Genomic DNA, 57282 nt, shown 5'->3' with positions numbered 1-57282 from the left:
ATGGCGCTGATGACAACTCTGTGAGAGAGTTCATGTGACGTTATAGAAAGGGTTATTACTGCGAGATTTTTTTGGTCATTTTGGCTTTCTCTTGCATGAGCAACCTGATCTGGCATAAATGAAGATTGCATGTAAGGTGTATCCTATTCTTTTTGATATTTTGAACCTAATAAACTCTCAGTCAAAATGGATTTATGGCACAAATGAAGCAGCTGGTTTGGCCAAAATAGCTTCCAAAGCCAACATGAACATGAGCTGGTCGAACTCTCAATGGCTCTAAGGTCCTCCTGTAAACTGTAATGGATGAGTCTATTTCTTTTTAAAATTTTGGGTAAATTACAAAGTTAGTCTCTATCTTTTACGCCATATCTCAATTTGGTCCATAACATTTTAATTGTATCAGTTTAGTCTCTAACATTTTGGTATTGTGTCAAAATAATCCCGACTATTAAGTGATTGATGAAAAATACTGACATGACTAATAGTTAAAATAAAATATTATTTTTTATACTACATGACTTCCACATAAGCTGCCACACGACATAAATTATAAATATCAACATTTTCTAATTTACTTAAAACCAAGCCGACCCACCATTACCCAAGGCACTGGGCAGTAGCCATGATCATAAAATGAAAATCAAAGAAAATTATCAAACTTGTTACATCACCAGAGGTACTGGTAGCATTGTTTTCATCGCACAGAACATTGTTCATTGTGCTATGAATCATTGCATGCGCTTTGATTTTCATTTGGCAAAGGAATATCGTTGATGTGTTTTTAGTGTTTGGTCATGGTGTTATTCAAGGAAAACCTATGCCAGGTTGAGACTTATGGTGTTTGATCTCATGGATTTCAGAGGTGTGGGTGACGGGGTCACTATGAACATAGTAGCCATTGAGGGTTTTTATTTTTATTTATTTATTTTTATTTATTTCTTTTTAATGTTGACGTGGCAGTACACATGAAATGAAAATAATATTTTATTTTGACTGTTAGCCATGTAAGTATTTTTCATCTATCACTTAACGGGACTATTTTGACACAATACCAAAAGGTTAGGGATCAACTTGACACAATTAAAAGGTTAGGGACCAAATTGAGATGTGCCGTAAAGGATAAGGACTAACTTTGTAATTTACCCTAAAATTTTCTCTTGTTATGCTTGTGCAGTTTTCTTCTATTTTTAAAACTAAAATAAAATTAAAAAAAGAAGAAGAAAAAAAAAAAAAACTATAAGTTTTCACTAATGTTCTATACTGGTAATTTTAATCATATGGTCTCTCTTGGCCATTTGAAGCCATGCTTTACATACTTCTTACCGATATGGTCTTGCTCTGATTTTCCACTTTAGTTTCAAGGGTGCAAATCTTTCATTTGAATGAGAAATTGAAAACAGGACCAGGTTAGCGCTGCCAGCCCACTGACAATTCCCTCTTGTTGCTCCTTCATTAATCATTACTTTAGACTTTTCGTGCTTACCATGAGGAAGCAAAATGCAAAGGATAGACAATAAGAGGTAGATTTATGGTTGATTATGAAGATTATATATGGATTTTTTGTTGGTAATGTAAATTCTCCAACAAACTGCTTGTTATATAAGGAGCAATTCTCTCTACTAGGAAACTTGTTTCAATCAGAAACTGCTAACGTAATCTATAAAACCTCATGTAAAAGAATTAGTGTTTATTTAGTTCATAAGATGCTTATAACATATTTGCACCATGCACTGCAAAGATTGCATAGATTGTGTTGGGAGACTAATCTTGCTTTTTTCAAAATACAGTTATGGACGAGATATTGTAGAACCTGCAATCAAACCTGGGGAGGCAGCTTTGGTATGTAAATTAGCCATCACACACACATTTTTTGCCCTTTAGATGTCAGGTAATAATACACATGTCCAGAGATAGACTGGAAAACAAGGAAATAAAAATTAGAAGAGAGAAATAAAAATAAGATGTCAGAATACTACTGTGTGTGTGGGTGCACACACATGTGTGCTTGCTTTCCTTCATATCCTCGTATTACCCTAAAATCTGAAAAATTATTTTGGTTGAACTTGAGTATGCATTGGTCTGTTTCAGCCCTTGCTTACAAACCTTACTAAACTCCACTAAGTTGGTGTTGAGANTTTTGAGATATTGTAGAACCTGCAATCAAACCTGGGGAGGCAGCTTTGGTATGTAAATTAGCCATCACACACACATTTTTTGCCCTTTAGATGTCAGGTAATAATACACATGTCCAGAGATAGACTGGAAAACAAGGAAATAAAAAATGAGAGAGAGAAATAAAAATAAGATGTCAGAATACTACTGTGTGTGTGGGTGCACACACATGTGTGCTTGCTTTCCTTCATATCCTCGTATTACCCTAAAATCTGAAAAATTATTTTGGTTGAACTTGAGTATGCATTGGTCTGTTTCAGCCCTTGCTTACAAACCTTGCTAAACTCCACTAAGTTGGTGTTGAGATTGCATGAATTTGGAGAGAAACTTATTGTATCTCACCTCTGATACACTAATTTTTTTCCCTGATAACCCATATATTCAATTTTCTGATGGTCTTCCTAGTAACCAATTGATATAAAAAATAAATTTTACATTGATGGATAAAAATTTAAAATTGTATTAATTCAGTTTATTATGCTTATGCATACATTTTATCCTTCTAATCAAATTACCGTATGTGTGCAGGTGGTTATCAGAGGTGTAACTTGGCTTCTGCAGCAATTTCCTCAGCTGGCAGACCGGATATGATAGCAGCTATCAAGCAATTATTTTTTCATCTTTAATAGAAATGATTATAGGCTTATTTAAATTTGATAAAGATTTAAATTTTAGGTTCAAATGTATAGTTAAATCTGCTCCCAACCACACTGTATTCTTTACTACACTGTTAATTTAATATGCAACAAAATATTTGGTGATCAGTTTCTTCAATTATATCATTACAGTAAAATATTTCTGGTGCGCAATGCTCTTTGTGGTCACATGCTGTATTTTAAAGCCTCAATGTCTTTCTTACATAGAACACATTAAACACCAAGAATAAGATCATCGCTAAATAACTTCGCTGATGCCATTGGGCTTCTTCGGTGGGTTCAAAAACTTGGGGTCAAATCCCCTACTTACATTCAGCAAAAATAAATAATCATGGATGCCATGGTAGAAGATGCCTGTAGATGTACAATATGATTAAAAAACATATCTTAAGGCATACACTGTTTAACTTTAAGTGGTTGTGGTTAATCAGTGATTTTTCCCAATAGAAAGTCCTATTTATTTGTTACTGAATGGACCATTACTAACTTCCTTTTATTTGGGAGTATTGAATTCCCCCATAAATATGTAAAGTTATCATCTTAATTTACTATTTAAGTATTGAAGAGAAGGGCCTCATTGTATGATTGGCATCCTGGATGACAAGGTATTGCATTTCAAGGGTTTCTTATCTTTAAAATCTTTGGTCTTTCAGGAAGGAACAGGAGCAGCAAGGCTTAACATAATGGAGATTCTTATCATTGATTTGGCGGCACCATGGAGTCCAACATACTCAAGTTATACCAAAAAGGACATGAGCAATGGGCCCTATGTTGGCTAAGGGTGAGAAGGCGCTCCTTTTGCTAGGTTGGAGCTGGGGAGGTTAAAGCAGAACCTCTAGTCTGAGGTTGTCCAATCATTATGTCTCAGGTAGGTTAACTCAATGTCATATTCTGCAAATTTGTCCAAAACTAATAGTACAATCATCATGAATATAAAAAATCTATCATGATGAAATGGTAGTTATAAAAATAAGTTCAATTGGGTTTTCAAAAAGAATTAGCCAAGTAATCTAATGATTACCACACCCAAATAAAGAAATCAGGGTGGAATGGAATTTTTATCTAATTTAGACAAAAATAAATAAATTATAGGACAAGTATTACCTTTTGGACTAAGATTAAACATGCCAACTTGTAAGGTCATGCACTAGGCCGCTAGCACATGATGCAAGTTCTTTTATTCTTAAATTGAAAATTTATTTGTATTTACATCAGGATTAAGCAAGTTTTGATGTTTTGATAGCTCCCATTTGCATTATCTCAAAGATATATACAAAGTGAAAAACATTGGACTCTCACAATCAATTATGTTTCAACCCAGAATTCAAATTATTTTCTTTTTGTGGAACCAAAATTGTGATTGCAAACAATACCCTTATTTAAGGGTTAATGAAATTCTCTTAAGGCAGATTCTTTCAACTAGGGTTAGATAATCCATTGCAGATAGTATATAGTATACTACATATTCAACATTAAAATATCACTTACATTATTTGTCTCTTTTTATTCACGACCTCCAATCGATAAAAGCTGCATCCTTTGCTAAAAGGAAAAGGCCTCTTCCTCCAATCTGAAGTTATTTCCCACATTAATCAGGTTGAAAAAAAAAAAAAAAATCTAACGAGGTAACTTATACTTACTGGGATGAAAGAAGGTAAAAAGCATAGGATATTTTTCAACGTACCTAAATGCCATGTCACTCCAACTGCTGAGGAATCCTCAGTAGACAGATCATCAATAACAAATTGGAGGTCTATGGAGGTGGAATCAGTGAATTTTTTGAAGAACTGCAGGATTTCCTACATATTGAATCAAAATATGTTTAGAGAAGGGAAGAGATATATAAATGAAACAGAGGGATGTTTTTACCACTTTTTTTTTTTTCTTCATTTAGTCATATTCATGCTGTATCAAGTTGCTGAGGTTTTCGATGATTCAAATTGTCTAAAGATTGTATGTTTAGGTTGATAAATCAGATTAGAAATTTTTATGAGTGAATCCTTTGAAAAATATCCGATTGAAAAATCCTGCAATAAGAAACCTAGGAAAGAGGAGGTGTTTCTCTTTTGCCCTATCTCATTAACTGTTACCACCAAACAAAATCTATTGAAGAGAACATCTTCCCTGCTGTTACTTTATTCCCCTCCACTATGTGAACAAACACTAGTAATTCTCAGAGACATCATTGACTTTTAATATGCTTCCTTATCAACAAACTCAAATCCGCTACATGAAATTCAAAGGGTGCTAAAGTCACATGAATCTATATTATGAAAAAAATAAAGGGACTGATGAAACAATATGAGAATGTCAGTTTAAATTATACTTCATTGAAAGTTATGAATTCTAAAATATTTAAATTATACATTAGGATATTATCATAGATCGTGGTTTTCTAGAATACCATGGACTACCATAATTTTGTATACCAAGGGCTACCATGTCTTTAGGGTTACCATACTAAAGTTAATGTACATTAGATCCATTGTAACACATATTCAGTATAGCTGCTTAGATTCAGCTGTGGAGATGAACCATTAGGCCAAACCATGTTAATTGTCTTACTTCTTTCTCTCTATACATCATTCACACAGTTGCCTGAAATGAGTTCTTCCACGGAGACCAAATTGTGGACATTGATTCCCTCATAGAAGTTCCTCACAACATATGCAGCAGATTGTATGACATCCTCATCATCATCACCATTGGTTGTAGTTATTGTTCGTGGTGATGAGACCGTATTAAAAGTCAGTGACACCCTCCCTCTTCTACTTCTTGTGTTAGGAGAAGTACTACAAGGAGTAATGAAACTGGGAGTGGCTTTGTTATAGAAGTTATACGAGATGAAGCAGGTTCATCTGCATGGTTGATAGATATGGCTAATTTAAGTACCTCAAATAGACACAGAAACTGCCTATTTAGGAAATTGGAGAACAAAATGTAGGATTGGTATTTTGGATATATAGAAGCAAAAGTCAAAGAAAGCATTATCAGTATGATAGGAACTAAGAAGAATTCTTGAATTATATTATTCATTCTTTCTTTGAAAAAATAGGCACATTTTACCATAAAGGACTAGAAAAGGATATGTGACTCAATTATCATGGACCAGTTAGTGTTCAGTTTGCTTATCGTAATAGCTCCTAATCATACTAGAATTGGGATAGATCCATCTTTCACAATAGGACAATCAACACGACTCAAAAAAAAAACAGAGATTGGAGAATCAAAACTCAAAACTAAAGTGATGACCTTAGACCTGGAAACATTCCGTCTAAATTATTATATTTTGGACACCAAGTTGAAGTCCAAGTTGGGGTGGACTAAGGTTTGGCCTGATTTTCCGCTGATCGAAAAACACCATACCAATATACATTTTGTTCTAACATGATTTAATACTTAAACGTTTTCTCTGATTTCTCTTCATATATGTATGCTCGTTTGGTTCCACTTGTCCTCAGTTTGTTTGACTAGATACAACTTTTTTACAAGAATTACATACAGCCTTTTCAATTGTTTAAAGACAAGGTTTTGTTAACTGAGTATCCTAAAAATATGGATTAAGAAAAGATTAAATGTTCAAAATCATGAATTACAATTTCGGCAAATTTAGGTACAATTTCCTAGTAGCTTAGCTTGAGTTTTTCAATTAAATTTAACCATTTGATTGTTTTGATCAATAAATCACATATTTACTATTTGTACTACATTAAGCAATACAGCACCGAAAGAATTTTATTGTATCATTTTTGCTGAGAGTATAATAGTCATTGTATTGTATCTAAGTTTTGCCTATACGTGTACATATACTAACGTAAAATATCCATATACAATTATACATACGCATGTGTGGCAGTGTGTGTGACATTTGAAGAAAAACAGGTTGAGAAATGTGGTGTACCTTGCGACCAACAAAAGGAGTTGCAAAGATAAGGTCCTCGTACACGCAGTTACTGGCAATGAGGTCCTCCACGGAGGCCAAGTCGCGGCCATTGATTCCATCATAGAATTTTCTCACAACTTCCTCAGCAGATTCTACAACAACATCCTCGTCATCATCAACAACATTTACCTTCGTTGTTGTTGTTGTTGGGATTGATGCAATAGCAACCTTTGTTTCATCTGAGGATGAGACTCTTGTAACAGTTCGCGGTACCCATCTTCCTCTACTGCCTCTTGTGTTAGAAGAAGTACTTGGAATGATGAAATTTTGAAGAGTGGCTTTGTTAGTGGTGAAGTGAAGGAGAGGAGGTGAAGGAGAAATGAGAGAAAGCATTGTTTTGGTGGGGTTTGTTGTTTTAGGCTTTAAGTTTAAGCACTTCTGACACTACTCAGCCAGACACATATACTACCTGCCTAGATTATTGGGGAACATAGTCTTGGATTTGAGTCGGTATATTCGTGTGGAAGAGTAAGTGAGTGAAACATTGTCCGCTTACTTTTCAAAGCTTTTATTTTTCGAGGTTATAAACAACAAATCTCATAAATTTTTCATAATTTGTTGAGGGTAGCATATTATAGATTTATAATTAGTGTAACATCAATTTTTTGGTATCATTTTTATTGTAAATCAATCACGACTTATAAATTTTAAGTATTTGTTTAGTGGTTGGCCTTCATTCTCGTCACAAAAACTTGAGTTTGAGTCACTAATAGCACTTGAGGACATAAGTCCATATGTGTGACGAGTTTATCTTACTAAGTAAGAAGTGACTAGTCTCACAATCTTAACTTATATACCTAAGAATTTGTCGTTATCAAATTGTGAAATTTTTTATATAATTAAAATTATGATAAGATTTAAAATTATGATTTCATTTTTATGGTAACAAGCAGAGCTAAATAAACCTTGAAAGTGATTAAAAAAAAAACCTGCCCAAATTCCATTCTCTCCCATAGTCAAGTCCCATTATCATCTTTAAGCTTCTATAAAATTCATTCTTCTTCTAAATGATTGCATAGATGTTTTAGAATTCTTATCACCTTCTGTAAGCCACAAATTCGCACAATTTCAGTTTTTCAAATCAATTCTTCACCTTAGAGCTCTTGAATTTTATTCACGAGGTCTTTTACTTTGGAATCGACAAAACCCAAAGCTTTATTAATTTAGTTTTAAAACTAGGATTTTATTCGTTGAAAAGTAAAAACTCCCAAAACTTAAAAATATGTCTAGTGCTATATCCAAATAAAATATATGGCTTGAAGCACCTAGCCACACGTAGGCGAGTGCTGAAGTAGATAAAGAAACAAGCAACCAAACCCAATTCCTTCTGTCAAGTCCAAACCAAACGAACTCTCTGTTTTTGTGAACCCCAAAAGACAAACCCATGGAAGTTACACTTCCATGGACTCTACATCTCCACCCAAATCCCTTCACTAACTACACCTACAACAGAAACTCCCACTTCTTCAAAACCAAAGCCTCAACAAAATCCCCAGTACCAATCCAAACCCATAACCCAAAACCACCACCATCAAACACCCACCAACAACAACGCAAAAAAACATCCAAATTTCCATCCAAAAAGCCACCACCATTTTCACAAAAAGATGCATTCCCAGAATCTTTACCACTCCACACCAAAAACCCATATGCCATTTACAAAGACATCCAAAGATTTGCTAAGCAAAACAAGCTCAAACAAGCATTTGCCATATTGGACTACTTGGACCAACAAGGTATACCTGTTAACCCCACCACTTTTTCTTCTCTTATTACTGCATGTGTTCGAACCAAATCCTTAACCGAAGGGAAACAAGTTCACACTCATATAAGGATTAATGGGCTTGAAAAGAACGAGTTTTTACGTACAAAACTTGTGAATATGTACACAGCTTGTGGGTCGATTGAAGATGCACACCAACTGTTTGATGAATGTTCTAGTAAGAATGTGTATTCGTGGAATGCCTTGCTTAGAGGCAGTGTGATATCGGGTAGGCGGCGATATCGTGATGTGCTTTCGACTTATACTGAAATGAGGGAATTAGGGGTCGGATTGAATGTTTATTCTTTTTCTAATGTCATCAAGAGTTTCGCCGGTGCATCTGCACTTTGGCAAGGTTTAAAGACTCATGCCCTTTTGATAAAGAATGGTTTTTTTAATAGTTCAATTCTTGGGACGAGTTTGGTTGATATGTACTTTAAATGTGGAAAGATAATGCTTGCGTGTCGTGTTTTTGAAGAGATTGGTGAGAGGGATGTTGTGGTGTGGGGAGCGATGATTGCGGGTTTTGCACACAATAGGTTGCAAAAGGAAGCTTTGGAGTATGTGAGGAGAATGGTAGAAGAAGGGCTAAGGCCAAACTCGGTTATATTGACTACAATACTTCCTGTTATTGGAGAAGTTTGGGCACATAGATTAGGCCGAGAAGTTCATGCTTATGTGTTGAAGACAAAGAGTTACTCGAGGCAGATTTTCATTCAGTCTGCCTTGATTGACATGTATTGTAAGTGTGGGGACATGGGATCAGGGAGGCAGGTGTTTTATGCATCAATGGAGAGGAATACTATTTGTTGGACTGCTTTGATGTCAGGTTATGCTTCAAATGGGAGGCTTGAGCAGGCTTTGAGATCAATAATTTGGATGCAGCAGGAAGGGTTTAAGCCTGATATTGTCACAGTTGCCACTGTTCTTCCAGTTTGTGCAGAGTTGAGGGCTCTGACTCAAGGGAAGGAGATTCATGCTTATGCTTTGAAGAACTGGTTCCTACCTAATGTATCTATTGTTTCCTCTTTGATGATAATGTACTCAAAGTGTGGCCTGTTGAAGTATTCTTTAAAATTGTTTGATGGTATGGAACAGAGGAATGTGATCTTGTGGACAGCCATGATTGATTCATACGTAGAACATGGGCATCTAAATGAAGCACTTGGTGTGTTTAGGTCAATGCAGTTGTCAAAACACAGGCCAGATTCAGTTACGATAGCAAGGATATTGAGCGTTTGTGGTGAACTAAAAAGTTTGAAGCTTGGGAAGGAGGTACATGGACAAGTCTTGAAGAAGAATTTTGAGTGTACCCATTTTGTCTCTGCTGCAGTTGTGAAGTTGTATGGGAGTTGTGGAGCAATTGGTCATGCAAAGTCAGTTTTTGATGCAATCCCCGTTAAGGGAGTAATGACATGGACTGCAATTATAGAGGCATATGGATATAATAACCAGTGTCAAGATGCAATTGCTCAGTTTGATCAGATGAGATTGGGTGGTTTTACTCCAAACCATTTCACTTTCAAAGTGGTTCTATCTATTTGTGATCATGCTGGATTTGTGGATGATGCTTGCAGGATATTTAATTTAATGCATCATAGATATAAAATAAAGGCATCTGAAGAACATTACTCTATAATCATTGGACTTCTCAACCGTTTTGGTCGCATTGAGGAAGCTCAAAGATTTGTACAGATGAGTTCTTCCTCATCATAACAAAGAGGCAATGAAATCTTTACTCTTCTTCTTTAGGTTCATTAAGTTCGTTGATGAAACATGCTCATGAATAGCCAATAACTCAGTAATGTGCAAATGTATAGACCTGTTGTAACTTTATGCATCTCATTAAAACTATCTGTAAGGATTTGTATATTTTGATGGCGAATGAGAAAAGGCTGACAGTGAAATTCCTGAATTTATATTTGGATGTAAGAACTTTATTTGTTTCCTAGTCATGGTGACAGTGGCATGTAGTAATAGTTTTATATGTTTGTATAGATCATAGGCTGTGGAGTGTGGATGCTTATTTAGGAGCCCAGTTTACAGATATGGGAACTCTTCTTGAACCAAATACTCTTGTACTCACAGTAGTTGGAGTTTGGATTTGTTGATTAGCTTTTACTAATAAGCTACCAGAAACCTTATTATTATTATTATTTTGATGAAAGAACTACCAGAAACCTTATTATGAACTGAAGCAAGATATCATTTATATTTTTTGGAAAAAGAATTAAACAAACAAACCCAATATAGGATCAACACACGATATATTGTTGAAAATATATCACGGTTTTTTCTTTTCTTGTCCTACACACTGTGATTGTGCCAGGACTTGTTTTTAACTTCTTTACGTCTAAGGCTGAATGCAATTTTAAATTTTTTAATGTGTCGGTTAATTCAGCTAGAAAAATCTGTGTTGTGACAGAGAGCTAAATGTCTCCCTAAAAACTAATTCTAAAAGACCTGAGAACTTTGTTTTTTTTTTGGGTTGCTTTAGTCATTGAAACAAACACATATTACAAAGGGAGATCCCAAGAAACCAGCGAAACCTCCCTGCTGCAGTTACCAAAATACAAAACTAACTATAAAACCAAAGCAAGCCAAAACAAATGGGCAAAGCAAAACACACTAATAACTAAACAAAACATCTATAAGGTATCCAAACTAGCACCTTCAGCACAGTAACACATAGACAATACAATAGCACTTTTGCAAAAGCACAGCATCACAGGATTTCTAGAATCAAATTAAAATACTACTTGTATCAACCCCCCAATTACAACAAATGGTAGCATTTAAAACTGACTTCTTGAACTTGGTTTTAAACTCCACCCTAGCTTTGACATCTTTTTTATTTTTATTTTTTAATACAATATAGAAATTTTATTCTAGTCTAATCTAAGTGTATATGTGTGTGAAATTCCATCATGGAGACTTGAATCTCAGTCCTTGCTCCCTACACTTCACAAACACTTATACTTATAGAGTGACCATCATGCCAAAGATGTGCGGTGGTGCTTTGTGACATCCTTAATGATACTTCTCTTTAGTCCAAGTTCTTTCTTCATGAACTATGACATTTCTTTGAAGCCAAATGTGGTAGACAACCACAAATCATGAAAGATTTTAAATGTAATATCTGTTTTTTTTTTTTTTTTTTTTTTTTTTTTTTTTTTTTTTTTTTTTTTTTTTTTTATTTTTTTTTTTTGGGTTGCTTTAGTCATTGAAATAAACACATATTACAAAGGGAGATCCCAAGAAACCAGCGAAACCTCCCTGCTGCAGTTACCAAAATACAAAACTAACTATAAAACCAAAGCAAGCCAAAACAAATGGGCAAAGCAAAACACACTAACAACTAAACAAAACATCTATAAGGTATCCAAACTAGCACCTTCAGCACAGTAACACATAGACAATACAATAGCACTTTGGCAAAAGCACAGCATCACAGGATTTCTAGAATCAAATTAAAATACTACTTGTATCAACCCTCCAATTACAACAAATGGTAGCATTTAAAACTGACTTCTTAAACTTGGCTTCAAACTGCACCCTAGCTTTGACATCCTTTTTATTTATTTTTTATTTTTTTATTTTTTTTATTTTTATTTTAAATACAATATAGAAATTATATTCTAGTCTAATCTAAGTTTATATGTATGTGAAACTCTATTATGGAGACCTGAACCCTAATCCTTGCCCCTCACACCCCACACCCCACAAATACTTAAATTTGTGGAGTGACCATCATGCCAAAGATGTGCGGTGGACGGTGGTGTTTTGTGACATCCTTAATGATGCTTCTCTTTAGTCTAAATTCTTTCTTCATGAACTATGACATTTCTTGGAAGCCAAATGTGGTAGACAGCCACAAATCATGAAAGATTTTAAATGTGATATCTGTTATTTATTTATTTATTTATTTTTTTTAATTTGCCTCAGAACCAATCATTTTCCACATGTAGCTTGCCTTGACTCAAACCCAACAGAGTCATGCTGTCCTAGAAACAGTGATAAGAATGCGGCCCAAACCTGCCCCACGGTTCTGTTTTATGTACGGATTTTTCTATTGTTTGCCCAATAGGGAGGGTTTGGGTTGATCTCAGTGGGCCAGTTACTTGTCTATCTTGATCCACGAAGTACATGCACTAAATATGTGAGTGATTGAGCAAATATGAACTTTGTTATCAGCCCAAACCAAAAAAACACTTCAAACCATCATTATTTGGTGACTGAGTGAGCAAATATGAACTTTGTTATCAAAAAAAAAAAAAAACACTTCAAACCATCAGTATTTGGTAGAAATATATTAAGGAAAATTCCATTTTAGACTCTATAATGTAAGGGCTAATAAAAAATTAAACCCAAATATAATTTGGAAAGTGATAGTCACATCTACACTTATACTCCAAAAGGACTAGTTAAATTGCAATTGGAGCTCATCGTAATCACTTATAAATCCAAGTTCCATTTAGTAGATATTTAATGTGAGACTCAACAAATGCCTGCACAACATACATTCAAATAATCCAATCCATTTGGTTTTTGGGATATCATAGTTGGTTTAGTGGTTCTTAAGGCCTAATGAAATTCATGGAGTCTTGAGTTCAAAATTCCTAGTTATCATCTTGGGGTCACTCTTAAGGAATTTCCCCTCTCAATAATCCAGTGTGTGATAGATAGGGAGACAATATATACTTGGAATAATAGTCAAGCTCTTTAAAAGCTCTGGACATCTTATAAGGATGGCAATAAGGGAGGAAAGGTTGGATTGGGTGTCTTTCCATTGTGGTGAATGTATTTTGCCATTAGTAATGAAGTTTTTTTTGACATTGATGAGTATGGTTGTCAAAATCTCAATATGGATTCTACGATTTTACAATTCTACTTGCCCAAAATAATTCGGATCTTTCAAGGATCTTAGCGATTGTTCAAGATCGTACGATTCTGACGATTTCAAACAAACCTGGTTTCTTATAATTTTCTTTAACTTGACAGAAGACTCAGTTGGATCCAAATAAAAATAACATCCCAATAGACCAAGTTTTGCTATTATGATGTAGAGAGATAGACTGTTAGTTGAACTAAATGAAAAATAACATCCCAATAGAGTGTCATATTTTGAGATTTTTGGCCTCTTTAAATGATGCTTATAAATGGATGTCATGTAATGATGTATAGTAATTACATCAAATGAATGCAAATTTTTGATTTTTATGAATGTATAATTTATTTGATTATTTAACATACAAATTTGTTTTTTCTCAAGTAATATAGGATTTTATGATTCACGATCCGATCCACGATCTCACTTACCTCCCACGATCTTATGTAGGATCCTAATTTTGACAACCTTACTGATGAGAGTAAGAGAGGGATAAAGAAATTGAACGGTTGGTAGGCTAGTGGAGAGGGAGGTGAATGTTTTGGATGTGAGTAATATATGTGTATACATATTCGTGTCAAAACAAGATAGAATGAGACGAAGCAAGATGGTGTAAACAGAATTTATTCATGTCATATCAAAAAATTATGTGGGGGCAAAATAGTGCTGATTGGACCGGAAATTTTGCAACCCCTCAAAACACTTAACAAGGAAAATTTCACTTCTTTGTCCTAACAAGGGTAGGTGAGAAAAAAGAACCTTATTATTAACCGACCTAGCTATATTGTCTTCCCCAAAGTTTGCGTATTAGGTCAATCTTTGTCGGACCGCGGTCAAAGAGTGAAACCTTAATGGCACCGGCATTCTAGCATCATTACCCCACAAAACCCAGGGAATTGCACTCATATATGGACACTTTTCTATTGGATTGTTTGCCACTTAATTTTGGTCAAAAGCAAAATAATGTCTTTATTTGCAATATTAAAACTAAGCTAATTTACTCCATTGTTAGTCAATGAGAAAATCTATGTGGAACCTCTTTTTGTATGTGTTGCAGCTGTTTCCCTCTCTCTTAATCTAATGTTTGTCGCTTTATTATTACAATATTCTAATCAAATCAAGGTTTTAATACAATAATTTTTGCGACACAACATTAGACCCCTTATCCCCTTTCCCATGAAGCTGGATGGATGGTTCTTTAATCCTAAGCCCCTAGATTCTAAAACCCAGTTTCTAGTTTTATCCAAAACATAGGACCACATGTGTTTGCATCGTATGCTCTATATCATATATCATTAGTATCTTTGATACTTATTAAAGAAAAGATTGTCGGTGAACACACAGGTTTTCTCTGTGTTCAGTGAATGATGACTGGATAAATTGACTTGTAAACCATGTGATTAGGAAAAACTTAAGTCTTGTAATAGTATTACTTAATAGGAATGTTAGGTAGTTGTATGTCGGCCCACATTAAGTGCACTTGAACAGAGTCGATGCTCTATTTCTTTGATAAGCATAAGCTTCAAGGCAACAATTAATGCTCAACCATGTCCTACTTTTATTTATATATTATATATGTATTCTATTCAATTGATTCAGTGGATTAGTACTTTGTTAATAATGATATTTGAGGCAAGAAATGCCTGATCAGGTAAGTGGAGTAGGTCAGATTATATGTCCCTCAAATATTTGGATAAATTTACTATATTGGGCTAAGGAAATATGTAAAATAATTTGTCATTTTTTATAAGCACAAGATGGGTAAGCAAATATTTGGTATTTTGAATCTTAGAACGTGGAATAAAAGGTTTGGAAATTTGTATTCTGTTGTGTAAAATTTTTTATTTTTCCTCATTTTCTCCTACCTTTATTTTGGGAACACTGTATGATAAGAATTAACCAAAAATTGACCTCTCTCTTTTTCTAATGGTTGTGATTGTGATTATTTTGTTTATTTTTCCAAGTAGGTATAATTTCTTAAAGCTTTACATATTGTATTTTTCAACGATTTATTTTGGAAAAGTTACAATTTAAACTTTGTATAGTTTAGAAGTGTAACAAATTAAGTTCTATAGTTTCAAAAGTAATAAATTAATCCCTAATGTTTCAAAATAACAACTTGAATGATATAATTTTAAAAGTAACTGGCTGAACCATATAATTAAACCCTGAAGTACTAAATATTGGATTCAAAATGTAATCTACTCATTTGGTTTTTAAGCAAAACAAATTAATGAAATAAGTTTATTCAATTAAACTAGTGACAAATTTGGTCCATTTATTTCACAAATTCACTTTATTTAGTAATTAGTTTTTTATATTTTTATGGATTCAAAATGTAATCTACTCATTTGGTTTTTAAGCAAAACAAATTAATGAAATAAGTTTATTCAATTAAACTAGTGACAAATTTGGTCCATTTATTTCACAAATTCACTTTATTTAGTAATTAGTTTTTTATATTTTTAATAATTTGATATTTATAATGGGGGAGAGGAGTTTTAAACTTTGAATGTCTCTCTCGGAAATATAAAAAAGTGCTAATCAGTCAAATTATAAGATTTTTGGCCACTTAATAATTATTTAATTGAAAGAAGTGGATAAAAAGTCTTATAACCGTGACTCTCAAACTCACATAAAATGGAGTACTTCAATTGTATAGAAATGGTATGGACACAAAAAGAAGTATACGTTAACAAGTTTTATTTCATCTGATACGCAATTTAATTATTGCACCAATTTTCTATCTGTATGAAATCTTGAAAAGACTACAGAAATTGTGTTAAACATCGCCCCCTCCAAAAAATAAAATAAAATAATAAAAAATAACAAATGAAAAACACATGTCTCATAATGAAAATTTTTCTCGACAGAACTTTTTTTTTCTTGACCAAAGAAAACGATTTGAACTTTGAAGACACCATGGGTGATGAATAGGTCAAACATTGTGCAACGCGGAGATAATCTGTGTCTATGTATAAGGTTTCGCATTTCAAATCAATACAAGTTTTGACAAAAAAACATTGATGGTGATATTGATTGTAAGCACTAGTTGTTATATTACTTGTTTCTTGAATATGGTTGAACCTTAGCTTATAGGCTAGTTTCATTTTAAAAAAAAAAAAAAATTATAGCGACATATAGTTGAAGCTTAGCATGATCCAGCTGTTTCCAAACTCACTTAGCAGCCAAAAAGTTCTTCTAGCTTGAAAGGGCCAGTCCAACCAAAAATATCATGCGTGTGCTTGTTAGAAATAAAAGTCTCAATAAAATTTGAGACACAATAATTGACAATTTATAACAATTTTACAATATTTTCACATTAGTTTACTATCTTATTTGTGAGCCTACTTTGATAAGAAAAAGTCTATGGACACCTTATGTGCCAAACTTTTTTCATAATCCAGACATTTGCGGCCGTAAATGATAGAGAAAAAAAAATTATAAATATATATAAAAGTGATATTTCACCGATTATAGTCACACATATTATCAAATAATGGCAAAAGTTTTGGCAAAATATAGGGGTCCTAAAATAACTTAATCAATATCAAGGTGACAAGTTATTAGTAGGTAAAAAGTGATATTAGTAGTGAGTTTAACTAAGAATCAGTAAAACCTAACCAACTCAAACGTTAAAAAGATTATTGTGTTTGTAACATTACACATAATTTTTTTTAGAGGTGATTGACTAATTTAAAATATTCTCAAATTATTGAAAATTTGTGTTATGTCCCTAGTTGGATTATCTCGTTTTGAGCATTTCACTTTATATTTCATCCATCACAATTTGTAGTATTTAATTTTTTTTAATAAAATAATCGAAGTTTATAATTTCTAAGGAAAAAAAATTCTTACGCGTGGTGCAGTGTAATTTGTGAAGCAACAAACAAGTGGAATATTACGAATAAGACAGGATTTTTATTCGGTTGTTGGGTGATATATGCTCCTGAGTTGGTGCCCTCAAAAGTGTAGATATTGACGCGAATGAAGGGTTTTATCGTGTCCAAGCCAATAACAACAAAGAGTTGCTTAAACCTATTAGCCAATAACATCTTCAACCATGGTGTATGCTTAATTGTTACCCACTCAAAAATAGAAGCTAGCTACATAATGGGTTTTTGTGACTTCAGGTGTTTTATGAACCAATACAATGAAGATCGAATTTTCTAGTATAGTTTATTCAAAAAAGGTATAATTGTAGTGTCAATTCAGGATCATTCCTACAATTATTTGATATATATATATATATATTTATATAATATTAATCTTGAACTTTAGTGATGTTTTTATTTTCAAATAAAGGAGGGTTATAGTTCTATTTTTCTCATAATTGTGGGATTTGTGAGGTTGAGAATGATTCGGTGATGATTTTGCAAAAGAAAAAAATAATGAGTATTCTATAATCTATATATGTGAAGTAGATGGCTACTATTCTAATACAATAAAGATTGAATAATAACGTCCTTCTTTTGGTGTATCTACAAAAATTTTGAAAGGTACTAAAAACAAATCAAATCCCATAATTTTAAAAGCAACAAATTAAATGAGTAAAAATTATTTCGGGCAAAAATTATGTATAATTTCTTAGTTATTGTACTTGGGTTTTCCAATTAAATTTAATTGCTTAATTTTGAACAACAATTAAATTCAACTATATGATTCATTGGTCAATGCAGTCACTTGATTGAATTTGATCAAGGACCTAATATACAAACTCCCAAGGAAATGCACATAAATTTTACCCTTATCTATTTATAAATTAAATTATTATCATGCATACATTAATAAGCTTCATATGGGGTTTATTCAAGTGACAACTTTATATTAATGATATCTTTTATGATATCTCATATCCGTGGTTCAAGTTCAAATCCCAACTTGCCCTCCCCAATATCTATTAGTCTACCTACAAAAACAAATAAGCTTTAGAAACTATCATATGCATCATTTCTAATTTGTCAAGGGAACATTTTGATATTTCAAGAGGAGAATTGCATCTCCAATCTTTCGTTATTTAGCAAGGAAACAAAATGTTTGTTCTGCAAATCATGTATCTATAAGGAAATTTCTACTTTTATTTATTTATTTATTTATTTTTATTTTTATAAGTAGTCCTAATTTGTTTCATTCCTCGGTGGTACTAGTACTAACATCTTTAAGTACTAGTTACTTGTCATGATTGAGTTTTGTTTATCAACCTTCACTTCAAAAATTTTCTTTCTATGGTAAGTTTTATCAATCATCACCTAATGCAAGGGATTGTTTTTTTGTCGTAAACAACAAACAAACATGATTTTTATTGGGAAGGTATGGCAAATGATGTACCACGAAACTGTTATCAAAGTCATATCAGTTGTAGAAATAATAATAGGATAATAAGGTTTAGAATTCAGTTCTCAAACATTAGGAAATCATGTTTCTTTATTACTTAACATGTGAGAAAAAAAAATGAGCATAATAAAAAATTGGCTAAACTATGAAATACACCTCTAATTTCACTTGTCTCCAATTCAGTCTCTTAATTAATTTATTGTTTTTGTTTTTTCCATTTTAATCTTTTTATTTATATAATTTCCAACGTAATTCTTCCAACAATTCCTCATCGTTATGTCCACAAAAATAACGTCATCTTGAAAAATGAAAAATACAAAAATTAATGAAGGAGAGCAATGATTAGAAATATGAGTGGTTTATTTACAATTATACATTGTCTTTTATTAAAGAGAAAAGTTAAATAAACAAAATTAAAACTTTTACAAAAATGTATTTTGATAATTGTTTTCAAAGCCGAAAACTAAAATCATTGAATCAAGCACTATAAGGAGAATGGTTTTTTTTTTTTTTCTTTTTTCTTTTTTTTTAAGCTAAAAATTAGTTTTCGAAATGTGCTACCAAGCAGCCTAATGTAATTTCTAGAAGGTTAATTATTTATATATAAAAAATGATATTTGTAAAAAAAAAAAAAAAAAAAAAAATCATGTGTAAATCACTAAATCTACTATTTCTCTTTTACTAAATAGGAACAAAAAGAAAGCTTTCGGTGAATGAGTTATCTTAGTTGCTATCAATTGTTTTTTCTTAGTGGGACTTTAAAACTTTTGACTTGAGAGATACTTTGCTAGAAAGGAATGGTTATGTTTTTTAGTTTTGCTTTTGTTTTATGCATTTTTAGGTTATGAAAAGAAATATATTTCTTCAATCACCACGGGCCAGGGTAGGGCCTTGTCCTTTTGGATTGTTTTGAATGGTTTGGTTAAATGGTCCATGTCTAAGCATTGGAAACCAATCAAAAAGGATAAGAAGTGGTACATACTGTTTAAGATTTTGGAGGTGTTGGATGGCATAGAATGAATCTCAAATCAAGTATATTATGAAATGATTTGGGTTATATAAATAATTATTCAAAGTTTTAATTATGATTAGAATTTTTGAGATATAATGCAAATGTGATTACTACTTTTTTTTGATGGTGATAAATGTAGAAAAATTTTCAAGAATGAAAATGAAGATATATTAGAAGTCTAATTTTGCCATTGGTTATAATACTACAACAACAACAATAATAAAAATTTGATATATTTTTATTATTCTTTGGATATTGTGTCATATATTTTTGTTATTGTAATGGTAATTAATTGCATCACTTGTGTGTACGATTTGTAAGTTTGTTGATTCTATACTTTTGTCTGAAGATTAAATTTTTAGTTTTGTTATTTTTATTCAAAATTTTGTTAAAGTTATCACAATATATTATCAAATTTATCATATGACCTTCAACTATTGTTGTTTAGTAAGGCATTGTGTGAATGAGCAAATCATATTTATATATTAATTAATTAGTTATATCTTTCAAACTACAAAAACAGTATTTGAAGAGGAAGGGAATACACTGACCTTCGATACAAAAAAATAGAGACCATACCGGTGGAGGGTACGGAAGTCTGATGGTGGCAAAGCCTGACTTTCTTTTCAGATTTTTCTCTCTCCACCACCTACGACAGATCGAAGTTCTTTCTCTATCGTTCTCTTTATCGGTTCTTCTTTTCATTCTGCAATGTATCTGTTTCGGGAAATATGGTGGGTTTGGGTTTTTATATAAACATTTAATGAGTAGGCGTCTCCCAAATGCACCGTATGGTATTTTAAAGGAAAAATTGTAAACGTGGCAGCATTTTAAGAGGCATTTTTTCCTAACGTGGGAGCACCTCCTAAAAGCTTCTACTATTATATATGGTATTAGATACTACATAATTGAAATATTGATTTTTTTTTTTTATTTTGAAGAAATTATAATAATAAAAAAATCCGATATTAGGCACAGCGTTAAAGGGAATTCCTAATGAAAATTAACAGTCTTTAACAAATTAAATAATATACTTATTTAATTAGTTTTTTTTTTTTTTTAGAAGGAACTTATTTAATTAGTTAATATTTAATTTGGTCCCCTAAAGTGAAATTCTAAATCTGCCAATGAAACTAAGGATCAAATTAAATAAATCTACCCATCAAATTGAACAAATTCTAGAGCTTGTGAATTCCCTTAATATGATGTTGAATGTGAATTTAATAATTTTCAAGATTCTTTTGGGTAAGTGGTATATTATAATGAGTAAGATTTAGGTACAGTAATTATGTGTTGTTCCTTAAGTTTCCTTTTAAGATTCTGCCATGTGGATTTTTTTATGAGAAGAAAATGTATTTTTTAGTTAAATAGTAATATGGCTGAATGTTAAGAGAGGAACCTAAACGTGGCAACATTTTAAAGGAAAAATTGTAAACATGGCAGCATTTTAAGAGGCATTTTTTCCTAACGTGGCAGCACCTCCTAAAAGCTTCTGCTATTATATATAGTATTAGATACTATATAATTGAAATATTGATTTTTTATTTTGAAGAAATTATAATAATAAAAAATCCGATATTAGGCATAGCGTTAAAGGGAATTCCTAATGAAAATTAACAGTCTTTAATAAATTAAATAATATACTTATTTAATTAGTTTTTTTTTTTTTTTTGAGAAGGAACTTATTTAATTAGTTAATATTTAATTTGGTCCCCTAAAAAAAAAAAAAAAAAAAGAGAGATTATTGTTTCTTTTTTTCCTTTACAGCAAACAGGGAGAGATTACAAAAGAACAAAACTTAAGTACAATACCTTAGGTGCTGTTCTTTAAGTTCCTCTCTTAAGATTCAGCATATGCTATTACTACAAAATACATTTTCTTCTCATAAAAAAATCCACATGCAGAATTTTAAAAGGAACTTAAGGAACAACACATAAGTACTGTACCTAAATCTTGCTCTTACAATAANAAGGAATTCACAAGCTCTAGAATTTGTTCAATTTGATGGGTAGATTTATTTAATTTGATCCTTAGTTTCATTGGCAGATTTAGAATTTCACTTTAGGGGACCAAATTAAATATTAACTAATTAAATAAGTTCATTCTCAAAAAAAAAAAAACTAATTAAATAAGTATATTATTTAATTTATTAAAGACTGTTAATTTTCATTAGGAATTCCCTTTAACGCTATGCCTAATATCGGATTTTTATTATTATAATTTCTTCAAAATAAAAAACCAATATTTCAATTTATATAGTATCTAATACTATATATAATAGCAGAAGCTTTTAGGAGGTGCTGCCACGTTAGGAAAAAATGCCTCTTAAAATGCTGCCATGTTTACAATTTTTTCTTTAAAATGCTGCCACGTTTAGGTTCCTCTCTTAAGATTCAGCCATATGGCTATTTAACTACAAAATACATTTTCTTCTCATAAAAAAATCCACATGGCAGAATCTTAAAAGGAAACTTAAGGAACAACACATAAGTACTGTACCTAAATCTTGCTCCTTACAATATACCACTTACCCAAAAGAATCTTGAAAATTATTAAATTCACATTCAACATCATATTAAAGGAATTCACAAGCTCTAGAATTTGTTCAATTTGATGGGTAGATTTATTTAATTTGATCCTTAGTTTCATTGGCAGATTTAGAATATCACTTTAGGGGATTTTTTGGGTAGAAAAAAAATTTCTCTAGTACTAGCTTAAATTATTCTTATTTTAAGCATATGCTGTAGAGAATCAAGAGGTATTACTTGCTAGATTAATGCATTTCAGTACACTACTTGCATGTGAAATACAAGGGAATTTGTGTAATATCTTTATGCACACCTTTGAAGTGAAAGTTGTTGTGGGATTATATGTGATGATTGAATATTGAGAGGAAGTATGAATCTAATTATGTAAGGTTTATATATTAGAAAATACTTAATCCTAAGCTAACTATAAATTATCATAAAACTAATATACTCGTTCTATAAGTACATAAGTTTACAATTGGTTTCGATGTACTACCTTAGTTATAATATATACAACAAAGGAAATTTTAGGAATTGATATTTGAAAATTAAGATCAATATTAAAGTAGATCGCTTTATATGTGATTTTTCAAAGGGAATATCACTAATTGCCCTTCTCCCAACACTTAAGAGCATTGGTCTTCACTTTGTGGTTGTAGCCTTGTCGTCATGTGAATTAGTCCGTTTGATTTTGCAATGTTTTGGAAAGAAAAAGTTTTGTTGAACACTTTTTCTTTCTTAGAAAACAGCTTTTTGAGTTCTTTTTTTCAATTTTTTTTTTAATTTTAAATCACTTTCTGAATTTTGACAAACCCAAAAAATCACTTCTCAAATAAAAAAAATATTTTACTACCTCAATAATCTCTACCATACCATACGAGTACAATGTCCTTGATCTATTTTAAAGAACTGTTATTGTAAAAGCCAGAATTGTTGTTGACAAAAAAAAATTCAAACACATAAATCATTACCCTTTTTCACAGTTTAGGAACTTTCAAGCACAATTGACTTTGTGAGTTCCGAGGCAAAAATATGAGACCTCTTGTGGGGACAATTTTTTTGGCTTTGGCGATATCAGCTGGATCCCATGATTCGCATCCCATGCACAATCGTGTGTGAGGATAATATTTCATATAAATTTATATACCCGATATATAAAATACATTTTTCTTTACTCGCACTTGTACCTTATTGGATTGGTTGTATGGTCCATTAATGTTACTCCACACAAAATAATCATATTAGCAAAGCCAATTTCTTTTTTCAAGGGGTACCAAAATTATATATAGTGATATAAAAATTTGAGTTAAGATTTAAGAGCTTATTTAAATAATAATCTATCTTGAGAATTCATGCTCTAGTGCTCCGCTAACAACACATTAAAAATTACAAGTTCATTAATTCTACGTATTCATACAAATGTGAATTAATATACTAATTTAATATATGTAGCTCACCAAGTAGTGATCTACCATTAACTTACACTAAATATCAATACCAATACACTCATATAAAATATAAATACCAATGTTATAATATTTCAATTACAAGTTTTTAAGAAACCCAATTTCACATTTGGTGATATCTATAATAAAACACTAAATTGTAAAAAGGGAGTTGTGAAAGATATATGAATATGATATTATTAGCCATAGCGCATTAGTTAAGTAGTTCTATATCTATAATGACATAAATACATAACTATTATTTTTGAAAGAGATTAAAGTAGATGATTTAAAAAGAAAATTAGCTATACAATATCAATATAAAATATAGGATATTATTAAATATTCAAGGGGAAAAAATATTGTGATATTTTAATTTAAAAATGATATGAAGGAAGAATTACGCCATAAGTGCTATAAATTGTATTAAATACTACTTCAACAACATAATTATTAAATTTTGAATTACTCTTTTACGATTAGATATGTTCTCATCATGTATAAAATTTTTAATATTTCTAACATATAAGCTTCATTTTGTCCCTTAGACAAATATATTATAACCAACTCTTTAACAATCTTGATTATGTATATTATAAGTCTATTTAAAAAACTTTATATACTACTTCTGTGTTTGTGTATTTTAATAAGTATTATTGTTTCTTAAAAAAAAATAGAGATATTTATCTCACACTGGTTGTACGTGTTAGAATTTTAGTCCTTATAACAATGTGTTTGTGTGTTTTAATAAATATTACTATTTCCTAAAAAAAAAAAATGTAAAAGAAAAAAAGAAACAAATAATCTCTCTCTTTTTTTTTTTTTTTTTTTGGGTAGAAAAAAAAAATTCTCTAGTACTGGCTTAAATTATTCTTATTTTAAGCATATGCTGTAGAGAATCAAGAGGTATTACTTGCTAGATTAATACATTTCAGTACACTAACTTGCATGTGAAATACAATGGAATTTGTATAATATCTTTATGCACACCTTTGAAGTGAAAGTTGTTGTGGGATTAGGTGTGATGATTGAATAATGAGCGGAAGTATGAATCTAATTATGTAAGGTTTATATATTAGAAAATACTTAATCCTAAGCTAACTATAAACTATCATAAAATTAATATACTCGTTCTATAAGTACATAAGTCTACAATTGGTTTCGACGGACCACCTTAGTTATAATATATCCAACAAAGGAAATTTCAGGAATTGATGTTTGAAAATCAAGATCAATATTAAAGTAGATCACTTTATATGTGATTTTCTCAAAGGGAATATCTCTAATTACCCTTCTCCCAACACTTAAGAGCATTGGTCTTCACTTTGTGGTTGTAGCCTTGTGGTCATGTGAATTAGGTCCGTTTGATTTTGCAATGTTTTGGAAGGAAAAAGTTTTGTTGAAAACTTTTTCTTTTTTAGAAAACAGCTTTTTGAGTTCTCTCTTCTTCTTCTTTTTTTTTTTTTTTTTTTTAAATTTTAAATCACTTTCTGAATTTTGACAAACCCAAAAAATCACTTTTCAAATAAAAAATATATTTTACTACCTCAATAATCTCTACCATACCATACGAGTACAATGTCCTTGATCTATTTTAAAGGACTGTTATTGTAAAAGCCAGAATTGTTGTTGACAAAAAAAAAATTCAAACACATAAATCATTGCCCTTTTTCACAGTTTAGGAACTTTCAAGCACAATTGACTTTGTGAGTTCCGAGGCAACAATATGAGACCTCTTGTGGGGACAATTTTTTTGGCTTTGGCGATATCAGCTGGATCCCATGATTCGCATCCCGGCATGCACAATCGTGTGTGAGGATAATATTTCATATAAATTTATATATCCGATATATAAAATACATTTTTCTTTACTCGCACTTGTACCTTATTGGATTGGGTGTATGGTCCATTAATGTTACTCCACACAAAATAATCATATTAGCAAAGCCAATTTCTTTTTTCAAGGGGTTCCAAAATTATATATAGTGATATAAAAATTTGAGTTAAGATTTAAGAACTTATTTAAATAATAATCTATCTTGAGAATTCATGCTCTAGTGCTCCACTAACAACACATTAAAAATTACAAGTTCATTAATTCTACGTATTCATACAAATGTCAATTAATATACTAATTTAATATATGTAGCTCACCAAGTAGTGATCTACCATTAACTTACACAAAATATCAATACCAATACACTCACATAAAATATAAATACCAATGTTATAATATTTCAATTACAAGTTTTTAAGAAACCCAATTTCACATTTGGTGATATCTATAATAAAACACTAAATTGTAAAAAGGGAGTTGTGAAAGATATATGAATATGATATTATTAGCTATAGCGCATTAGTTAAGTAGTTCTATATCTATAATGACATAAATAAATAACTATTATTTTTGAAAGAGATTAAAGTAGATGATTTAAAAAGAAAATTAGCTATACAATATCAATATAAAATATAGGATATTGTGATATTGTGATATTTTAATTTAAAAATGATATGAAGGAAGAATTACGCCATAAATGCTATAAATTGTATTAAATACAACTTCAACAACATAATTATTAAATATTGAATTACTCTTTTACGATTAGATATGTTCTCATCATGTATAAAATTTTTAATATTTCTAACATTCTAGCTTCATTTTGTCCCTTAGACAAATATATTATAACCAACTCTTTAACAATCTTAATTATATATATTATAAGTCTATTTAAAAAACTTTATATACTATTTCTGTGTTTGTGTATTTTAATAAGTATTACTGTTTCTTAAAAAAAACATGGAGATATTTATCTCACATTGATTGTGTATGTTAGAATTTCAATCCTTATAACATTGTATTTATGTGTTTTAATAAATATTACTATTTCCTAAATAAAAAAAATAAAAAAATAAAAAAAACCTCTTTTAACAATTCATTAATTATTGTAGAACGTTATCTAGGACTTTATTCTATTGGTACTTTTGTGATTCCTTTGTCCAACTGCTTTTTCATTTGTCATTTATCAGATCCTGTCTATAATATTTATTCAATTTTTTTTTTCTTTTTTTTTGTCACTCAGAAGATTCTGTTCATGATCTCATAAATCTATGATGATAACGTCATTTTCATATTATTCGTGCTTTGATTTTATGCCCAAGAAAAATGGACTTTTTCTAAAAGAAAACTGTACAACAATCTTTATCTCCAGCCTGATCTAAGATTCAGCTCCAAACGTGGGATTAGTGGGTCCAAACTTTTTAATGCCACCTGCAGAGAAACCGCGTTCTAAATAGGAAACACTATGTCCCTCAATTTTTATCTTATTGGTCCTGCTACAAATTCCATACAACTTTAATTCTTCAATCACCAAATGAATATTCGAAATGAATTAACTCGGCATGCTATGACTGGTCCTTCAGAGAAATTTTTGGTTTCTTCAAATACTTTTATCTTTTTTTATTATTTTGTTTTCTTTTTTGGGTTTAAGTAAATTAACATGAAGAAAGTTGTGACCATGCACATATTCACGTCATTTTCAATGGTGCAACTACGTGGAAGCTCACCTCAATCCATGTTAATTCACCACGTTTCAGTCAAATCGCATAATTCCACATCTATAAATACTTTTAACCGGGTTACACTATCATTCACCAGTGCATTTACTTGAACTAAACAATAATATAGCTTTCTAGCAACTTGAGTTGAGTGGATGGAAGAAGAGCCAAATAGTAGCGGTAACACAAGCAGTACTAGCCATGGTGCTGCATCGTCTAGCTACAGAGGAGTTCGGAAGAGAAAATGGGGCAAATGGGTGTCTGAGATTCGTGAGCCAGGCAAGAAAACAAGAATTTGGTTGGGGAGCTTTGAGACACCTGAAATGGCTGCTGCTGCTTATGATGTTGCTCGTTACACTTTAGGGGACATGAGGCACGTCTCAACTTTCCTGAATTGGTTCATAGCCTCCCTCGCCCTGCTAGCTCTAATTCTGAACACATACGCATGGCGGCTCATGAAGCAGCCTTAAGGTTCGAGGCTCTGCAGGAGTGGCTGAGGTTGGAGGAGGGTCTAGTCGAACATGGCCCGGTCACGGTGAGGCTCTCTCCTAGCCAGATTGAGGCCATTAAGAGTTCCCTCTTGATTCACCCAGCAAGATGTGGATGCAAATGGCAAGGAAAGTCTATGACGTTCTCCAATGACATTGAAGAAATGAATGGGAAGATATGCAAAATGATTCTCTTTGGGACCCCTAGGTAACTTTCAAATTATTAACACTATTTTTTAGTACATAGGATAACTTAACCCTCTATATTAAATTGTTATATGTATTTGATTTTCTATAGTTTTTTATAGCATCTATGACTAGGAGGGATATAATTTGACTTACAGAAAGTCATAAAAGTATAGTAAGAGAAGATTGTAATTGAAAAAGAATATGCTGGGCTTGCTTATTATTTAGTTCAAGCACTAAAACTTGAATCTGGGAAATAGAGAGGGCTCCTAGGCTTCTATGGCTTCTAAGGCATTGGATTTTGTAGCAAGTATACAAGGATTCACTGTTTCATGGAATAGTACCTGAAGGCCATTGTGTTTTTGAGAGAAAGCCACCTGTATTCTCAGAATGGGTTTTGGCGGGTCCCAATTGACATCAAAGGATTTGGTTTTTTCGGTATTTTAAGAAGTATTTTAGTGGATGAAATTAATATATAGTGAATGGGGCCATATTGGCTACTTTTTTTTTTTTTTTGGGTTATTGGCCACTTGTTTGGAAGGGTGTGGTGTGATTTATATTTTATTATTAATGGTTTGATGTAATAGAATTGGGTTGTTATTTAAATGAATAAGTTGCTTATTTGATTTGTTATCCACTTCTTTTTCATTATTCTATTTATATATTTCATTTTGGAGGGACTATAAATCTTCCATCTTCAAGTAAATGATTTTTCTATTCTTGTACCACCCACGTGGCAAGAATTAAATCCACGCAGCATAAGATAATTTTTAACCAGTTCACAATTTTCAATGTGATGTGGCATTAGACAAAATGCTGTAAAAGGCTTTCTTTTTCTAGCTAGTTTGAGTTTCCATGGAAAACATAGTTACAATGGGCAATCCTCATTCGATTTAAATCCTTCGAAATAGATAGAGAAAAGTGCCAATGTCTGGTTGATCAAAGATGGGTTCGTATGGGAGAACTTATTATGGATTGTAATCAATAAAAGAGTAATGAGGTATTGACTTATTCCTTCGGTAAAAATATAAAGATTGTTTTGGTTTGAATGAGGATATATGTTTACATAACTTTTTTTTTATAATCCTTTCTTTTTTTTTTAATCGACCTGTACATAACTTTAGCTGTTATATTGTATGATACCAAACCCAACCAACTCTAGAGTTTGTTCAGGTTTTCTAGGGGAGTCACAGTATCGTATGGAAATCATTTCAGACCAATTCTGACTCATTTTGGACAATACCATGTTAATCATGTTAATGATGACAATAAGAACCAATTTTTTTGTTATTACCATCTTTTCGCCAAGCATTTGGATAAAAAGAATGGATTTGAAATTGAAGCATGAACAATGGTGGTAAAGATGGATTTTCTGATGTACCCTTTTTCTAATCATTGTGATGCATGCATGAAGGACTTTAGAGGTAGGATTTAGGGTGTGTTAGATTATTTTTGTGTCTAAATAAGTGCTAACACCATTATATTCAAAATAGCTGAGTTAGGCATTGAGAGCCAGTTTCATAAGATTGTTGGAGCAACTTCATTCTCACTTGAGCAAACTCAAAAAAAAAAAAAAAAAGAGTTTGTTTAACCCTTATTCGACTGAAATTTGGGTAAACGATAAACCAATCTTGCTAAATTGACATTTTAACTTTGTTTTCACTAATATAATTTGTAACTAAACCCTTTCTTCGCTCGGAATTAGAGAGTTGGTGTTGAATTACTTTGTGAAGCTTTACAGTATAGACTTTGAAAGTTCATTCATATACATTCTATACTTGCACTCTACAAAGAAACTTAGGCATGATATTGTTGATGTCCTCTCCGCATGAATAATTCAGGGCAAATAGTATGTTATTAAAAATTGATCTTATGACCAGTCGGAATGGAGCTTCAGTAATCATAGTCTACCAAAATTTTTTTTTTTTTTTTTTTTTCCTTTGCCTAGGATAAAGCTTATTGTAAAGTTGTGATTTACAACTATTTTGTGTTGGCTTTAATTCCGTGCTAAATTTGATTGTAATTATGTTCAATTTTTTGTACCATGTATTTTATGTGAGATTTTATTGTAAGAGTTGTGTGTGAGAGAGAGTGTGAAGACTCAAGGCAATTGAAGACCAAAGAAGTTTTTGCGATTGGTTCGCGAGTAAAGTCTTCCTGCAAAACGTTTTGTGCTTTAGAGGCATTTTTCGCGAGTAACTTCGAGGGAAGATAACCCGCAAAAAACGCGTGTTTTCAGTTTTATAGGGCTAATGTGACAGATTTTCAAACACATCCTATTTTCCCTCGTTTCGCCACTCTCAAGCCTCTTTCCAACCCAAAACTGTTTTTCACTCAAAAACTCAACAATTTTCAAGTAAAATCATTTCAAAAACTTCTTTAAGGTATGTTTTTAACATATTTTATCTTTATTTCCTTAGATTATGAAGAAAATTTCTAGGCTTTACTTGTATTGGGGATTTTTTGAAAAAGGGTTGGGAACTCTAATTTTCGCCAAATTTTTTTCAATTTCTTGATTGGGCTTTGTCCCATTTGATGTGTTTGTGTGTGTGTTGGCCCCTTGTGGCATTTTAACATGTATTTAGGCAAGATTCAATCATGTTCATGCATTGCCCACATGTTATTCTGATAGGTGCATACCAAGTGTTTGACAAAATGCTCAAATGGCATTTTGTGTTGTTTTGGACTCCAATGAGTACAAAATTTTGGGGATTACTATGGTTATCCGTGTTTATCATGTTTTGATCATTGGGTGTGTCTTACACACTTTGACCCAATTGTACTTAATCATGCCTTGCACATGCATTTCATAGGCATACCTCATGCACACACTTGCTCACTTGTCATGTTTTGCATATAACTCATGCCAGGTTTTTGTTGCTTACATGTTTAGCATTGTTAACATGATTTTGGGACTTTGTATATGTTCTTTTTAGGACTTTGTGCTTATTTCTATGGACTAACTTGGACCTAATCAAGTTTGTGTTCCTTGTTTTGTGTTTTTTTTTTTGCACTTGTTTCTCTGCTGTGTGTTTGTTTGCGCAAATGTCTCCCACTTAGCATTCTGCTTCCAAGAAGTCCTCAAAGCATCCACACACGGACTTAGAAAAACTTCAGAATCATTAAGGCTGACATGGCCTACAATGACTTTTACAAAAAGGCAACAATTATCATGGAAAGGTTGGTAAAAATGGAAACCCTTGAAAACACTGCCATTCTTGAGATATTCAAGGAGAGAACTTGGACAAAGCTGTTGAATTCGAGTGGAAATGTGTATGCTGAACTCATAAGGGAGTTCTTCGCCAATGCCACTGTGGAAGGAGACCACATCAACGGTTAGATTGGACTCTCTTGAGCCTATGGCGGAGCTCCTTGGTGGCTCTCTCAAGAAGAAGTCAATGAACACCATCCCTTTCAATGCGGAGATGAGGACATTAGCCTATGTCATGATTCACAACCTCTACCCGATGACGAATTTGACAACACTGTCCAGACCAAGAACCATTTTCCTATATGATCTCTACACACATAAAGAGATCGACATATGTGGACATATATTCCACCTCTTGACCAAGAACATCACCAAAAGGAACTCAAGAACAATCATACATATGGGATAGTCTCTTGGCATGATAGTAAGATCGCTTGGAATCTTCAGTCTCATCATGGGTCTCATTGCAAAGACAAGACTGAAGATTCCAAGCGATCTTACTATCATGCCAAGAGACTATCCCATTGGTGCTAACACAGTGACTTGAAGCAAAGCCCACATTATTGGATTAAGAACCAGCATTTCTCAAATCCTAAGGGATAATGTTGAGGAAGAAGGTGGAGACACGAATGAAGAAATTGATAGGTTCACCTCAGTCTCGGAGGGCTCTGCATAGCTATCTTCCTAAGCACAAGCACGGGGGTCCGATCACCTTGATCACTTTATTGCTAGGATAGAGAGATTTATGGCATGCTTAAATCCCATGTGTAGCACACCGCCGATCAGTTTGTGTATATCCAAGGCCAAATTACTGCATTATCATCACAGATTAAAGTCATGACGTGGCACAGGGATCCAATTCAGAATCTTAGCAATTCTAGCTCCTTTGGCCATTTCGGTCAAAAAGGGGGGAGAAAGTTTTGAGGGGGAGTCGGACATTTTGAGGGGGAGCATAGAGTCGCGCATGCACATGCACATCATAGATATTATTGGTTCATTTTGGTGGTTTAGTGGTTTCATTTTATGTTTACTTCTATAGTTTTTATAACTCTTGGTTATTTACATTGCTTTCTTTTAAAACTTTAAGTACTTTGGTTTAAAACTTTTAGTTTATATTCAGTATTGTCTTTTCTATTCTTGCTTTATAGCATTTTTTTAAGTACTTTTAGATTTTGTTGCATTATCTTGAGTACTACACATTTATGCCCTTGTTGGATCTTGTATCCTTGATTCAAATACTTTCTGTATTTCTCATTGGTTATGTGTTGGACGTGCAATTGATTTTTTGCATTGCTCTTAATTGCATTGTATGTCTGGATGATCATTTATTAGCTAAATGTTCATTGTAGTCATTCTTTAATGACTGGCCCTGTTTGATCAAGATATGCTTAATTCTTTATATAGTGTTTATTACCTTGATTGCACTTTACTTGCTTATATACGTATTGTGTATTCAACTTGTCATAAGCTTAATGAAAGTTTTGTTTGTGTGCGAGTGTTTTAAGTTATAGGTATATACATGCAAGTGCTTCATAGCTTCTAGACTAGGTGTGGGTGAGTTTTACCACTATTTCCAAACTCACGTTTATGTCTAGAGTCTGTTTTAGGGGTTTTGTCATGGAATAGTCAAAGGGGGAGATTGTAAAGTTGTGATTTACAACTATTTTGTGTTAGCTTTAATTCTGTGCCAAATTTTATTGTAATTATGTTCAATCTTTTGTACCCTATATTTTATGTGGAACTTTATTGTAAGGGTTGGGCGTGAGAGAGAGTGTAGAGACTCAAGGCAATTGAAGACCAAAGAAGTTTTTGCGAGTAGCTCCCGAGTAGCCTTCCCACGAAGTGAAGATGTGCTCAGCACATGATTAGAATGCAAAGTGTCATGACAGATGGTAATAGCTGGTTTTCGTGAGTGTCTCGTGGGTAAGGTCTTCCCGCGAGATACCTGCGAAACATTTTGTTTTGCCAATTTGTCATATTTGACACACCCTGTCTATACCTACACTATATATACCCACATTATCCACATATGTTGAGGAGTACTTTTTAGAGAGAAAAATCTAGCCACAACCCTTGAGAGTAAAAGATTGTTATATCCAAAATCCTCTACACAATTCATTGTAGTTTTTCTTAACTTCTACTTCTCTATTTCCAAATCCTTGAGATGTTGATATCCCAAACACTTATCACACCCATCTTGAATGTAAAGTGAGGTTTTGGTGTTGTTGGGAAGTATTGGAAGAAGCCATTTGTTTGGTGGATGCAATCGGGCTAAATTACGTGATCCGAAGAGCTAGAGAAGACAAGGCTTGGCAAAGTCAGTTGGTAACAGGAGCGTGGACGACTCGAGTACATGGGGTAGACTAGGCTTGAAGGGCCTTTTGTTATTCGTGTACTCTTACTTATTCTCTAGTGGATCGATTTATCGTATGGAGGGCGGTGGAGAGGTTTTTCACCAAGTATTTCGGTTTCCTCTTCGATAACACATTGGCGTGTTATCTTGTGTTTGTATTCTTCTTCCCTTCTCTTTTAGCTTTCATTTTCTTACCGTGTTATGATGAATATGGCTTAGAGTATTTTCATTGTTTATCCGCTCGCATTTACTTTATTCTGCACTTAGTTTAAGTTAGAGTAAAATCAATTGAGCCGTAAATTTTAATTTGGGGGTCTGAACGGCTATTATGTTTTCACACATTTTTGAGCTTTCACTTATTATGCCTTGTGTGAATTTGACAATGGCGGCCCACTCTTCCCATGTATATTCATCATTTGTATCAATTACTTGGTTTGGTTAATCTAGAGGTGAGTGGCCAATAAGAATTGGGTGGGCATAAGATCTTTTAGGGGGTCCAATTTTTACTCACCTCTTTTTTATAGATGACCTTGTCCTGTTTACAGAAGCCATTGTGAAGAATTCTCAAGCAACTAAAAGGGTTCTAAATGAATTCTGTAAAATCATGGGGAAAAAAATTCAGCAAATTTAAATTTTATTTCTCCTCAAGATTGATTAAAAAAAAAAAAATTCCTTGCTAGTCTTGATTTTTGAAAATAGATAAAATTTACGCACACCTTACCTCATACAACCATACACACACATATTTTGCACTGAAATCGTGGCTTAACCCAACTTAACTTGAAAATTTCTTGGTGTTTCTATTGTTAATGATAGCATAAATAGGAATGTCTATAATTTTATGTTAAAAAAAAAAAAAAATCAGGAATAAACCTTTGAAATTGACAAATTAAAGACATTTTTTGTGGGGCATACATTGAAGAAAAAAAGAAAAGAAAAGAAAAAAAAAAAAAAGACCATATCTAAACTTAGTTGGTTAGGACACAACTACCCACACCAAAGATATAAGGAGGGCTAGGTATTAAGTGAGCCTCATATTGCAACAAGGCCCTTCTTGCTAAAAGAACCTAGGCCGTATGAGGAGATTTGGGCATCAACACTCAAGAGGAAATGTCTCTTTAATTATCACACCACAAAACAGAAGTCTGTCATTTCATTTGGGCTTAGCTTATGTAGTAAGGACTCGGCCCAAATAATAAAAAAAATTTCATGTCTATTAACTTACTGAATGACCATTGGATACGCTTAGGAACCACTAGGCAGGGAGGAAATGGACCTTAGACCTGTAGATATTTGGGATACACAAGAGAATTGGAATCGTGATACAATTTTTTAGGTACAAGCACTTAGCCATTACACCAAAAACTATACTTTAGGGTAAGGTCTCAACTTTATTCCCTTAAAAGATGGTAGTCCAGCACCAACAGATTGACTAAGATTTGACCCAACCTTACATCCACCTCTATAAGATGCTCGGCCCACTAAGCCTCTCCCAACACAATCTATCACATTGTTTCAATAGATCTTAATAATCATTAGGGCTTTGGCAAAGCCCTCTCTTTCCAATCAAGTTGACTCTTTAACTTAGGCTCCTTAGAATAGAGTTTTTTAGATAACCTCGAGTCAACCTACCAAATCACTCTTGACGTGGAATTCCCTCATCCTAGACTTCCCTCTTGAAATGGATTAGGAAAATCAACTCCATACCTCATATTGACTTACCATGAGAGTTTCAGAATTATCATCTTAGATGGCACTTACTTGTTATAATCCCCCCAAGACCCTAAGCACATTTTTAAGGATGAGCAAGACTTAGGTACAATACTTAGGTGTTGTTCCTTAGGTTCTCTTTTCAAGATTCTACTATGTGAATTTTTTTTTTCATGCGACGAAAGTGTAATTTTTAGATAAGTATCCATGTAGCAGAATCTGAAAAGGGAAATGTAAAAAATTACACCTAAAGTACTGTACCTAAGTTTTGTCATTTAAGGATTGTCTCTCTGTAAGTTAAATTTAGGAACTAATCGAGAATATATTTATTTTCTCTGCCTATGAAAGAATATGTCAAATTCCTTTATATACTTTAATTCACCAATTTCAATTAATTTGGATTCTTGATGGAGACTTGTTTTCCCCAGAACCTTTTGGCAAATCTGCAATGCCCGAAATAAGAATGTCTTCAAGGACCAAGCCTTTGAAACAATGATCATTTTTCATAGAATTAGAACTCTATCCACTGATTCTCTACTTCTCCCACTATGAGTAATTTCGTGGTGACCAGCTAATAGCCATATGAAGCACCGCGTTAATTTCTTCTTCTTCTCTTTCTTTTTTTTTTTTTTTTTCTTCTTCTTCAGAAGCCATTTATTACAAGCTTTATGATGATGCCGAAAATATCAACAGTGAGTTGCACAATGCTCGCACCCTCGAGACGACACCTGCACAGAAAAAAGAGGACCTGATAGAGAGCACCGGTGTGGTGCCGGCCAAATACCCTCCGAAGGTCAAGTCAGAAAGAGTGCTCACAACTCTAGAGTGCTAGAGAGGGTTAATTATGCGTACCTTGGCTTATGAGGGTATTGGGGCTTTTATAGTGGCTTGAGATTGACATCCCTTCCTTGATGCGGAAGTCTTTTCCTTATAGGACTCTTCCTATGGAGTCCAAAACGTGATGAACAAGTCTCCTCCAGGGGGGGGTGGGGGTGGGAAGGTTTGTAGAGACCTAGTTTCCTCCAAGTCTCCTTTTTCAAAATAATAATCATTGTTGAGTTTCTTTTGCAAAGCTCATAATAGGTTTAAATGAAAATTTTAAAAACGGTAAATATATAGTTTTTTTTTTCTTAGTGAACATAAAATTTTCATTAATTGAGAAAGAGAACAATATGGTATTGTTTATTTTAGTATTAAAAAAAAAAATTGCCCTGGTTGGTTTTGTAAAGGGTTAAATTAATAGTTTAATACACTTAAAGATTAAATATTTTCATGCGAAGATATTTGTAATAGATGAATAATTTAATATATGATACTACAAATATTTTAGAAAATAAATTATATATTATACTACATTACAAAATAATTACATACATCACACGGGCCGTAACTATTACTTATCAATGCCTCATCCCAACCTCAAGCCTCATGGTTTATAAGATCATCTACAATTAAAGACTCCTTTGCAAATCCAGATTACTATTTGGGTTGGCTTTAATTTTCCGGACCCATGGAATCCAAAGACCCTCCCACATATCAATGCTATTAGGATCACCTACATATCATGCACTTATTATAGCTTTTTCAAAACCTCTCCATATCAATAGTCCTTTTCCTTCAACCGCCTTTGCCACTTATTGCCATATGTCCATACTTGCCTCTCAACACTTGAAACAAAGGATGTCTTGGCCAAAAGCAATCGCATCCAACTTAGTTTGGCAATTATGGCTCGATAAAATTGTTTGAACTTTCTGAAACCCAGTTCCCCACTTTTGCTTAGACTGCCGAATTAAATCCCATGTTTTCCAACCAACAGACCTGCCATATTCATCAAAATTTTCTGACATCAGCTCCCCTTTTTTTTCACACTGCAAATTGAAAGAAGCCAGAGTGTATGTAGAGATAGATTGTGTCACACAGCCGCTGTATCATATATTAATTACTGAAATTGTGGCATTGCTCCTAAATACGTGCTTCATTACAAGTCAAGATTTTAATCGTTACACATTCCATAATATGCTCCAAGATTGACATTAGCTTCTATATGTTGTCAACAGATTCCTTTAGCAACATCAGCTTCTACATTGGCCTGATATGCTGATTTAATTTGAAGAAAGATACTAACAATATAGTGGTTAGGCCATAACTATCAACTAGACAAATCCCGTAAAAATCAAAGAAGATTACATTAACTATCAACTTGTTTGAAGCTTCCAACAATGTTTGTTGACTTTTTAACTGCAAGGATATATACTAGAATGAAGATTGCATTAATGCCTAGCTAATCGTACCGCGTGATTGATAAAAAGTAGTAGCTTCTAAACGTCTACAAAATTCACAACTCATGCTCTCATAGACATTAAATCAAAATCACTACACAAGAGAATTGTGCAAAGTTAACTCAAAGTATAGCTTGTATACCATCCAATAACAGTAGGCTTAATTGAACGTCATCCGGTAGAAATCATTATAACTAGTACATACTAAAACCTCTTTAAAAAAGAAAGGAAAAGACCATATTCTACAGTCATTATGAAACAAGATACAAGAGTATGTCACTTGAATACATTTCCAAATCATTATAACCGAAACCATTTACAAATTCAATACAGCATACAAGAATTTTCAACTAAAAAATAAACAGTCATATTAACAGAAATGCTTATGCACATCCAGTAGCAGTAGCCTCAACTGAAATTCAAGCTAAGAAAATCTACACTATTTAGTAGCCAATCAAAGTATAAGACATGAGCGTCATCTTCTAGAGACCAAAATTGTTTTCACCTACATATATGTGAAAACTTGAGTTAGTATGGCACTATAATTAAAAATAATAATAATAATATTTAGGGCAAATTACAACTTACCCACCTGTGATTTGGCCAAAATTTAAATTGCCTACCTGTGATTTGAAATTTGACACTTTACTCACATGAAGTTAGCTTAGTTAAATTTCGTAACCCGCTTCTATTAAAAATATAGGTAAATATGTAATTTCACTTCACCTTTATGTATTTATCCTAAAAAACACAAAAAATATAAAAATACAAGATCAAATAAGATCAAAAAGAATACAGTGAAACACTTGCATAATGGAATTTCAAATCATAGGTAGACAACTTAAATTTTGATCAAATCTCAGGTGGGTAAAGTGTCAAATTTTAAACCCCAGGTAAGCAACTTAAATTTTGATCAAATCTTAGGTGGTAAAGTGTCAAATTTCAAACCACATGTAGGCAACTTAAATTTCAGTTAAACCACAAGTAGGTAAATTGTAATTTACCCTAATATTTAACTCATGACTAATCAGTATAATTGGAGTTCCTCCTTGCCCTTTCTTGAAGGCATAGCACCAATGATTATATGAAGTATAGACATGGTAGAGAAGGAAGTACTATAGTAACTATACAGTCTCTAGTTTTCACATTTCAAAAATTTATGATGAAAATTTCTCTTGCTTTTGCCAGCACTACACAAGGTAAATACGAAAATTAGCATAATACTTGAACACTTACAAATGGGATGCCATAATAGGTACTGCATATGTGTGTAAACCTGAGTTAGTATGATAATAATAATAATAATAATTCACTAATTACTAATGAGTGTAATTGGAGTTTGCTTCCTACAGGTTTTGTTAGGCATTACACCAATGATTACAAAGAATATATATGGTAAGGAAGGAAATACTATATAGTCTCTAGCTGCTACATTTCAAAAATTTATCAGGAAAAGTTGTATTGCATTTGCCACAACAAAATGAATATGTAAAATAGCATAATATCTGATAGTTACAAATAGGATGCCAAATTAGGATTGAAAGATTTGCATTAGCAAAATCAATAGAGAAATGTGATGGGTGAAGCTTGAGAATGTATTTCCTATCTAGATCATATTCTTGTAAGTGATGATGATATAGAGGCTTAGACAATTGGCAATAAACTCATGTGGCAAAATTTAAGTTTAATTTTCAGGAACTCAGAAAGTATAGGGTGATTGGGATTGCTTGCGCATGGTGAGCCAAAAGAATAAAAAGAAAAATGATGAGACTTACTTGCCAATGACAAAACCAAATGTATAGTTAGAAAGAAAATAAGATAGAAAATGATTGGACATTAATGGGAAGGATGGTTGAGATGGTCATTACCAGTTAATTTATAGATAGGTACTTCCCCAAAGCTCGCTATCAAACATTGTGCATTTGTTTGGTTGAACTCATCCACATCTTTCTCGTATACCAAACTGACCCCAAATTCCGTCTCACATAGCTTACTGCCCTCAAATATAACTTTAATCTGACTGCATTCACCATTCCCAACAGTAGCAAACCACTCATTGCGAGACAAATATAATAGGTAATTATTGAAGTAAAATTCAGTTTTGACCTCAACATTTATCTGGGTAGTAAAAAGTCCAAAGGCACAGTGATTTTGAGGTATTTTACCAATGGCTACCTCACGATCTCTAATACCATATATAAGCGATATATATGGTGCTGATGCCCAAAGAGCTAATCCTATCCATTTACTATTATACCAATTTGAAATCAGCTCTATGCTTATTGAATTCTCCACTATTTCAGTTAAACATGACGGCATAATTATCTGAAACTCAGTTATAGATCCATCCTCTTTCACTTTGGAAGAAGTTCCATAAACGGTTTTACGACAAAGGAGTCCATGTACCCATGCCCAAAACACAACTATTGTTAATTGTTATTATTTAACAATGAGAGAGAGAGAGAGAGAGAGAGAGAGAGATTACCTGTAGGAAATGGAACAATATTGTAAATACCTTTCGACTGCACCTCTCATCATACGAAAGCCATTGGGAGAGAGGTTGTGACCAGATACTCAGTTTGACCGGTGCTGGTAACCATTTTAGGGAATCACAATATACCACTTCTATACTTCTTACAGTTGATGGAAGCCTTGGCAACGATTTTAGTTTTTGGCAACTGGTAAGATTGAGTGTTAGAAGAGACCTCAAATTATCCATGTTGCTTAGAAGACATTCGAGATTTGTGAATGCTAGATCTAAGAAAGTAAGGGCAGTCAAACACTTGATCGATGAGGGTGGTACTTTCTTAATAGCAGTACAATTCAAATTGAGTTGCGATAGGCTTTTCATAATTCCCGTAAATTTCGGAAACGAACTGAATTTTGAGCAATGTGTAAGTCTAAGCTTCGAAAGGGACCGCATTACAGCAGAGATGCAGGGAAGATCGGCAAGATATTCGCATTCTTCCAAAAGTAAATACCTGAGCTTGCTGAGTTGTCCAATAGATGGGTGGATCTCTACCAAGCTTCCTGATAAGGTTTTTGGAACGACAAAGATTAATGAACTTTAAGTTGATTGAACGCTGTTACCAAAAAAATAAAAAAGAATTTTCGTTAAACGTAGAAATTAGTATTTGTAGCTACACTTAAAAAAAGAGAGATAATAAAAAGCAATAGAAAGGCAGTTAAAAAGAACAAAATTACCATTACTCCTTCCCAAAGATATTCAATTCTGCTATCCTTCAAGTCAAGTTGAACAAGCTTCTTTGGTTGGGAACTGGATGACAAACATTTTAAAGGACAGTAGTCCCATTAAAGATGCCTTAGTTGATTAGGAACAAAAAGTTGTCTTTGCTTATTAGGAATAGCAAGATCTCCTAGGTCTTAGAAGTAGTCTGTCTCCTGAATTATCATCAATCCAAGTTAAAATCATTTTTCGCGTATTGAACGACTATGGCTTGAATTGCTTCTGTTGCCTAAGATTTCAAAAGCAAAGGCTTGGTGATTTGCACAATCAAATGACAAGAATACTAAAATTATTCAATTTTTATACCGTTTTTAAAGCTGTAAAGGAGATTAAATATATATATATATATATCTACTTCCTAAGTTTTCCATATATAAAACTCTCTAAAATTTATATTTCTTTTAAAGGCCCTCCAATATGCTGGGCCCAACCACAAATTTATTATTTAAAAATAGGAAAATGTACATCAAATTATATACTATTTGCCATTGCAATTTTGTAGAGAAAAAGAGAAATTTAAATGATAAGATTGGTGTTTGGTTTTGCATTTTATCTTCTTAGCTCAAAGAAAATTACATTTTTATAATAGAAGAAAAGTAGCATTTTCAAATAGCAGCTCATGGAAATCACTAGAAAATTGCATTTTCACACTGCAATTTCTCATATCAATAATAATTTCTATATATTTTACCAAACACTTAATTTCATTTCGAAAAACACATTTTCTAAACACAACTTCTAAAGTTTTCCAAACATGAATTTTCATAAAACTAACCCAAACGGATTCTAAAGAGTCCCATTAGTAACTAATAGATCATAGTACAATATCATATGTTGATAGTAAAATGTACTACATATAAAGGCCAATTAATAGATTGTATTACATACCAATGCACACTCTTCGTGTGATGGTCACTCTACAAGTATAAGTGCTTGTAGGGTGTGAGGGACAATGGCTAGGGTTCAAGTCTCCAGGAGAGTGCTTCACATACATATACACTTAAATTAGGTTAGAGTATAATTTCTATCTTATATAAATAAAAATAGATTGTGTTACATTTTTTTTAAGTCTTTTTTTCTTATTAATCTGTTTAAAATTCATACATTAAAACTTGAAAGGTGCACTTCTACCTTTTAGAAATTCAAGAGCAAACGGGGTGGGGGGAAGTAAATCACAACATTACTTTTAAAGTGATGGAAAAAGAAAATAAAGCCTTTAGAATGATTTTTTTTATTATTATTATTAAAAAAATTGTTTAGATATCCTTTTGTTTTAGGTAGTAACCAAGAGATGAATGATTAGTTCATTACATCAAGAAAAATAAATTTAATTTCATAAACAATTACAAAGAGATAATATGTATTTTAAAAATATAAGAGATCATCATTGACAATGTATTAGCATGGTAATTGGTAAATGAATGTTTTATTCTTGATTTCATTACATAAATACATATTGAACAAAATTATTTTACTATACCAACTCAATATTATTCATTGAAATAAAATTATAGTTTTGTCATTTTCCTTACCATATCATTCTCCAATACATAATGCAAGTACTCAATAAGCCATAACCTACTTTGCTTTCCAAGCTTTCCACCTGATTCAAAACGAATAATTTTTTGACCCATTTCTACTAGCAGATCATGCATTGCCAAATATTCATTGTCATCTCCCAAATATTTATTGTCGTCCATTGTTAGGAGATATTTTTCCACAAGAACATTTATACCAATTATTGCATTAAAACCATAATTCTCTAATATTTGTATTACATGATTTTTCTTCAATTCTCTAAAGAAACATGCAATATCTAAGAATATCTCCTTCCACATTTCCTCCAGTCCATCGTAACTTATTTTAAGTATATTATATATATCTCCTTTAATATTTTTAAAACTGTCTAATGCACTTTGCCACTCTTCTAGTGTTCTTCCAACCAAAAAGGAACCCAAAGTAACAAGAGCTAATGAAAGGCCACTAGCATATTCTATAACTTCCAGGGAGAGTTGCATATAACCTTCTTCGGGCTGCTCCTTTTTGAAGGCTTTCGAATAAAAAAGTGTTGAGGCATCATTATCATCTAATCCATTAGGCTTATATATTTTAAGCACTCCATGTTGGACCAACACATGTTCATCTCTAGTTGTTATGATGATCCAACTCCCCAATCCAAACCAGTCATGCTCTCCAGCCAATTTTTCTAATTGGTCCTTGTGATTAACATCATCTAGGACAAGTAGAACTTTTTTATGACGTAACCCACTACTATTGATTTTTTTATCTCCTACTTGGACATTGTAGATCTTTGTATTACTTCCCTCCAAAATTTCATCAAGCAATTGTTGTTGTAATTTATGCAGTTCGCCTTTTTCAGATCTTTCCCTAACATTGGCAATAAAACTAGAACCTTCAAAATGATCAGAATACTCGTAATATATAGCACTAGCAAGAGTTGTTTTTCCCAGACCCCCCATACCACAAATCCCTATCATGTAAATATTGTTCCCAAAACCTAAATACGAAGGGATCAATTCTGCGAACATAGATTTTATTCCTATCAAATTTTTGTTAATGCTTGAGGATTTAGAACTCAATTTCTCCATAATTCCTTTCACAATGTGTTGGATAATTTCAGACTCATGCCTGTAAAGAAAATAGAAAATAATTGATGGTCCAAACCAATTATAAAACTTCAGGGGAGAAAGAAAATATTAGGCAAAGATACTCCTTGGGAGATATCTTTTCATGAATTAGTCCCCTAATTTCCTTAGGTTAGCAATGATATTGGATCCACTAAATCCAAAATCTATTTCTTCAAGACATACATTGATTGAGCAAACAATTAAGCATCTCATTTCATGCTTGATTGTTGAGAGAAACCTCATTGGAATATTTTAAGTTGAACATGCTAAACATAAATGTTTAAGACTCTTTGAGGTTGCTTGAGTACAAATATTAATAACAATGGCAATACTCAAATTTTCAAAGTAGACAATTGAAAAGGCTTTGTATACCAGGTAAATGAGTGAAGAGGAGGTGTTGGTTTCTATTAATTAAAAATAAAATCTAATGATTTATACCTTTGTGCCAACACAACCCAAGCTTTTACTTCTTTAGTCAAGGCCCAAAGGTATGTTATGTTTCTCTTCGAGTAAAATCATTCAAAAGCACCCTAACATCAATGATTAACTCCTCAAAGCTATACTTCTTCAAATTAAATTATGTAAACAATTGGTTGGGCATGGGTATAAAATGGATAAATTGGTTTGATAATTTTTTTTATAACCGAAATAATGTACGAGCCAAATTAAATCTTTATGAAATTGGCATGCCCACCTTGAATCCAAAATATATTGCCAAAAGTAATCTTGGATGGTTGCATCATGTTGAGTTATAAAAGTGTTATAATTCTCCAAAATTTCACTTTAAATGACTTAATTCTTAAGGGGCCAAAGAAGAATTTTTAAAAGTCTTCCCTATTGAATGAATGCTCCATTGTGTTTGACTGAAATATTTGTCAGAAATTGACTCATTGTCATGTATTTGGTTGCAATATTGAAAATGAGCTAATAAAACATTTTGCATGTTTTGGGTCATTTGGGAGCCTCAAATGTTAATATTGACCCCAAAGTCTGAATTTATTCGAAAAAATTATAATAATTAAAAAAAAAAAAAAAAAAAAAGACATTTGGGAAAAAATCCACAGATAGTCAATACTGGTCAACTGCCAATTAATGACGGTCAATAGTCGAACCGTGATGTGAAGAGGAATTGTCGTTGGATTTTGGAGAGTTTTTAACGTTGCAAAGTTTATTTGTAATGATTTGTTAACTAAAATTTTTTTGGAAACCTTTTTATGTTCTGTTGGACGACTTTTCAAACAATAAGAAAACTTTATCCACTTCAATAAGAGGAAACAAAAGATCTAGCCATAGGCCATCTCCATATCAAGGATTATATTATATTCAAAAAAGAATATAATATTAAAAAAAATTAATGTCAGTAGATTTGATTCTCAAAAAAAGAAATATGTCAGCAAAAGTGAGATATATATATATATATATTCATGAATCAAGTAATTCCATTTTGATATTTTCTTAGAGCTTCCCTAAGCCCAAATTCACAACCACTTCTACTGTTCCTAAAAATTATTTTTAACTAGCATACCATGATGTATTTCAATCCATGTATATTATGATATATTCTCTTAGTTAATTATATGCTTCATGGTAAATAAAAGAAGCTTATCATTTGAAATTTATGGAAATTACCTATTTTGTAGATGCAGATCCCAACCTTTGATATCAGCCACTTTTTTTAAAGTATCTCTCCATGTTTCCACCTTTTCTATGTTATCCTCAAAGCGTTCCTGATGATCAATAAAGGCTTGTTCAAAAGTTTCTGTTTGTTTTCGTACAATAGATGGGCTCACACTGTAAAAAACTGGCAAAACTTCCAGTCCTATTTCATCCTTGCATTTGATAATCTTGGCAAGCTCATCCAAGCACCACGTAGAAGATGCATAATTTCTTGAGAGAATGATAATAGCAAATTGTGATTCTTCAATTGCTTTGAAGAGCTCAGAAATACGTTCTCCTTTCTTGAGTTCTTCTTTGTCCCTAAAAGTAATAATCCCCTTTTGTTTCAAAGCAACATATAGATGGTCAGTAAAATTAGTACGGGTGTCCTCACCCCTAAAACTAAGAAATACATGGTATTTTGGCTGACGTGTTGAAGAAGAAGATGGCGACAGTGATGACTCTCTTTTACGCTTCACTAAAGCTGTTGGAAATTTAGAAAAGAAGTACAGCCAATTAAAAATAAAGAAAAATATATAATTAAATTAGGGAAGAAGAAAACAATGTTAAGTGGGATTTTAATTTCAGGCAGGGAGCGAAAGAATAATAATAAAAAGAGAGGATTTTGCGTTAAAACTTTAAAGTGAAAACTTACCCATTTGTGAGAAGGAATTACAGCAGCGATGGCCTCCAACACCTCCTGAAAACACTCCTGTTTTTGCAGTGAGTATGTGTGAAAAAGGACAACTTACAGATTTGGAAATTGAAATTAGAGTAGTGTGGTAGTGATTGTAATGCTGGAAACCCAAGTTGAAACAAAGGCAGATCTAATTGGTGTTAGATATCTGTTGGCTGTTTAATAAAGGAAGGGACTCTGTTCTTTATTTCTCCGTGTGTTTGTGTCCACAACTTCAATATCCCGTCTTAAGTCAAGTCATGTTAACGCTCTTCCTGGGCCAGCCTCAAATGCCTTTTCCCACTATTTATTTTTACGTTGCACAAAAGTCATTGATTACACCACTTTCTTACTCCTTCACGTTATTGCTTTTTTATTTATACAATTATTTGTTAAATCGGTACAGAAGGAACAGTATAGAGGCACGGTATTTTTGTGGTATCAAGCTATAATGTCTATGAAACTTTGTTTAAAATTTATTTGAATTCAATCCGATGTGGTGGGGGTATACTATGTACGAGAGATTTCCATATCTACAAGTAATTTCCTCACAAGTCTCCTTGTTCAGAGAATTGAAGAAGAAAAAACAAAAATAAAAACTTTTTATTTAGCTAAAATTTTATGGTAAAATATATAAATTATCATTAGATTTTGCCATACTATTTTTTATTATTTAGATTTTGCCATACTATTAAAACTCTACAAAGGTCACATAAAGTCATTTGAAAATTTATTTGCTCTTGCTTTCATCTTCATCTCTTTTATTTATTTATTTTTTATCAAAAACTTCCTTCATTTCTAATTGTTATTTATTAAAAAAAATAATTATAATTTGTCTATTATGGGTTATTCATACATTATATATATATATAATATAATATGTTAAGTAGGTACGTGATTTCACATTAAGAGTTCGTTTAAATACTGCTTATTTTGTTGAAAATTAAAAACACTATAACAAAATAATTTTTAAATGTGTGAATAGTTCTATAAGACCCATTTTTAATAAATTTTTGTTGAAAAAAAGGTTTGTGGGTTCCGTGAATAGTGCATGGGACCCACTAAATAGTGCATGGGACCCACTGAATAGTGCATAATCACATGAAAACTGACTTCTCCAAAAAAAAAAAAATCTTCATTTCTAATTGTTATTTATTTATTTTAAAAAAATTAATTGTAATTTGTCTATTATGGCTTATTCATACACTTTATTATTATTATATATATATATATATATAAAATGTTGAGTAGATATGTGATTTCAAATTAAATGATAATGAAAATAGTGAATGGTTGTTATAATATGATGCGATCTTGTTTTGTTTTGAAAGTGTAATAGAAATTTCATTAATGAATATGAGCAAAGTCAAAATACAAAGCACCTAGCTTAGGTTTTTAAATTAAATGGTGTACTTTATATTATAGTTCATACTTAATGAATCTATTATTTCTCCTATTTGTGTGTGGTTTCTCAATTTTACAACTACCTTTCAATTAAGTCAACCGCATTTTTACTTCTTTAGTTTAGTCAAGCATTTTTTCCAATCCCCCAGTTTCTTACTCATTTGCTTTATTATTATTATTATTATTATTAGCTAAATCTACAGAGGAGGACAAAGTACAAACCAATAACGTGTTCCTCTTGAGATATCTTTTTAAAGAAAAACAGAGTTTTTGGCGTGGACTAATCGATTTCACATCACGTAACGGTAAGAGCAATATTACGTGTACCACTTGGGTGAGGATATCATAGTGAGAATAACATATTTGTTGAAGTGCCACTGCTCGAACTGTCTTGAAATTTGGGTTTATTGTTAGATACTATCAAATTTTTTAAAAATATTCAATTTCCTCTATAGGCATAAACAAACATCATTTAATACAATTTGAAAATTCTATTGCTCTTCCTTCTCCATTTTAAACAGTTATTTATCTATCACTAGCTATTAGATATTCTTTCCCACATATAGTTGGTATAACATAATTTGATTCCTTCCCCATTGCTAATTGTTGGTTTCATGAATGTATAATTTATGTGATTATTTAATATACCAATTTGTTTTTTTCTCAAATAATGTAGGATCTTATGATTCACGATCTAATCCTATGATCCATAATCCCATTTACCTTCCACAATCTAATGTAGGATCTCAATTTTAACAACCTTGCTGATTAGAGTAAGAGAGGGATAAAGAAATTGAATGGTTGGTAGGCTAGTGGAGAGGGGGGTGAGTGTTTTGAATGTGAGTAATATAGATATATATATATATACATACATATATATATACATATATTCGTGTCAGAACAAGATAGGACGAGATGGGGCAAGATCGTGTAAACAGAATTTATTCATGTAATATCAAAAAATTATGTGGGGGCAAAATAGTGCTGATTGGACCGGAAATTTTGCAATCCCTCAAAACACTTAACAAGGAAAATTTCACTTCTTTGTCCTAACAAGGGTAGCTGAGAAAAAGAACCTTATTATTAACCGACCTAGCTATATTGTCTTCCCTAAAGTTTGCGTATTAGGTCAATCTTTGTCGGACCGCAGTCAAAGAGTGAAACCTTAATGGCACCGGCATTCTAGCATCATTACCCCACAAAACCCTGGGAATTGCACTCATATATGGACACTTTTCTATTGGATTATTTGCCACTTAATTTTGATCAAAAGCAAAATAATGTCTTTATTTGCAATATTAAAACTAAGCTAATTTACTCCTTTGTTAGTCAATGAGAAAATCTATGTGAAACCTCTTTTTGTATGTGTTGCAGCTGTTTCCCTCTCTCTTAATCTAATGTTTGTCGCTTTATTAGTACAATATTCTAATCAAATCAAGGTTTTAATACAATAATTTTTGGGACACAACATTAGACCCTGTTGGTGCAAACACAATAATAATGGAAACAACACTATTTGGACTAAGGCGCGGCACTTATTCTCTTTAAGGAGATTCAAGCCCTTGGTTGGCTAAATTTTGTAACCGGTGTAGACCTTCTCTGACTTGTCTCTCCTAGGATACAACAGCCCAACAAATGTTGTATGGCTAGAACAGTTTCTGCACAAAGTGTTCAAACCCAAAGCTTCACCAGAAGAACACCTTTCTTTGGCCCGAAATTTCTCAAGTATTTAGAAATATTATTGAATTCACTCTCTCACACAACACTCTTTGCTTTTAACTATTTTCTTCATTTACTCTTGATATGAACTTAGTCCATAGCATAGTTGTATATATAGTCTTCCAACCCTTCACATAACCTACATGTTATTTATTAATTTTTTTTTTTAAAAAAAACTTCTCTTAATTTATTTAATCTAACTTCTATACAAGTAACTCTTTCTTTAACAAATTTTATTCTAACTCATCTCTTTATTCTTCTTCAATTTTTTTTTTTTTTTGAGTTTCAACATATTTAATTTAAAATGTACTAACATTCCCCCACTCATTTTATTTTTTTTTTGGTTTTCACAGACCGCGTAGACTGATCAAAGCTCTGTGAGTGAGATTTTTCTACTTCGGTGGACTTTATCAAACTTTAGGAGGAGAGGCCTGAGACGGTACACCTCGCTGTGCCTTAACCAAACTCTTCGCCGAAGAGGGTGACTGAGTGCAGACTGAGTGAGAGAAGAGGGTGACTGAGGGTGGAAAGGGTGACTGAGAGAGGCACTCAAGTGTGAGAGTGAGACGGAGAGGGAGAGGGTGAGTGAGAGACCGTGAGACTGGAGAGGTGAGAGAGCTCTGTGAGTGAGACTGAAGAGGTGAGAGATGAAAGACTATGAGAGAGGCGTTATTTTTCAAAAATGTCTCTGATTTCTCTGATTCTTCACACGTGCCAACTGAAACAGACAAGACAGGTGACCATTACTAAAAATCGAGTTTTTCAGACTCGATAACCGAGTCTTTAACCCTCGAGATCTAAGTGTCGTCCACCTCATTATCATCGCCAGGTGTAGGCCACGTGGATGCTCGGTCAGAAATCGACTTTATAAAACTCGAATTCCACGTGTACTCCACGTGGCTGTAGACCAGGTCAATTTAAGAAAACCGAGCCTGAAAGAGTCGATTTATTTAGACGAAAATCAAGTCTAATAGACTCGAGATGTTAGTAATCTATATACTCCGTAATCGGGTCCAACTAACTGTATAGTTGTACAGTTATGGTTAAATACCAATTTCGTTCCCACAACTTCACTATCCCCGGTTTTAAGTCAAGTCAAGTCAACACTCTTCCTGGGCCAGCCTCAAATGCATTTTTCTTTCTTTTTCTTTTTCGGCGTGACAAAAGTCATTGATTACATCACTTTCTTAGTCCTTCACTTTATTATTATTATTATTTTTTAATTATTTGTTAAATCAATAAAAAAAGGGCAGTACAAAAGTACATTATTTTCATGGTAATCAGTTAGAGCATTCACAGTAGTTAAGGTAAAATTTTAGCTATTTAGCTATATAAAAAGTCATTTTATCTATTTTACTTACACACATACTGCAACAGTGGATCTATTTTAGCTTTTAATACAATAAAATAATATAAATATCACAATAAAATAATATAATCACTGTAATAAAATAATATATTCTACTATCCAAAAAAAAATCCACAGCACCAACCACAACCGTCTCTACCATCAGCCACAACCACAACCACCACCACCACCACCACCGACCACAACCACCACTCTACTTTGGCAACCACAACACAACATAGAAAAAAAAAAAACAAAAAACAAAACCACAACCACAATCACAACCCCATCACCACCGATCACCACAAACCACCAACCATGACAACCACAACCACAATCCACTGCCACAACCACAACCACAACCACAACCACAACCATAAATCACAAAACTCATAGCCAAAATCCACAAAACTCACTGCCAAAGCCAAAATCATCTACCACCACCACAACCAAAATCCAGAAACCCACTATCAAAATCATCCACCACCACTACTATAGCCAAAATCAACCACCACCACCACCACCATCCGTGGAAATCAACCACAAAAACAAAATCAACCAAAATCAACTGATCGCATCTATGGAATTCTCGACAAAACCGTCAGCGAAGGCACCCATTTCCTCATCCCATGGCTCCAAAAGCCTTTCATCTTCGACATCTGCACGAAGACCCCACACTTTCTCCTCTGTCTCTGGCACCAAGGACCTCCAGATGGCCAACCTAACCCTCCGCGTCCTCTTGCACCTTGAGGTCACGCGGCTCCCTCAGATCGTCCAAGCCCTAGGTCTCGAGTGCGATGAGAAGGTCCTCCCTTCGATCGGCAACAAGGTCTTGAAGGCCGTCGTGGCTCAATTCAACGTCGATCAACTCCTCACTGAATGCCTGCAAGTCTCGGCGCTTAAGTAGAAGCAAGTGGCACAGCAGGAGGCAGAGAGGTCAAAGTTTGTGGTGGCAAAGGCGGAGTAGGAGAGGCGCGCCGCCATCATTAGGGCCGAGGGAGAGAGTGAGTCGGCGAAGATGATATCAGAGGCTACTGAGAAAGCTGGAATGGGACTCATTGAGCTCAGGAAGATTGAGGCCATGAGAGAGTTTTGAGAGATGATGTTCAAATGGAGTGACTGAGAGAGAGAGCATGGAGTGATTGAGAGAGAGAGATAATTAGTTTTTGTTATTTTAATCGGGCGGTAGTAAAATATTATAATTTTTGTTTAGCTCTCAGCTACAGTGCACATCTATCTATAGATGTGCACTGTAGCAATTCAGCTAAATTTTTTAGCTATTGCTCCACTGCTGTAAGGGTGTTTTTTTTTTTTTTTTGTGTTTGTGGAGCAAAATTTTAGCAATATAGCATTATAGCTACACTGCTGTGAATGCTCTTATGAGCTAACTATAAAACTCTGTTTAAATTTCCTTGAATTCAATTTGATGTGGTGGAGGCGTACTGCATATGAGAGATTTCTATATCTACAAGAAAGTTTCTTCCCTAGTATCCTTGGTCAGAGAATTGAAGAAGAAAAATAAAAACTTTTTATTTAGCTAAAATTTTATGATAAAATATAAAAATTATCAACAGATTTTGTCATACTATTAAAATTCTTTGTACAAAGGTCACATAAAGCCATTTGAAAATTTAATTGCTCTTGCTTTCATCCCCATCTCTTTTATTTATTTATTTATCAAAAACTTCCTTCTTCATTTCTAATTGTTATTTATTTATTTAAAAAAAATTAATTATAATTTGTTTATTATGGCTTATTCATACACTTTATTTTATATACATATATAAAATATGTTGAGTAGATACATGATTTCACATCACGTGATGGTAAGAGCAATATTACGTGTACTAATTAGGTGAGGCTATCATAGTGGGAATAACATATTTGTTGAAGTGTCACTGCTTGAACTGTCTTGAAATTTGGGTTTATTGTTAGATGCTATCAATTTTTTTTTAAAATATTCAATTTCCTCTATAGGCATAAACAAACATCTCTTAATACAATTTGAAAATTCTATTGCTCTTCCTTCTCCATCTTCAACAGTTATTTATCTATCACTAGCTACTAGATATTCTTTCACGCATATAATTGGCATAACATAATTTGATTCCTTCTCCATTGCTAATTTTTGGTTTTATGAATGTATAATTTATGTGATTATTTAATATACAAATTTGTTTTTTTTTTTTCAAATAATGTATGATCTTATGATTCACGATCTAATCCTATGATTCATGATTCTATCTACCTTCTACGATTTAATGTAGGATCTTAATTTTGACAACTTTGCTGATTAGAGTAAGAGAAGGATAAAGAAATTGAATAGTTGGTAGGCTAGTTGAGAGAGAGGTGAACGTTTTGAATGTGAGTAATATATATATATATATATATATATATATATATAAAATATAGGACGAGACGGGGCAAGATCGTGTAAACAGAATTTATTCATGTCATATCAAAAAATTATGTGGGGGCAAAATAGTGCTGATTGGACCGGAAATTTTGCAATCCCTCAAAACACTTGACAAGGGAAATTTCACTTCTTTGTCCTAACAAGGGTAGGTGAGAAAAAGAACCTTATTATTAACCGACCTAGCTATATTGTCTTCCCAAAAGTTTGCTTATTAGGTCAATCTTTGTCGGACCGCAGTCAAAGAGTGAAACCTTAATGCACCGGCTTTCTAGCATCATTACCCCCACAAAACCCAGGGAATTGCACTCATATATGGACACTTTTCTATTGGATTATTTGCCACTTAATTTTGGTCAAAAGCAAAATAATGTCTTTATTTGCTATATTAAAACTAAGCTAATTTACGCCTTTGTTAGTCAATGAGATAATCTATGTGAAACCTCTTTTTGTATGTGTTGCAGCTGTTTCCCTCTCTCTTAATCTAATGTTTGTCGCTTTATTAGTACAATATTCTAATCAAATCAAGGTTTTAATACAATAATTTTTGCGACACAACATTAGACCCCTTATCCCCTTTCCCAAGAAGCTGGATGGATCGTTCTTTAATCCTAAGCCCCTAGATTCTAAAACCCAGTTTCTAGTTTTATCCAAAACATAGGACCACATGTGTTTGCATTCTATGCTCTATATCATATATCATTAGTATCTTTGATACTTATTAAAGAAAAGATTGTCGGTGAACACACAGGTTTTCTCTGTGTTCAGTGAATGATGACTGGATAAATTGACTTGTAAACCATGTGATTGGGAAAAACTTAAGGACATGTTTGGTAGACGGTAATAGACACTGTAATATAATAGTTATTCCTATGATTTAGTTATTCTTTAGCTTGGTTATGTTTTTATTACAAGGAATAATCATTCCTTATGAATAGCTATTCTTTAAAATAATGAATAATTATTCCTCTTTAAAATGTGGTATTAGCTATTCCTTAGTAAGTGCAATAATTTCAAATTTTAATATATTTCCAAATAAACAAACTTTCCATATACATCTAACAATTATAAAAATAAAAATAAAAATCATAAAACCTAACACATATCTCTCTTAAATTTAGAAATAACAATTTTTAAGGAGATATAATTGTATGAGTAAGATATATCCTAAAATAAATGTTAAGTTTCATTCTAATTTAGTTTGGTTATGTTTTTATTACAAGAAATAATCATTCCTTATTAATAGCTATTCTTTAAAATGAGAAATAACTATTCCTCTTTAAAATGTGGTATTAGTTATTCCTTAGTAAGTGAAATAATTTCAAATTTTAATATATTTCCAAATAAACAAACTTTCCATATACATCTAACAATTAAAAAAAAAAAAATCATAAAAACTAACACATATCTCTCTTAAATTTAAAAATAAAAATTTTTAAGGAGATATAATTGTATGAGTAAGATATTTCCTAAAATAAATGTTAAGTTTCATTTTAATGTTATTGTGGGGCCTAAGAACTTGGTAACCTCGGCCCACTTTACATCCGGCCCAGGGCCCATGCCGAGGAGGAAGGAGCGTTCGAGGACGAAGTATGAAGGTCTAAGTTACTAGGAGTCCTGCCGAGGATGACCCTGTCCTTGGAGGACTGAGACCAACACTAAGTAGGGGAGCAAGCCCAAGATAGGTTGTCACCTCCACACTAAATGCGCTCACCTAACCCTTTAGCTGCACTAATGGAGATGTGACTTCTGGACAGGGCAACCTTGGTTGCTGCAACTCACATGAGTACTGGTAAAGCGACTGATGGGACGGATGGTTAGAAGGGAGGTGTGTGGATGATCAACAAGTGAAAGAGAGAGATTGTGAGAAAAATGGCTATATAAGGGGAAGAAACAGATGAACATGAGGGGGACGATGGGCAGGGAGAAGGAGAGAGGCCACTGTCAAGCTCCTCGAATCGGTGCCAAGGAGCGACCTTAGAGGGTAACCCTGGTGCGCCAGCCTTCAATGGAGAGGAATTCTACATTGGGCGTTGTCCATTTGTTAGGGCCTAGTTCTTGAACCCCCTCTCTACAAATTCTTTGTACCGGGCTAACTGGGCTTGAGTCCACTCTCTCAATAGTAGAAGTACTCAAACCCGGTCCCTACAATTGGCGCCGTCTGTGGGAAGAACTAGTGCGTTAGCAAGCACAACGGTTAATGATTCCCCCGTTGGGGGCTTGTGCGAGGTTAGGCAGTTTTTCGTCACCACCGGCAACACCAATCCCAAATTCCATCAAAAAAAAAAAAAAAAAGAGAAAGAAGGAACAACCGACAATGACGCGTTTGCACAAGAAATAATCATTGTAGAAAAGTAAAAGATTCAGAGAATAGGAAAAGGAAACAAACATCGCAACATTTTATTAATCAAAAAATAAGTACAAGATACAAACAGAGGCTTAGACATGCTTTTTTTAAAGCTAATTCTATAAACAGAGACCCAGACGGGCTTGTTCTAAAGTTAACCCTAGGGAAGGGGGCTGAGGCAGGCTTGTTTTAAGGCTACCAACAACCCCCGGGCCGGTGCGGATGGTGCCGGCGCGAAGAGAAGAGCAGATGCAAAAGCGCCTGATGGCCCCTCCCCATGATGTTCCCTTGATTCTCTCCTAGCCCCATGGTGGTTAACCATTAGAGGCGGCAACACCCGGGCACCAAACATGACGTAATCTTACGAACCTCCACCGGCGGGTAGGCCAGACGCGAGTCACTGCCAGTTTGAAGGGCAGGCATGGACGTGCCCTAGAAAAAAGCGTTATGTATCTCATGGGCCTTTCTCCTGATTGCAATGCACGACACCATCAAGATGACGCCCAAACCTTGCTATGCCGGAAGTCTAACGCGAACTACAGCCGCAACAGCTCTCAATTGAGGAAGGAGGACCTTTGGCCTGCGTGCCCTCATTCCCATCCAAAGCCATCCCATTCCTCCAAACTTTTATCACAATCCTAGCGAGATTATTGAAGGGGCTCAGAGAGTTGAGGGGCCATGTTTCCTGTTTAGCTAGAGGGTTCGTGGAGTGTGGAAGGACATTCCCCCCCAGAGAGCCTTATATAGAAGATGGAGGTTAATGAGAATTGATCCACATAGAATTTGAAAGAAGGATTATCAGCGACTTTAATCCTGACCATATTCCAAGGAGGCCATCAACCACTAGATCTGCATTAATCCACGAGGATATTAATGAGAGTGCGCCTCGCGCATCGAAGCGTCAAGCGCGGAACGCGAACAGTCGTGGGATACCTCGTGATTAAAGAGGGTGGAAACTTGGAGCGAAGGCAGGGCTACTGCCACGCGCAAGGATAGAAGTCTGAACCACCCCCGCCCAGGGCATCGCGGGGTCAAGGGTCCGGCCCGAGGAATAGCCCACTTTCGGTGAAGTAGGGCCGAGGCCGTCATCATGCCAAAAACAATCTTCCCAGCGTCGGGGACAAATTCCTTCACCCCAAACAGAAGAACACCTGGGTGCTAGACTGAGCCAAGGTCTTCCGCGGTCCTTAGACCCAAACTTTCGGTGAAACTAGTTACTTACAGAAGAACACCTGAGTGCTAGACTGAGCCAAGGTCTCCCGCAGTCCTCGGACCCAAACTTTTGGTGAAACTAGTTACTTACAGAAGAACACCTGGGTACTAGACTAAGCCAAGGTCTCCCGCGATCCTCGGACCCAAACCTTCGGTGAAACTAGTTACTTACAGAAGAACACCTAGGTACTAGACTGAATCAAGATCTTGCATGGTCCAAAAACTCAAACTTATGGGGAAACTAGCTACTTACAGAAGAACAAAAGTGTTAGACTGAACCAAGGTCTTGCATGGTCCTCTGACTCAAGCCTATGGCGAAACTAACCACTGTAAGGAGAACCTGGGTACTAGACTGAACCAAGATCTTGCATGGTCCAAGGACTCAAGCCTATGGGGAAACTAGCTACTTACAGAAGAACAAAAGCGTTAGACTAAACCAAGGTCTTGTATGGTCCTTGGACTCAATCCTATAAGGAAACTAACCACTGCAAGGAAAACCTGGGTACTAGACTAAACCAAGGTCTTGCATGGTCCAAGGACTTAAGCCTATGGGAAAACTAGTTACTTACAGAAGAACAAAAGCGTTAGACTGAACCAAGGTATTGTACGGTCCTCAAACTCAAGCCTATGGGGAAACTAACCACTGTAAGGAGAACCTGAGTACTAGACTGAACCAAAGTCTTATATGGTCCAAGGACTCAAGCCTATGGGGAAACTAGCTACTTACAGAAGAACAAAAGTGTTAGACTGAACCAAGGTCTTGCATGGTCCTCGGATTCAAACTTATGGGAAAACTAACCATCCAAATATACCTGGGTACTAGACTGAACCAAAGTCTTGCATGGTTTAAGAACTCAAACTTATGAGGAAACTAGCTACTTATAGAAGAACAAAAGCGTTAGACTAAACCAAGATCTTGCATGGTCCTCGGACTCAAGCCTATGGGGAAGCTAACCACTGCAAGGAGAACTTGGGTACTAGACTGAACCAAGGTTTTGCATGGTCTACGAACTCAAACCTATAGGGAAACTAGCTACTTACAGAAGAACGAAAGCGTTAGATAGAACCAAGTTGTGGCGTGGTCCTCGGA

At 33.4% G+C, this 57282-nt stretch overlaps 4 protein-coding genes, 1 long non-coding RNA gene and 1 pseudogene across 13 annotated transcripts; 4 read left to right on the top strand and 2 right to left on the bottom strand.

Moving 5' to 3' along the window:
* Window positions 1-2139: 2139 nt before the first annotated feature.
* LOC136064437 (uncharacterized) lies at window positions 2140-2981 on the top strand. Its single transcript, XR_010626046.1, has 2 exons — window positions 2140-2183; window positions 2701-2981. It is a non-coding gene; the product is annotated as an uncharacterized LOC136064437 (long non-coding RNA).
* Window positions 2982-4278: 1297 nt separating this feature from the next.
* LOC112006585 (uncharacterized) lies at window positions 4279-7218 on the bottom strand. Its single transcript, XM_065760085.1, has 3 exons — window positions 6730-7218; window positions 4513-4627; window positions 4279-4398 (listed from the first exon to the last, which is right to left on the bottom strand). The coding sequence occupies exons 1-3, from the start codon at window positions 7102-7104 to the stop codon at window positions 4313-4315; spliced, it is 576 nt and encodes a 191-aa protein (XP_065616157.1). The 5' UTR covers window positions 7105-7218; the 3' UTR covers window positions 4279-4312.
* Window positions 7219-8035: 817 nt separating this feature from the next.
* Window positions 8036-10510, top strand: LOC112006562 (pentatricopeptide repeat-containing protein At1g71460, chloroplastic). The gene has a single exon (XM_024038844.2). The coding sequence runs from the start codon at window positions 8156-8158 to the stop codon at window positions 10247-10249; it is 2094 nt and encodes a 697-aa protein (XP_023894612.2). The 5' UTR covers window positions 8036-8155; the 3' UTR covers window positions 10250-10510.
* Window positions 10511-27375: 16865 nt separating this feature from the next.
* LOC112006582 (ethylene-responsive transcription factor ERF021) lies at window positions 27376-28481 on the top strand. Its single transcript, XM_024038870.2, is given in 5 exon segments — window positions 27376-27643; window positions 27646-27861; window positions 27864-27912; window positions 27914-27945; window positions 27948-28481. Coding segments are annotated over 5 exon segments (534 nt in total). The 5' UTR covers window positions 27376-27450; the 3' UTR covers window positions 27992-28481.
* Window positions 28482-36628: 8147 nt separating this feature from the next.
* On the bottom strand, window positions 36629-46007 carry LOC112006499 (TMV resistance protein N). Of its 9 annotated transcripts, none has more exons than XM_065759911.1 (7): window positions 45729-46005; window positions 45047-45557; window positions 40727-40799; window positions 40593-40605; window positions 40008-40126; window positions 37914-38027; window positions 36629-37061 (listed from the first exon to the last, which is right to left on the bottom strand). In XM_065759911.1, the coding sequence occupies exons 1-6, from the start codon at window positions 45730-45732 to the stop codon at window positions 37998-38000; spliced, it is 750 nt and encodes a 249-aa protein (XP_065615983.1). In that variant the 5' UTR covers window positions 45733-46005; the 3' UTR covers window positions 36629-37061; window positions 37914-37997. The 9 variants fall into 9 exon arrangements, with proteins under 9 accessions (XP_065615983.1, XP_023894542.2, XP_065615953.1 ...); XM_024038774.2 differs by lacking the exon at window positions 36629-37061 and adding an exon at window positions 39391-39542 and having other exon boundaries at window positions 37630-38027; window positions 45729-46003; XM_065759881.1 differs by lacking the exon at window positions 36629-37061 and having other exon boundaries at window positions 37630-38027.
* Window positions 46008-49554: 3547 nt separating this feature from the next.
* Window positions 49555-51316, top strand: LOC111997884 (prohibitin-3, mitochondrial-like; annotated as a pseudogene).
* The last annotated feature ends 5966 nt before the right edge of the window (window positions 51317-57282 follow it).

This window comes from Quercus suber, unplaced genomic scaffold, assembly GCF_002906115.3.
Source record: "Quercus suber isolate HL8 unplaced genomic scaffold, Cork oak 2.0 scaffold_2, whole genome shotgun sequence".
Lineage (NCBI taxonomy): Eukaryota > Viridiplantae > Streptophyta > Magnoliopsida > Fagales > Fagaceae > Quercus > Quercus suber.
This window is presented reverse-complemented; position numbering and strand designations above follow the sequence as displayed.

Coding starts and splice junctions, on each gene's coding strand:
- LOC112006585 (XM_065760085.1), bottom strand. CDS start 7,104: ATGCTTTCTCTCATTTCTCCTTCACCTCCTCTCCTTCACTTCACCACT. Junction 4,628..6,729: donor CTCCTTTTGTTGGTCGCAAG/GTACACCACATT, acceptor TTCAATATGTAG/GAAATCCTGCAGTTCTTCAA. Junction 4,399..4,512: donor TGGAGTGACATGGCATTTAG/GTACGTTGAAAA, acceptor AAATAACTTCAG/ATTGGAGGAAGAGGCCTTTT.
- LOC112006562 (XM_024038844.2), top strand. CDS start 8,156: ATGGAAGTTACACTTCCATGGACTCTACATCTCCACCCAAATCCCTTC.
- LOC112006499 (XM_065759788.1), bottom strand. Junction 43,419..45,046: donor GATCTGCATCTACAAAATAG/GTAATTTCCATA, acceptor TTTTCTTTACAG/GCATGAGTCTGAAATTATCC. Junction 40,999..42,301: donor ATGTATTGGAGAATGATATG/GTAAGGAAAATG, acceptor TTGAAATCTTAG/GCAACAGAAGCAATTCAAGC.